This window comes from Brachypodium distachyon, chromosome 3 (genome assembly GCF_000005505.3).
Source record: "Brachypodium distachyon strain Bd21 chromosome 3, Brachypodium_distachyon_v3.0, whole genome shotgun sequence".
In the NCBI taxonomy this organism is placed as follows: domain Eukaryota; kingdom Viridiplantae; phylum Streptophyta; class Magnoliopsida; order Poales; family Poaceae; genus Brachypodium; species Brachypodium distachyon.
This window is the reverse complement of record NC_016133.3, coordinates 54,140,875-54,209,438: the sequence shown is the minus strand read 5'-3', so window position 1 is coordinate 54,209,438 and position 68,564 is coordinate 54,140,875. Positions and strand designations below refer to the sequence as shown.

Here is a 68,564-nt window from a genome sequence, read left to right as displayed (position 1 = left end):
ACAACCCTAATGTCGATCTACATGATTAGTGGAATTTAACATGATCGTGGCGCATTGCTCACAGGTGCATGTTCCAAGGACCCACAGTTAGAGTCCCTAACGGATGGACTATATCGTGGTTGGTAGTTTAATCTGGACTCTGTCTGGAAACTAGTTTAAATCTGATGATTTAAAACCAGGACCCTTATCTGTAGATGCAGTATAAGAAGGTTCTTACCCTCTAACCTCAGATTGCAGAATTGTGAACGGCACCACGGAAAAGCGCAGAAAGGTAGACCACCAAAATTTCTAACATCCATGGACCGCCGGCCGGCGCGCGCTAACACCGGCAGCCTGGCGTCGTAGCGTAGTTCCCAACTTGCTCACATATACTGTACTAAGTTACTAACCCCTGAAACCAAAACGCCTCCAGTTTCCCAAAATGATTAGCCAGTAGCAGTAGATGGATAGAGAGATGGAAGCTCTCACGAATTATAAATAAACGGAACCGAGACGGAACGAACGGGGCGTGTGGCGGCTCACGTGAAGTGCATGCGCCCGCCCAAAACGGTTACGCCGATAGCCGCCGGCCGGTGTTTGTTTGGATTCGGTCGTTTGGATAAAGAGTACGCTTCGGTTGCTTTCTGCATTAATTACAGCCCAGGAAGGAGGCGGACTGCCTGGTCTCTGGTCGTTTCGCCCCCTCCGGATGAGGAGGGGAACTTGGGCGCGGGGGCGCCAGTGCCCGGCACACGTACTGTTGGGCCCATTACTGTGGTCTGGAGGATGATCACCTGTCTCTCTCCGGCCAGGAGTAGCAGCAGCAATACTGTATTTTTCAAAAGAGCAGAGCATTGTTTTTGCAGGGATCTAGACGCTTATAATCGGGTTTAAGTGGTTGATTTTAGCCCAGACAGGAAGAAATTAATGGAGTTAAGAATGATGCAAGATTGCGTACAGTGCTTGACGTGACGGGACAACATTGTAGCGCTGAAACTGGAGGACGCTCGGATGAACAGCAAACGACATGCCAGTACTATGTACTACTCCTTCATAAAACCCGTGAAAATTTGCGCTTCCGGCTCCTCGAATCGAATCGGAATGCATTTTACCTCTCTGTCGAGCCATCTCGGCATTGCGGCGGGCATGACGTTCTGTGCATCCAGTGCGCCTGCAATGCTGCTGCCATCGCTGGTTGCCAACAGCCAGCACAGGGGCGGACGGAGTACTGATTAACGGGGACGGGAGGAGGTCGTAGGCTCGTCTTTTCCTCCTGTTTTCACGGCGCAACTGCATGCATGTACACACACTAATGATCACCAGCCGGCCCTGCTGTAGACTGTACAGTAATAGCCAGCCAGAGACACTGACGGTCTCACGTTCGTACGTTCTCCTGCTTGCGCAGCCAGCAGCCGTCGAGATCGACCGGGGGCGCGGTATGTATATACGCCCCTGCGTATATTCCCACGTATGTCCAGGCGTAAATTACAAACAAGTACTTTTTTTTTCTCCCTTCCGAAATACTTTCGCTGTTTTACTGCACGGAGGGAGTACTCAGCGTGAAGAAGAAGATCACTTATATACGCCCCTACGTATACTTACAGAAGAAGATCACCATTTCACGTTCAGCACATATATACATCAGCGTGGCTACCATGATACTATTACTACCAGTAACCGGATGGTTAAGAATTTCCATAGGCGGGTGGTGGGGTGAGGTGCGTGCCGTCCGACTCCGAGCGCGCGCAGCTAGCTAAGCTCAGGGCTGGCGCAGAGCGGAGGCACGCACGCACGCAGGCGGCGTTTGGATGAGCAGTCAGCAGAGACTGCTGCAGCTGCAGTTTTCTTTGTGCGTGTGCGACCATGCATGCCGAGCCTTGGCAGTGGTGCGAATCTCGAGGCGGACACTTCCGTCCCCGGCTCCCTCGGTCTTTCCGCGCCCTCTGATGAGCCTCGGCGCCTGCTTTTCAGCTTTTCTCTCTCGCTGACGACGACGCCGCGTAAAATAATTCATTCTCGCCACGATGGAAGCAAGCAACGAAGTCTCGTGCAGTCGTGCTGCCGGATCGGGGGAGCAACAGGCGCATACCTAAGGAAAAGCCAAGAAATACACCGTTGGATCTCTCTTTAATATTTATCGGTATCATGGAATGGTATCAGGAGTTTGTCATTTTAAAAATAAAAAATCATTGGTGTCATTTGCCACCAACGATTGTATACCAGCTTAACTCCTAAGCCGAAAGAATAACGGTTTTGTTATATCTAAATTGTCTCATTTTTTATTCGAGATAAGTTGATTACTTAGCCAATAGGTATGTTTTGTGATTTAAGATTCTGAATGAAAAAAGAAGAATGTGACGTCCAAATAATAATACAATACAATCGCTCTGATACCTCAACCGAAACTTAAGCCTTTTTCTTAAAAATCATGTGATTGAAATATAGCCACACCCAATAAATAAATATCCGTCGTTTTCTGTACACAACTAATTTGTACATATGGTTTGTAGTGATTTGTTTGTTCTATTTTAGATATTTATGGCTTTCTGGACGTCCTCCACGTCATTTATATATTGCAATAACATGTTATGGTAGTATTGATCCCTGTTAAATCAATCATGCGATGATTTACTCTCAACTAGAAATATACAGTTGCCCTACTCTGCCACGATGTGAGGCTGCCAGATGGTTCCACGTCAGGCCAGTGTTGGCCGGGCCTCTTCGCTATCGCCTCAAGAAAGAACTGACCGGTGCAAAAGAAGCTCTCCTCGCTCAATTGGGTCCCTGCTTCGAATCACCAGCCTGTCCTTCTCTTACAATTCATTGAGCTTTGGGTTGCATCTAGGAGGTCTCCCTTTCTGATCATTGCGACTCCATCTCATGGCGGTAGACCACATCCTAGCGCTTACCTTGTCAGCTTCAGCTTATCGGGCCCATTTCCTTAGCTTTACCCCCTTGCTTCTTCATGGACAAGATTTGGAAGGCTTAGACCGAACCCAAATTCCAACATTTTATATATGGTGTTGATTTTTCTGATTTTGTCTTGTGTCGTTAACACATTTTGCACTCCCGACATGTTATTCTCATCTCTTTCAAGTTTGTCCATCTGAAATGGCTTGTTGGCAATTTTGGTGCATGCTCGTTGTTTGTTACTGGATGATATAGTTATACGGTTTTGCTATTAAGAAGTTGATTGATTTTTAGGTAGAGATCGGTTAGCGTGCTTGACCGTCGGATCTTAATCCAATGATAATTATGTAAGAGAGGAGAGAACGAGAATGAGAATGACCCTCAGATCTTAATTCAAGAGAACCGTTTCGTCAATTTAGATTTAATACTTTTTGTTTATAAATCAGCCAACTGAAAAATAACCACGTCACATAATTATTTGTGGTATAAAACGGGGGCTGGTTATGAAAAGGCATACGAAACGGATTCGATCTCAGTTCGTTTCGCTTTCAGTTTCAGGCGAAGCTTCCAATCGATCCCCGTTACTCTTTCCGACACCCCTTTGATACGACGCACGCTGAGCGATCGTCAAGTCGGACTACGAGTACGGGACGGGGAAGAAGAGGTACACGTAACGCATCAATCCATCCAACCGAGTGGCCGAGTAGTGCAATACAATATTTTCTTCGTTCAGGACACGCATCAGCGCAACAGAGCTTCCCTTCAACCGCCAGCGACGAACAAAAAGAAAAAAAAACCCGGAACTTTCGCCTCCAACTCCAGGAATCGATTCCGGCGACCGGGCACGTAGGCGAGGGGGGATTCTTCGCCGGCGATGGCGAGCGGCTCTTCCCGGTCCCAGATTCTCTGCGCCTCCTTCAACCAGGACAACAGGTGAGGAGGAGAGGGATATATCTGCCTAATTTTCGTGCTCGATTGCGGCGGGTTTCGGCGGGGTTTCCCCTGTCGGCGCTCTGATTCTGGGTGCCGGGTGATTTCAGCTTGTTCTCCGTCGGCACGAAGGAGGGGTTCAAGATTTTCGACGCCCTCACCGGGAGGCTCTGCTACGAGAACAGTAAGGCTTAATCGAAAACTCTTCTGTCATGTTCCCCTGTTCTACTGGTCCACTGTTCACTGCAAAAAGTATCCAATGTAGAGCAAGCGATTTCGCATATCGTGCTCGTTTAGTTCCGTACTATGTAAAAAACGGCAGAAACCCATCAAATTGAGCTGGAAATTAGGTTGCTTTGTGCAACGTGCCCAAGGCAGCGAGGTTATAATCGTTGTGCGTCGATGGATGGTAGAACCATATAGGAATGCAAATTCTTTGTGTCAGCACATTCCCCGGTGATTATGCTGTGAAAGGAATTGCCCCGGTGCTATCGTAAGAAGCTTAGGTGTTATGCCGTATGTGACTCCTCTGTGTTTGCAGAACTTGGGGGATTAAATGTCGTGGAGATGCGTTTTGGCACAAGCCTTATCGCTATAGTGGGAACTGGGGAACAGGTATCTAACCCACTCTTCCTAGTTCTTCAGTTTGGTTTGTTCCCATTGTGTGGCTGAGCTTTGACATTGAATTTAACATGGATGAATTAGCTGGTTAATTGTAGGTTCATATTGTCTTTTGCAGCCGTCACTGTCTCCTCGGCGGCTTTGCCTGTTCAATACCAGCAAAGGTGCCCCAAAGAAGGATCTGAATTTTAGAAGTTCAATCTTGGCTGTTCGATTTAGCAGAACGAGGTACTCCACCAATCCTATCTGTCTACGAGAGACCGGGTGCCCTACTGTTTCAGTGACCTGTTACTTAGTATGTTTATCTCTAGTTTGACGATGCTGTGAGCTGAGAAGGTGCCCCAAAGAAGGTTCTAGTGAACAATTCTCTCAGAGATCATTGCAATAAATTATATGTTTCTATCTACTAGTATCGGCGATGATATAATTTTTTTATTTGGTTAATTGATGTGTGTGTATCTAGTTCTGGACAAGGGATATTGTTCATAGTTTATTCTCAGTGTTTTTTAATCAAATAGGTTTTTACATTATGTGCAGGCTTGTTGTTTTATTACAGGACAAGACCTTTATTTATGATCTACACAGTGCTCATATCTTGGAGGAAATTGACACAGTGCTTAATATAAAAGGTACGCATCCTATCAAAATATTTTAAATTGCGATTCGTACAGTCGTACTAGTTTTCCAGTATTTTAGATCCTTTTAAATAGTATGGATCCTTTTAAATAATGTTATGTCAGGTAATGTTATTAAAACTAGTATGGAATCTTAATCATTTTAGCCGTTTTTGCTTTTCATATTTTTTTTGAAACCATTTGTTCTTGACATATTTGTTTCTAATATTGTAATGTTAAATTTTCAGGTCTTTGTGCATTTTCTCCTAATTCAGAATGGTGTTACTTGGCCATCCCAGCAAGCACATCTAAAGGATCCGCTTTGGTGTACAAAGCATCAGAACCTGAGCTAATATGTCAGGTAATTTGAAATTTGAATTTGTTGTTTTCTGGGCATAATTATATGGGCCCTATAAGGTTTAGATCCTTCTTTATTATGTTTATACAACGAGTAAACATCATTTACATTTACGGATCCACAGCTCTCCAAATCCTGGATCCCTCTTGACATGTGTCAGCACTCAGCATTACTGTAAAAACAGATTGCAGTCTGTTGATTATTTTGGATCCTATCCCTCCTATTCTGTCTTTGCAAGTCACAAAGAAGAGAAGGCAGTGGTCATGCAACTCTGGTGGCAAGAAAATATTTTTCAGTCCATGCTGTAAAAAGGTTTTTGAACTGTTTTTCCTGACACTAGCTAAATACCCATGCATTGCTATGGATAAAACAAATTAGACTACACACTAAATTAGACTGAAAAATTACTATTATATATTAGTGACACTGTAACTTTATTCCAACTTTGGTGACAAACATCATCACCATGTCAGTGTTTTGCAATAGAGTTAATTGTTTGCATTAGAAAGAGGTGAGGGGATTTTTCTTTCTTTTTTGACAATAGATGGAGGTGAAGAATTTTTTTTTATAACAAGAGGAGGTGACGGACTGCCACCACCAATTGGCTCTTTTATAGGACTAAATATGTATCATAATTGGAATAACTTTCAAGAACGGATTCGTTCTCATTCAGTTCTCGGTCAACATTGAAAGTTATAAACCACATAGACAAAAAGCCTATAGATATGGCAGCTCGAGTTTCTCTTAAAATTGAGAGTATCCAGTTATAGGTTCACATGCAAGTTCTCCAGAGAGGACCCTAGTAATCTGAAGTTACTGTGTCTTGTTTTTTGCTTTCGTTCTATCTTTTCACAGTTCCATTTTTCCTTTCTGTAATTGATCAACAGATAGATGCTCATCAGTCTCCATTAGCTGCAATGGCATTTTCTTCTAATGGGATGTACCTGGCAACTGCTTCTGAAAAGGGTACTATGATTAGAGTACATATTGTTGCACAAGCCACCAAGGTAATCATGATTGATCTTTCTCCTCTATGGCCATGATGAGTCCTATCATCTGCCTAATATCTTTGTACATTCTTACTTGGACAGTCACATAGTTTTCGACGGGGAGCATACCCATCAACGATTTACTCACTCTCATTTGGACCTTGTAATGATAAACCTCAACCTGACGTTCTTGTTGCCACAAGTTCATCAGGTTCTTTGCACATGTTTTTTCTTGGTGCTGCCAGAAATGGAAGGTTTCAGTTCTTGCCCAGCTCTTGGTAATTCTTTCAACAACTTTGGCGGACATGTTTTCATGTGCTCTACTTTTCAGGAACCAAACTAATAAATTACTGGGCTCAATAATTCCTGGATCTAAAGCAATAACTGATGCTTTGGATCCAGCTAATCATCATGTTATTCACAATATCGCCCCTGCAGAAATCAAGAGGTAAATTTAAGATCTTCCGCTTTCCCTGCCCCTTCATGTTATTCACAATATATGCTGCTAATCTAATCCTTTTGGAATTGCAGCTGTCTAGCAGTACATAGTACTGTAGAATATCCCCAAAATTCTTCCAAATTTCCTGCTGTGAGGTAAGAAACTCACACACTATTTCACATGAGCTGCACATTGCCACTAGCCATTTGTACAGTTTTCATGAGTACTTGTAAAACTTTGCAGGACTGTAGTTTATACCATAACTCATGATGGATATTTCCGTGAGTATACGATCAGCACCACCAAGTCAAATGAATCTTCGTGGGTTTTGGAGCGCGAATTGAGCCTATTGGATACTGGTTTTGTCACTTCAAAACAGAATGAACACCAGATGGACTGAGTTTTTAGGTCTGCTGACTTTTATCCTTACACTGACTGGATCTCCAGGCGATGTACATATGATGCACAAGATGAGTGTGTTCATAGGGAGTTTGCCTGACTTGGTTGTTGATAGGATCAAACCCAAGTTGACATGGTATAGTAAAGGATAGGGTGCCCACTGGAAAGTAGTTTTTCCCTTTAGGGAACCCACTGGAAGGCAGCTTATTGTTGTGGATGTGAGTTATAGACGAGTTGCCAAATTTTATATCTGTTGCGAAAATGTTACACGTAATGGTTCTGTCTCCCATCTTGACTATACATGTGATATTCTCTTGGGTCAGAACAACGACCCAACTTCTGCATATTGCTTCCCCAATATTTCCATGCTTCAGGTGTGATAGAGTATTAAATGTCTATTTGAGACACAAGGATTTCATATGAAATTTGTAGGAAATGAATAGTAATCAATTCAATTCCCAAGTATCTTAAGTTTTCCTTTAGCAATGAAATAGGATTGACATATCTCCCCAACCTTGTGTTCTTCGCAGAGCTTATTGGGCAACCACATCAAACAAAACAAAATTAACTTTTCTTAATGATTTCACTTACAGCATGGACATATTCCCTTCAAACTCGTATAATGATGCCGCTCCAATATGAATCAGCTCCATACCATTCATCAACGCGGATGCACAAATTTATATCAACATGGATGCAAACATTTGGTAACTAGCGCTAACAAAAACTCGGCATCCTTTTTTAGATACAAATAATAACTGAAGCAATGCTCTGTTGCAGGCTTACAGACCACTATATGTCTATATCATCTTCATCTTGTTCTTTTCTCTCCTATGCCAAAGTAGCACCTTAAAACTCCATAACAACAAATCCTTCTTGTCACTGAGATAATGCGTTTTCAACCATCCCTGTGCAGCTCAAGTTCAAGGAGCAACATCTCCAGGCAACCACTTTCATGCATCAGATCTGTCAAAAAGAATCATCTTTATGCCGAAAATTTACAGAGATATCTTGTTTTTATGATTTCTAGTTAGGTATCCTCACTCCAATTTCCATCATAAGATTGTAAAATAAATACATGAAACTTCATATGGAGGGAAATGTTGGTACCTGGGCTGCCTTTGCTTTTAGCCTCTGCACCTCATCCTGTGAACACAATAACCTGCAGTGCTCCAAGCTTTCAGGACTGGGTATTTAATTTCTTGTTCTTGCTGTTTTTAGTTTAGAAAGATCATATAAGTGATAATTACCGCCATTGTAGCTCTAAGACCTCGTTGAGCAATTCTTTCTCCTTTTCATGTGCTGCTTCCAACTGAAAAGGTAGTGAGTATGTTAAGGAAAAAAAAGAAAAGAGACGAGTACCAGTGCTATAGTGACTGAATAAAATCCGTAGAAGGTTGTTTAGATGTTCACCATATTGGTGGGTCAATAATTTAAATAAATTTATTCAATGTTTTGGGGTGCAAATTTAGAGGTCGGGACCTAAGATTTTGTAGAATCTTGGCGGTGTTCAGTTGATGCTGTGATTTTGACTTCTTTTTTATTAGTTAGGTTGTGTTTTGGATAATAACATTGCTTGAATTTCATATCTCGACAATCGACATTACTCAAATAATGGAAAATGAGACGCACAAAACATATAAAGCAGTATGTTATTCTAGTTGTCCATAGCTAAACAATGTCAGATATTCATCACTGTTTTCCAGTATAGCTCATCCCTCTCGCAGATATTACTTCAAGATTCATAATGGAATAGTTCCTGTCTTACTTACTACTCCCTCCGTCTCATATTAATTGACTTTCTATTATATGTATCTAGACACTTCTTAGACATAGATTCATCCATATTTGAGCAAATTTGAGTCACTTAATATGAGACGGAGGTAGTAGAACCATAGCTTACCATGGATCTGTCCACCGATAGTGCAGATGATGGAGATGCTAAGCGACTTATCGAAGGCAAGCAAAGAGGTGAAGCCAAATCCGAACCAATTAACTGCTTCATTGCGTGCAGTATTTGTTCCTGCAAGTGAGGGGAAGATGAGGCATCAACAGTGCCAGATTCTTACTTTGGTGGTTTCGTTAGTGGAAGTTCCATTTCTTATGTGAGTATGCGTGGATTGGGGGATTTACCCTCTGAAGAATATTTGTCTGCAGAACACTGTATAACTGGATGTAGAAGGAGCCACCAATAATGCTTGAAGCAGCCTCAGCTGAAGATGGTATGCTTAACGAGGGAAGGTGAGAAATTGCCTGCATAACAACAAAATGGCACGTTCTAGGGTTCAGTAATATATAATGAGCTGTGAATGGCAGTGCTCCTGCCCCTTTTCCATTGGGGGTGGGGGGGGAGCAGGAATTTCATACCCTTACCAGGGCTTGTTTACCAAATGGGCTGACCTAGTTCAAACCTATTAATAGGAGGACTAAGTACTGACATACGGAGTGCATCAATTAAATTTCAGATATTCACGCTAATCCTGCATTATCTTTTTTTTTGCGGGGGCTAATCCTGCATTATCGGGCTCACATCATGCAGTTTTTTTAGGTCCGAATCTCCGAGGCAGGTTTTAATGACAAATCCCTCTTGAGGACCAGCCGGCTAACCAAAGAAGAGTCAAACTGGCCCTCTGCACTGTTGATGGGGTTTATATTTGTATTCTGCCGTCAATATATTAAATTCTTTCATAAATATATTAATGTTTCAGCGTGGCTTAGGTTCCAACGTGAAATATATTAAGGTTGTTAATCAACAAGTAATGACTTTCCTGCATCCCAAATAACAGATTGCATCAGTTCTTGAAACCAAAACAGATAGATGCCCTTCAAATATGGTATAGGATAAAGACTAATAACCTGCATGCTGTGACACTTCTGTAGGCCAGGTGAGTGAGCCTGAAATTATAAAACCATATCATCCTTGAGTTAACCAAATATGCACCACATACTAATGGCTGCCAGTTACCTTATCTAACTCGACATGCCCAGGTGTAACCTTAAAACGGCCTCTTTGCTGTATAAGTGGAGGTTTTGATCTATCATCATGTTCCTCAACATTTGATACTGCGTTAAAGCAATAAGCAGACACCAAGTTTTCGTACTCATGAGAACTTATTTGATGACCAGACTAAGTTAGCCTTGTTTGATATTTTGAAACAACACTAAATCACTGGTGGAGAATATACAAACTGCACGGATAAAGCCATTACATTACCTGAAGATTTAGGTGCCTTAGGAGCAGCTTCAGGTGATGGTTCATCTGATACTTGCAAAGCCCCTCCATTACCCTTATCGCGGTTATGAATGCTGATTTGCGGCTTAGAGCTGACAGAAATCCCAATGATGTAGTCAAAATGCTTATCTTCTTGTTCCTATTTGATGCAATTCCCTTTTTGGTAAATGCATGTTGCTTACATATCAGTTTTTCTGTCATGAATATGGATATAGACTAGTTTTGCCTTTTGCTCTTATTTTACAAGTTAAACATTTAAGGTTGAAAACTATTTGATAAAATGGAACTTAAAGTACAGTCATGCTGCTGTCATCTGAACAGGAAAATTATTGAGACACTACTTCTGGAAAATAAGCTGGAAATCCCAGAAAGGTAACGTTTTAATAACTAAATCGCCATCAGTGGCACTGTTATCTAAAACTTCAGAAATTGACTACAAATTGCAATACTGTCAGAAGACAGCCATCTTAAACAAATCTTCAGACACCAAAAATACATACCGAGAATCTCAAAAGTTTCTGAGATTCTATACAGGAAAGTTGAATTCAATGCCAGTACTTACGTAAAATGATACTCCCTCCGATCCATAATAAGTGACTTACTATGGATCGGAGGGAGTAGGAAAGATCTTTCAGCATGTGACCTGTATCTTCGTATGAGTCGGCCCAGTGAAACTACGAAATACAACCATGATCAACTGGAACTGATTCTAGGACACAGTTCAAATCATTGGCAAGCCAAACATGCTCATTATCTACTTCGGGTAATGCTATTACTTGGAAAAAAAGTTGATTCTTCACATTTACATTTCATTATTTAGTTTGTAAAGTACGACAAACCTCTCTTTGGAAGAAAGAAATCCATCTGACGAGCAAGAACTGAAAGAAAACTTCCTTTCGTGAAATGAAGTTGTTGGAATAGCATCAGAATCTTTCTCTTGCAAGTCCAAATCACAGCATTCCATAGAGTTTTGTTTCCTAACATGGCCATTTAAGAGCACCTCACTTGGAGTTGCTCGCATAGATGCATTCCTGGCAGTAGAAAGAGGTAAAACCAATCTTCTGAGGTGAGTATGTACAACAGAGAGCTACTATATACTCCCTCCATTTCACAAATGTTGGCGTATTTTGTTTCATTAAGACAAGCCTTTGACCAAGAATTATCCATTGATATGTAAGTTATATGATACGAGATAATGATCGTTAGCAAGAACTTTTAAAGACGAATCCATTGATATAAATTTCATGTATGAAAAAACACATATCAATAGAGTTTTCATTGGTCAAAACCTTGTCTTAACGAAACAAAATACGCCAACCTTTGTGAAATGGAGGGAGTATTTGGCATTGTCATGGCTGGAATTGTCCCGATAAAAATAAATATTTCCATTTGCAAGCAACAATATAATTTTGAAGAATTTGAAACAAATAAAATATATTACCTTGATGGACAAACAGACTGCTCAGGAGATGAAACAGTAGACTTATCATTGGCCATGACATCACTTTCCTACCAACTTTGCTTGGTGTTAGATGCAAGTAAAAACTCTAAATTAGAACACTTAACTTTGTGCAAGAGCTAAGACTTACAATGTCAGTATCATACTTCATTGAGAAACCTCTTGACAAAAGAGGTCCTTCTAGTGCTTGCTCCTGCAAAATGGTGTCGAAGTCATAGATAGACGATGTATTTGTATCTTTAGATGATATGATGTCCTCGCATTCTGTAACCTGTCAAAAAAAATACACTAAATTGCTTGATGTGAAGTCAATGACTAAAGAAGAAATTATGCTGAATGATTACTAGTGAGGCTTGAGACTTGAGGTCATCAATGTCAAAGTTCCAGCTGCTGATACCCCTTTTGTATTCATCCTAGCAGCACAATGATTAAAAGGGATCATATGAATAGCGACAATACTATAATTATCTCGGCGCCAAAGGGGTAGAACAGAAATGACACAAAATCAACAGTTCAAAACAGTGGTAAAGAGTTTTAGGTTGAAAAACTAACAATAGTTGAGTTTTAGGTACAAACAAAATATAGTTGAGTTTTACAGTGATATCAAACAGTTCAAGACTTCAAGGTCAAACCAACAATGATGATATAGTAGGGAGTTGCCATGTTACCAAAAGGGAAAGGATGTTTCAGTTTGGAAAGCTAACAGTAGGCTAGAAAGTATGTCTTTGTCCACTCAAAATGCATTAATTTTAGTTTGAGGAAAAAGGCATTAGTTTTAGATGTACATATCAGCTTCCCTACAAGTTAGTGCCGGAAACTGGGACTTGTGTAACACTAGAGCAAGAAGCTATATGAGTGACTCCTCTTCCCTTTTTTGTACAGACACGATACCAATTTTTTTTTCAGATATCATGACCTGCCCAATGTCCCAACACCTACCTGGTTCAATCATTAAGTAACTTCGTAAGCTTCCTGTTTGACTTTCTAAGCAACAAAAGTTCCGAAACAAGGTCATATCTATATGTTTGCACATTATATTTTTAGAACCCCTAGTTTACTTATGTTTTGAGGAAACTTAAAAGATAACCATTGGCTAAAGAAACCAGCAAGAACTGCATATTTAGTTTGGCGGTCATACAAGACATGTAAAAAGGGGGGAATGAAAGATACTATAGTTTCTTGATTTAACTACTCCAAGAATGGGATCATTTTCAGGAGAATGAGCACCTGCGATATTTCTTCCTTTTTACCATCAGGCATTTTCTTTTGAGCAAGTAAATGTTCGTCCTTTTCCTGTTAATAGTTAATATCCCGCGTTAACTTGATGAAGATGATCAGATGACCACAAGTAGTCAGGCACCATTTAAACCAGTGTACCTTCAAAGCTTGATATCTGGCACCAAGGCCAGGCAATCCCTCCAAAAGCTTTCGAGAAATGAAATCATTTGAACGAGCTTGCTTGAAAAAGGGTTGTTTGAGCAATTTTTTTGCCGTTGGCCTTTTTGAAGGGTCTTTCACCAAACACATAGCAACCATTTGCTTAAAGTGCTGCCACAGAAATCAGCATACATAAATAAGTTGACCCCGATACAGATTTTGGAGGTTATAGATTATCTCAAATATATTTACCCTTGAGAATTTCTTATCTCTTTCATAATCAAGACCGGGAGGAGCATTTTGAAGTGTCATAAGCAAGACCTAGCCAAGTAAATGAATTACAGAAGTTACCCCCTACCACACATCATAACAAAAGGGATGTCTGAAAGATACTGTATGTCATAAGCAAGACCTTCATGGGAGGGTACTTTGAGAAAGGAGCGTGACCATGAGCAAGTTCAAGTGCAGTAATTCCAAAGGACCATATGTCTGCCCTGCAATATATCTCATTTGTTCAAAGCAGTTCCAGTTAACATGCAGTTTGAACAAAAGGTACCCTGATAGTAAACTAGTGGTCCAGAAAAATAAGTAGCCTACTTGAAATCATATCCATGTAGTTGCTCCATTACTTCTGGTGCCATCCTAATCATTAAAACGGTCCACATATGAGGATGTGTCGAGAAAATCTTATGTAGCAGAAATAAAAAGCTTATTTGCTACATTTTGAGAATAACTACCAGCAAGGAGTTCCCACAAAAGTATTCCTAGCCCGCTGCCTGTCACCAGATTCAAAAAGACAAGCAGAAACCCCAAAATCTCCGAGCTTAACTCCACAACGAGAATCGACTAGGATATTTCCTGCCTATGGCCAAAAGAAAGAAAGAAATCAACATTAAGTTGTCTGAAAAGTGTAAATAGCAAGAATATTTAAAACTTGTGATATTAATGTAGCGCTCAGCATAGGGGAACAGCAGATCCTTCAAATATATATGAACACAGATGGGTCTAAATGTGTATTTACCTTGACATCTCGATGTATATGCCCATGATGATGAAGGTATTCTAAACCTTTCAGGACTTCACGAAGCACTGTTGCGATGATAGCTTCCTCGAAACCATCTGGATGGACTGATTTCATTATGTGAAGACAAGATCCTCCAGCCATGTACGGCATAACCACCCATAAAGTTTGGTTATTTGTAAATGAACAAAGTGCCTTAACAACATTAGGATGATCTATAAGAATCATCGTCTGAGCTTCACGCATGATATTGTTCTGCATAAAACACCCGTGTTGGTCATTTTACACACAGTTGTGGCGGTAGTAGACATAGACGAGAATATAATTCGTAACTGTGGCACAATGCTAAAAGTCAATACAAGCAAAGAGCATAAGGGATCCCCTCTACGCGACATGTTCAATATTTGTATCCAACCAGATTCATATTAGGGGTGTTCAAACACGTTTTCCGTCAAAACCGTGGTATATCTTGAACTAGCATCGGCAGCTCGATTGGAGTCATCGAAGGAGTTTGTACTAGGACGAGCTCAATCGCCATGTTTGACCAGTTTCAACTCAACCGATATTTGAACACCTCTAATTCATTTACACGTAGGACTTGTCCGACCGTTGTTATTCTGTAATGAAATGAGTGGAAATTTGGCATTTCTATGGTGCCTCGGAGGATCATCTACTGTGACTGTGAGTAACCCAACCTGTTAGTTCGATACCTACCACACAGGCACACACACAAACATTTCACGCTACACGGGCATCTCCCAAGCGAACCATGCCATGAATTGAATTAATCAACGATAGAGGCTAAACGAAAGACGGATTTAGGCGAGCAAAACGATCGGGACGAAGATTCAAGGGTACGAAACGACGCCATTAATAATCAAACTAATTACCAGGTCGCTGTTGGTGCGCTCGAAGTCGAGCACCTTGACGGCGACGATCTCGTCGAGCGGCTTGCAGAGCGCGCGGTAGACGATGGCGCTGACGCCCTGCCCGATCTCCTCGTACAGCTCGTAGTCCTCCACGCCGATCGGGTACTTGCGCCTCTCCCCTCCGCCCCCGGACCCAGTCCCGCCGCCCGCCTTCTCCCCGGACCCAACCATGGTCGCCTATATCCGCCGCCGCCGCCAACACCCCTCCCGAGCCAGACGGCGCGCCAGGCGGAGAGCTCCCCCACACCGGTGCCGATTCGCCGTGCTCGTCGACCGATTGAGCCGAGGCCCAAAACGCACGCCTGCGGAACCCGCGGCACCGGAGCGAGCTGGCCGAGGAAACCCTAGGAACGCAGCGCCACCGCGCGATGGGGGGCGGTAAAATTCGGGAGGGAATTGGGCAGTGGTGGAAGGAGGTGGGGAGAGGGAGGGGCGAGGCGAGGAATGGGGGGAGAGGGAGGCGTGCGAAGGGTCGCGCGTTGCGGAGGAGGGAATTCGAGGAGAGGTGGCGCCGTGGCGGGGAAGCGGGAGGCGGACGTTTGTATCCACGGAGCGCGCCACCTGGTCGGGAGAAGGAGGCGCCAAAGCCCGTCCGTCGACACGATCACGTGATTAGTGGCCTGAAAACACTATCCACAGTATATGTTCAAGACTGGAATTCGGAATTAAAATTGATTTATGAATTCTGCTGTTTTCTGCTGCTTCCTCGTAGAGCAAAGGGGGATGTTTGGAAGTAACCAACGAGGTCTATGAGAAACATAGAAACCAAAACATTCCTTTAATCATTTTCTATTTTTGTCATGTGGTTATATATTAGAACTCTCGATAAAGGCGGTGGATTTTAACTTCCTTCCAATTCAAAGCCTTACAGATCCGATAAGATTACGTCTACGCTGCCGCCCGCAAGTACTCTGATGAATTCGAACAAACTCCGTTAGACATCCGGTGAAATCATGTGAGCTCTGGCAACTATTCAAGTAGACTCCTAGATCCGAGCTTCGAGGACTACTCCGACAAACACGGGCAACTACTACGGTGAGCTCTAGTGGAATTCACTACCGACATCCAAACAAGTTTGTGTGAAATGGTTGCTATCTTGATTCAGCTAGGCGCTAGCAATATCTTGTCCCCAAAGTACGCATTGATATTAGAGTCCATTTCATTACAAATACTGATTTGGTATCGAAGCCAATTTAAGGAATGTTGTCGTAGACCTAGACTGATACTATGGACGGCAATGTGGCTCCAGAACTCCAACTCTCTGCGGGTTCTTTATCAGAAAACATGCAAGGATGTTTCAGATTTAATTTTCATGGGGTTGTATTTATAGGTTAGAATTCAAACTCGATGGATTTCAGATGAACAACCCCTTCTTCCAACACTGGAAACTAGTTGCATGCCATGTTTTTGGAGAATAACAAGCTAGATACGTTCAAACATCTTGGAGACTAGACAGCAATTTTTTTATATGGGTCGAACCTCTATGCCTACGTAACAAAAGACCTAGTCAAAAAGAGAAATATCGAAACAAGTCAATTTGCCAACGAGGCTATGGTCAAACCTATGAGACAATTCAAAAAGAGTCAAAATGAAGCCAAAAAAAAAATCAAATGTTAAGCCGTTAAGGTGAAGGATCCGGTGTGGAGGAAAAATGACCAAGATCAAAGGATAAAAAGGGGAAAGATGCTGTCTGAAAAAAGAGATGAGATGCAAATGGTATACAATGGATCGTGGAACAATCCACCCACCACATCCACAACAAAGTTCTGTCTCCCGTTATTTTTCTCATGCTCACTTTGTAGACCTCTAACCCTATAAATACAATGTTCGAGGTTGTACTCTCATTTAGCTCATACCGAATAAAGCTCAAGAAAAAGACTTTCTCCAATAGACTTTGGTAACAGGGGCGTAGCGCCCAGTATGGCAACGTATGACCTCTGCCATACCTTGATTGGGCCGGTGGACTAGGACCCATCTCCAGGACATGTGCGTCATGGGCCCCTGGACAGAAGAGGTGTTTTTTTTTCCCGATGTTTGTAATACAGAAAGAATACAGAGAGATTGATTCTGTCTGGCACTGATTCCGCCAATCGATCTTCTCGTCTTCCCTCCTGGCTCCTTCGAAGTCGAACCGACCGATACTTTTGCCTGGGACTCAATTCTGATTGGCCGAGGATCGCTGCAGGCCCGTCCCATACTCCTGCCGTACTCGACAATGGTACTAAAGAAGAAGGATGGCAACAAATTCATGACAAATTCAAGAGATATGTATATAAGAATATATTCATTAATTCATATAAATTAGTAGACCATCATACTAAGTCAGATCAACTACGGATGAGATTTAACATTTACGAAATTTGGTTTTTTAGATGTTTTATTCCGTAAACTCATCGTAAAAATCAGATGTTAATTCATATAAATTTATTGTCATATATTCTAGTGCATCCGTTGGACTGTTACTTTAGGCATTGTCACTACATGCTACCGGTTTTTTCACACCAAAATTTTAGTTTGTCATATATCCGCCACTGTTTGGTACTCCCTCCTTCCCAATTTAGTCGTCGTTTAAGATTTTATAAAATTTCCCATAAAAGATGTCGTATTAGGAAGTACAGATAGCGCACCTAATTAAGGCTTCGGTTTCCACGCATCGATTAATTTCCTCCTGCCGCTTGAGTTTCTAGCGGGCTTTGCATGGCTAAGTAGGTGCTCGTCTATTGGGCTGAATGCAGCCTTGACCAATGCGCACGCGCGCGTGGGCTGTGAGGCGCGGGGCCACGAGATTAATTGCAACCAAGTCAATTCGATACGTTTAAGCGGCAGCAATAATTACAGATTTTGGCGTGGTTTAAACTTTCTTGGTATCTGGAATAAATCTAAAACGACATGTAAACTGGGAAGGAGGGAGTAATCGGTAGGCTTGAATGGAGTGACCGGAAGCCGAGAGTTTCGTGTCCTGCTCTCGATTCAGAGTGCGGAGAGGTGAGATCAGTAGGGTCCAGAGGTGTTTTTTTTTCTCACTTTTGTGGTGTTTTCTAGGATAATATCCACTCAAAACTAAAAAACACTACAAACTACAAATGGTTGTTTGATACTCCCTTCGTTCCTTAAAGATTGACATATTAGATTTCATTAAAACAAGTCTTTAACCACAAATTACTATGTCAAGGTGTGGTTTATATGACATGAAATTAGTATCGCTAGATTCGTTATCAAAAGTAGTTGATTATACTTGTGGTTTCATGTCATATAAATCACACCTTGACATTGTAATTTGTGGTCAAAGTCTTGCCTTGATGAAAACCAATATGCCAACCTTTAAGGAATGGAAGGAGTCGGAAGGGTTTGGAGGGGATTATTTCTAGTTTCCCGAACAAAACACTCTATTTTTTTAACAAATTAAAACACTTTTTAAAAAAACACTAGTGTTTTGGGTTTTTGAGTATTTTGGATGAACCCTCAAATAACAAAACACTAGTAACTAATCCAAAACACTCAAAAACCCAAAACACTGTTGACTAAAAAACTACACTACCCCAAACAAGGCCTGAGATGTCTTGACCCCAGCTGGGTTTTCTTCCCTACATGCTAGGGATTTAAACCGTTTTAGTTTAAATAACACCCGACCCGAGCTTCCCTACCCTGGGTCCCCGACCAAACGAAGCCCGAAGGTGCAGTAGCTCGGATTGAAGCCACCTCACAGCCTCACATGAATGGTCGCAGCGCAATACGAGACATCGACGCAAACGTCCAGACCACAAGCGAGCTCATATCTTACGTCCTTGATGAGGTAGCTGGCATAGATAACCCACCAGGAAGCCGTGAGATCTTCGCGCAGCAGCAGAGCGACTCCCACCCAGTGACCACTGAGTACACAGGCACAATAGGATAATCGCGTACTCTCTCCGTTTCATAATTTTTGTTAAAATATTACATGTATCTAAACGTTTTTTAGTAACAGATATATCCATCTTTAGACAAATTTAAGACAAAAATTATCAAACGGAGGAGACAAACAACATCAGTATAGTTCTAGTTCAGTTGGGATGGATACGCCATCGCAGTTGGTTTCGTCCATGCGGCTGTACCGCGCAGCATCCACAGACATAAGTACTCCAAAACTGTGAACAACAACATCAATCTCATAACCACAGCGTAATGCCAAAACTGTAGTAGGTTTTGCCGCACTAGGTGGTCGCCCGTTCGATGCTTTACTTTTAAATTTTATTCGTCGTGTCACCACAGTGGGCCGGTTTCGTCGCTTTGTCCGTGTGCCGGGGCCACGGGCGAGTGACCACTCGGCCCACCACTAGCCACTAACGCACCACGGCAACAAAAGGTGGTGGTGGATTTCCTTAGAAAAAAACAGGGCCCAACATCATGCCACGCCAATGAAACGAACCATATCACGTTATCATAAGTTCATGACTGACCCACTGAGGAAAATAGAGCAAAGACTGCACTAGTGCACTACAGAAGCAGAAGAAAAATGCTTTTCCGAAACACAAGGAACAGTAGTACAATAATGTAGGAGTATCCAAGAAAGGAGCATCACCGTCTTCTCGCGTGAACCAAGTTCCGTACCGTATCATGAAGACCGAAGAGCATCTTTATTTGGACTCTTTCGAAGAGTATCCTGTTACGGAACCCTGCACGCGCATCGGGTTCAGCTTGTGCGTCTCGACTCGACAGTCGAAACGCGTGGCCTGCAAGCTGCTTGCCTGGGCGGACCTCTGCAAGTCTTGGACTCTGGCAGTGAGAGAGAGCAAGAGACGGCCACCGGCCAGTCGCTTCTCGACTCGTGAACCCATTAGGCCATGACACGTACGCTTCTCGAGCATTTTCTTTCCGCATCTTCTAAAAAATCCACGGGATCTGCCTCGTGTTCTTGGCCAGACAAACCACCAGGGCTACTAGTCGGTCCTCGGGCAGAGGTCGACCACGACCAACACACCCCGTTTTTAAACATTTTAAATTCTCGCACATTCAATACAGATCATCAGCGCCGTAGTAGCATCATGTAACCCACCACCAGCGTGTAGAAGAAAGCAGCGGTAAAATAAAGTAGAGTGCATTGCGCAAGCTGCCACCACAGGAACATTTGCCGATTTGTTTTCACTGATAATTTACAATTACTTGCATGATTGTATAGTTCTAGTGCTAGTGTACTGACTAATCATAGCCTAGCATAATCTTAGCCCTACTCCAGCTCGTGCAGTGATGCTAGATCTCAAGAACAGAACGTATTCCTGTTCCTCGACAACTAATAAAGAAAAGGCAGTTCGAATACAGCTCAGCCTCGTAGAAAAGAGAGTCCAGCACCTACGCGTTGACGGGCCCACCAAACCCATGTGGCCCACGTGGGCAGGCCCACCCACCGACCACTCGACACGCCCGCCCCACCTCCAGCGACAGCCAAATCGGGCCCACGGTCAGCAATCAAAGCCATCGGGCCCCACTGCCAGAGCCAGGAAGGACCGAGCGAATGGGGAGCCAGCTGGCGGCCACATCGAGCCATTCGAGGCACACCAGCTTATCTTTATCACGCCGGCCGGCGCCGAAACCTCCGCGGCCAATAAGCCCACGTTCCGCCGCTGATTTACAGAACTGCCACCCCAGCGCGACCCCGCGCTTTCTACGGCTAAACTCCGGGAGTCAAGCGGTAACTGGAACGGCTAAACAAACCGACAGATTCGAAATTTAAACCAGCGATCAGATAAAGGAGCTAATTAGTTGCATCATTTTCATTTGGTTAGCGCCATCTCAGGTCAGGCTCAGTACAGCCATGAGATTACATGAAAAATCTTTGGGATGGAGAGGGAAGGGGAAGAATAGCCCCACTTTACAGATGAACAATGAAATAAATCATGAGGGGAAGCTTCCCCAATTGCTTCTTCTTCCATCCCCTCCGTCACTCCAAGAAAAGAATCTGAACCTGGATTTTTTACTTTCCTCATCGGAGGACAGCATAAAATATTTCCGCCAAAAAAATTGAGACAAGAATGTTAATGTTTGATCCGGGTATGCCACGAGTCTAAAAATGTTTGATCCGGAAGTTGTGCCTGCCGCGGGGAGCAGGCCAAAGAAGAAAAAGAAATGGAAAATAAAAGAATCAGCAAGAGGAGGGGAAGAATAGGGATGGAATGTAGCAGTAGTGGTAGTCACAAGTTCTTGGATCCCCTGGTGTAGCCGTAGTAGGAGAGGTACCATTTGACGAACTTCTTGAGGCCGGCGTCGAGGTTGGTCGTTGGCTTGTAGCCGAGCTGCTGCCTGGCGAGGGAGATGTTGGCGTGGGTGAATGGCACGTCGCCATTGCCGGGCATCTCGATCACGTGCTTCTTGGCCTTCACGCGGAGGTGCTTCTCGAGGATGGACACCAGGGTGGGCACCGTGACAGGGGATGTGTTGCCGAGGTTGAAGATCCTGTAGGGCGCCGGCCCGCGCTTCTTGCCGCCGGTGCCGGTGCTCCTGCCGGCCGTGTCGAGGGAGCCCAGGCAGCCCTTGACGATGTCGTCGATGTATGTGAAGTCGCGGGCCAGGTCGACGTGGTTCTTGCCGCGGTACACCGTGATGGGCTTCCCCTGCAGGATGTTGCGCGTGAAGGAGAAGTAGGCCATGTCCGGCCGGCCCCAGGGACCGTACACGGTGAAGAAGCGGAGGCCGGTGATGGAGAGCCCGTAGATGTGGTTGTACGAGTGGGTGATCTCCTCGCCGGCCTTCTTGGTGGCGGCGTACAGCGACGCCGGCTGGTCGGTGCGGTCGGCCTCCGAGAAAGGGACCTTGTCGTTGAGGCCGTAGACGGAGGAAGACGATGCCCAGACGATAGCCGGCTGCGGGTCGGCGTTCTTGCAGGCCTCGAGGAGGGTGACGAGGCCGGCGACGTTGGAGTGCACGTAGGACGCCGGGTTCTCCATGGCGTAGCGCACCCCGGCCTGCGCGGCGAGGTGGAGCACGTGGGTGAAGGGCACGACGTCGAAGAGCTTGGCAAGGAGGCGGCCGTCGTTGATGTCGCCCTCGACGACGAACACGCCGTGCGAGGTGAGCAGCGCCTTGCGGGCCTTCTTGAGGGAAGGGTCGTAGTAGGAGTTGAAGTTGTCGATGCCGACGACGCCGTCCCCGCGCTTCCGGAGCGCGAGCGAGCAGTGCGTGCCGACGAACCCCGCCGCGCCGGTCACGAGCACCGACATCCCCGCCCCTGCGGCGGAGCCAGGCGGGCGCCTGACGGCGGCGGACGCGCGGATCTGGCGCTCCCAGTGGAGGCCGCCCCAGGAGGCGGCGAAGTACTTGGAGGAGGTGTCGACGAAGGACTGGAAGCTGAGGTAGGACGCGGTCATGGCGACGAGGAAGAGCGCCCAGAGGAACATCGTGCTGGTGGAGGCGAAGCAGCGGTGGAGCTGGCGGTTCATGGCCATGGCGCCCCCGCCTGCCCTCTCGATCTTCACCTTCCCTGGAGTGGACGGAAAGAGGTCGTCCTCCAGCGCCCGCATCTTCTTGCCCGCGGCCGCCGCCGTCCTGGTGCTTGTGGTGCTGAAGCTGCCGTGCGAGCCCGACCAATCCAAGAATCAATCCCACGCCTCTTGCTCCCGGACGACGCAACCAATCAAAATCCTCGCGCCTCCTGCTAGGGCGAAGAATGGGATCGCCGCTGCTGCGCGGATACGTATTCCTTCCCTTTCCCCTGTCGAATTTCTCGGGATTTTATCGGGGAAAAGGAAAGGGACCGGCAAAGATAGATGCGCGCTTCCCTGCCTAAAGGAAAAGAAGGCGGAGAGCGAGACGGGGCAGGGTATAAATAGGGAGAGAAAGCGACTGGAGCCGGTGAAGGGCGTCGCGGCCGCGGGATGGCTGCCGGTGACGACGATGGCTGGGCGCGGAGGAGGCGATTTGTTAGTGCGAACGGGGCGCCTATTCTGGGGCTCCTCGGCCGGCCGCGGCGGGGGATGTTGGGGGATATCACGGGTGGATGACGATTGACTGTACGTCTGTACACGGTTTTGGGCTGGCTGGCGCTATTTATTCGTCCGTCCCCGCGGCTGGTTTCACAAACTTTTACTGCTGCTGCTGCGCGTCGCGGTTGTTTTTGCGCGTCGTTCAGAGCTCAGGATGTGAATGCGATTGCTGGCTGGAATGCTGGATGGCTGGGGAGTGGCACTGCCTCGTTGGGTGAGTGATGAATGAATCTGACGCGTGAAGGATTTGGGGATAGGACGTGGCCGCGTGGTGTGTCACGCACGGCTCCGAGGCCATGAAGATCTCCCGAAATGGCGAATTTATGGTAGGGAGATTTCTATGAATCCGAAGCAACAAACAGATAAAGAAAAGAACAGGTTTTCGTTTGGCCGGCCGTGTCACTGACAAGGAGGGATACGCGGTTTTCTTGTTCTGGAACTAACCGTTGTTTTCGTAAACCAACGTCTCTAGCTTTTTCTACGGGCCGTGAACACCGGCCGGCCGGTCTACGGGAAAAGGTAGTAATTATTAGACGAAGCCCACAGTCTACGCAGATTACCGCGATCCCTTCCTCGTTCCGTTCCCCATCTTCCTATCCTAGTAGTTCCTTGTTCGGTTCAGACTCGCCCTCTCTGAACGACGCAAATGGAATGAAACGCCGCCCCTGCCGTGCCATCATCCCTTCCTCGGTCCTCCGGCAAATTCGCCCACGGCGCCGCGTCTGCCTGCGCAAATGTATAATCCGATCGCATCCAAACAAAGGATCCGATTAAAATCCGATCGCTCCAGTGTCGTCCCTCCCGTCTCAACAGTAGCAGCTAGCTGGCTTGCCATTCGTTGCATCTGCTGCCCCTGCGCCGCACAGCTGCCCGTGCCCTACTGCCCATGTGCGGCAGCGACTTGCCGGCGCGTGAGCCCTTTTATTAACCCCGTTGGCCGTTGCTTAACCTGATCAACGTACGCCAAAGCGAGGTGTATGGCGATAAAACGAAAACAAATGCGGTGCACGGGCTTCCCGATTTGGGGCGGTCAAAACCTGGCATCTGATCTGTCCTAGGCGCCGTCGTCGCTATTCCGGCTCGGGAGTATAGTGTCCAGATACCACCAGGATTATTCTGCTCAACCTGTGAGTCCGTCAGAGGGAGATTCACGTCCGGATCTGGCTTCGTGCCCTGTAGTGTGATCCTAAGTTTAGGCCCATGCTTTTTTTCTTTGGGATGTACGTCTACCAAAAATCAAAATGCCAAATGTCCAGAAAAATCTGGGCAGGAACAGGAAGTGTAACAGCTTGTAGCCCTTGCACAGCTAGTGAGTTTATCCAATTCAAGTTGTTCTGGGGCGTCTAATTAAGGAAACCAAGATGCTAACTCACGGTGCCTCCTCGACCATCAAACCCCTCCAAATTAAGCCCACCACTGTGGCCGGCCAAACTAGCCAGAGCGCGCTGGAAAGCTGTACTACGTTGGCGGTAGATGAAAAGCGGAAGGCAAGAGTACAAAAATGAGATGTACCGGCTTACTGCATCACTACCAGCAGCACTATCAGCGAACTCCTTTGATTTCCTCATGCATGCGATCCACCGATCGTCAACAGCCATAACTAACCAACTGTAATGCGATTTCAGTATCCAGCGGCCGGGGTGTATAAAGAGAAAGAAGGAAGGGACGTATCCAATCGAGCAGAAAAATCAACAGCGTTATAGTAGCGGCGACACAGTACGCGCGAAGGACTATCGATTCCGTACGGAAACCGGGCCTTAAGCGAGAGGACCATGCATGTTTTATGCGACAAAACAACTTTCCACGCGCCCAAATCTTTGTCACGGCTCAAAACACGTCCGGCAGGTATCTGAAAAGGCTCCATCTATGATCTATTAACAGTGACATGACAGGACCAGTACGTGCCTTCTTTTACCTTCCTCGGTGTTTCTTTTAGTAGCTTCTCGGTCAGTTACCTCTACTTACTAGCTTTCCTTCGTCTTCTCGAAACCTTTGGTCTGAGCTTCACGCGCGCGCAAGCATTGCAGGCAGGCAGGCAGCATCTGGTTGATGGCGAGTGGATGAGAGTGACCGCCCGAGACTGATCCGAGCGGGTTGCAGCATGTTACGTGCGTCGAAAGGTTGCAGTGGTTCTTCCGCTGCTCCTGCATGCTGATGCTCTATCGACGATCAGGTCCGCCGAGAAGAAAAATGGATTGATTCCCCTTCCCGAGCGGCGTACGCTTTGACCCGTCGTCGGGCGGGAGAGTACGGTGACGAGGAAATTCAAGAAAGAAATTAGAGTAGCAGTTTATAAATAAATTAGTCGCTGTCAATCTCTATCACCAAAAAAATATCGCTGTCGCCGGCACGACGCTTTATTGGTGATTTTTTATTACAAAGACTTCCGGCGCGACACTTGCCTGCCTCTAGCACGTGGTCGTGCGCGCCCGTGCGATGCTGATGCCGACGACCGGGTGCTTTTTGAAGCCAGAGTGCACGGCCGAAAACTGTAGCCGGACATCTGACTGTGTGTGCCGGAACCAGCCCAAGAGCGGGAGCGCCATATGGTTGGGCTTTTGAAGAGCAAAGCCTGTCTGCCGTGTCTCGAGTAGACGCGAAGCAGTTTTCACAGAGGGACACGACACGGAAGCAGTTTTGATGAGTCGTCGTTGCTTGCTGACTCTTCTCTTCCTCTCCTCTGTCTGCGATGGACCTTCTCTTCCTCGTCCTTGTCAACATATACTCGGTACTGTTACGAAGGATCCATCGTATCCTATCCTATCCACGCAACTAAGGGGTCGTGCTCAGTCGACATAGGGGCCCGGCCGCCCGGGCACACATGTATGCATGATTTTGAATTTTGATACGCCACCACCAACAATTGAATCTTATCTAAGTTGCACACGACGAAGGGGCTGATACGTACGGCACCGGACCTTAACAAGCGAGCCATTCTGCGGACGACACGCCCGGCATCACAAAAAACTCCACGGCAACAGTGACATGTTGACAGGATCGGTGCCTTCTTTTCATTCCTCGGTGTTTCTTTTACTGGTAGCTTCGTCAGTTATAATAACCTCTAGCTGCTTCCTTTTTGCCTTCTCGAACCGTTTGGTTTCAGCTTCACGCGCAAGCATGCACAGACAGGCATATATCCGGCTGACAGCGAGTGAAAACGACAGAAGATCGGCCCTTTGCGGCATCTTACGTGGGTCGAAAGGTTGCAGTGATTCTGTTAGCAGCAGCACCTATACGCCCGCCAAAGGTGCGGCTTGAAGCCAGCGTGACGAGACCGGAACCTGCTCGGCTGCCACAACGGGCCCAAGACGTAGAGCGCGTATGGATGGGCTTGGGCCTTGGAATGCGATTCCTGATCTTTTCTTCTTCCCTTATTCGTCTTGTTCTTCCTTCTTCAAAACAGGGCTCGGCGCTTCGTCGACAAAACAAATGGCAATTTGAGGTTCGCAACCGACTGGCTAGCTCGGCATCGTCGTAGCCGTCATCAAAGCATCGGTGTGCGCCCGTCCGTCGTAGCCACGTACGGTCACGGGCGGTGAGTCAACATATATATGGGCCTGGCGCGGCCCGCCCGGGGACATATATGTGCATTTTATTTGGATATATGCCACCAACAAAAGTTGACCTGGCTAAGATAATCTAGCACGATCTCTTCTGATCAGTGAGCAGAGCAAAACCGTTCTCTACGTTTTTATTTCGCCTGTACGATTGATTGCTAAGCACAAGTCGATCAAGCTGTGCACTCCATGTGAGTATGTGACCGTGAATGTGCCTAACCTTACAATACCAAACAAGATAATCAGTGGAGCTCGTTTTATTACATTAGCTTTTAGTTATCACGCAACGGATGGTGAACATTGATAATCATGTAGGCAATCCTCACATGCATTTGATATAATATCATCAACCGGTGACAAGCCAAAAAAAAATGGGCACGATGATAAGTACTCCCTCCGATTCTAAGTTCTTGTCTCAAATTTGATTAAATATGGATGTATCTATTCTAAAACGGCGTCTAGATACATGTAATATTTTGACAACGATTTAGGATCGGAGGGAGTAGTGAGTAATTAACATGTGAGCTGAACAGTGAAACCTTGTGCAATTATAGTTTACAATTTTCAGAATCAGAGTCCTTGCAAATTCTCATGGTTTGCGTAAAGGTCCACTTCCTTCGGAGAAGTTGTGAGAGTGATGCATGTCACTTGCTGTTTTAATTGTGTGTACATGTGGACGGCACAACAGCTAGCTTTTTTTTAGCTCTTTGTTCCTCTTGGATATTCCATCACAAAACAGAACTAAATACCTGACAGAATATAAAAGAGATTATTTCTGTCTTTAGATTATTTTTTAATAAAATATTTCCAGGTCAAACCTGAACCTACGTGCACGTGCAACCACTGTTTTCGACGACGTAAAAAGCAATTAGCTATATGCCGTTTGGTTAAAAATTTAGCAGTAGACTATAGTAGTGAACGACAATTGGAAAAGTAGTGTCATCATATTACTTGTGTTGCATAAAGTAGATAACATTGTACAAATGTGTACAGTACGTCCAATTTCTCTAACTCTGAGTGGTTGTATGTATAAACATTTTTTGTTTTGGTTAGGTAAAACTGCTGCTGTACGTCATTAAATTTATTGTACAAATTGTTCCCACAGAACCATATTAATTCTCATATATTTCTTATACATTAATGTATTCCCTCCGGTTCATATACTCTGTACTAAATCAGTAGCAAGTAATATGGGAGTACTAAAAAATAGTGGTGAAAATTAGGAGTTGAAGATCATGCACATCGAAAAAAAATACGACATGTATTTTTGAACACACACGCAGAGTATCACATGACTCGTGGGTGCAGACCGCCTTTTGCTAGTATAAAAAGGGAAACGTATTTACACAATATCGCACCTAAAGTACAAATATATCAATGATCCTAATTAAGGCCTTTATGATGATCTCAGATCAGTGCTAATGAACCAGAAATGAGGAGAAATGAAAATGTGGAACAAATAGTACTACGTACAAAACAGTAGGCGGCAAGAGAGAAGAGAAATAAGATCGGTCATCGGTGGATTTGCTTACTCCTAGCCTCTCTAGGGTTTGTGAGCTTGAAGAGCCCTGACGAGAAGCTGCATTACATCGACCTGAGCTCTGAGACACACGGCATAGTCTAGCGTTTCCCGCAGCAACGTGCGCTCATCGTCCATCCCCTTACCTCCTGGCACGATCCCCCTCAACACTCCAGCCCTCTTCCTCGCCATGGCCCTCGCCAGGCTGCACGCCTTCGCCGCGCCGCCGGCCTTCCTCGGCCTCCGCCTCTTGAAGATAGTCATCTTCTTGCTCGACAATGCGAGCGACGACGTCGTGGAACACCTGCGGCCGGCGCCCCGAGTGGTCGTCTGCGCGAGCCGATCTGCCGTCGTCGTCGTTGACGCTGCCGCGGCAGCACGCTGCAGGGCCCGGCTCCAGCGCGGCGCGGCGCCCCTGGCGGAGGCGAGGGCGGTGTCGGCGGCACGCTTGATGCCGCTCTTCCGCTCGTGGAATCCCATCTCGCCCGACGCCACGCCGCGCTCCCGGAGCCCCAGCAGCAGCTTCTCCAGCAACGCCTGCTTGAACTCCATGGAGCCTTGCATGCCTAGCTATAAATGACCGGCGAATGGCGATCGATTGTAACGGGCCGGACGGATCGGGACGAAAACAAAAATTCAAATCTTATCGATCACGAACTTGGCATGAACTGGGCCGCTGCTTGCTGCATGCGTATGCGCATTATATTGGCAATGTCGATTCGTACAAACAAGCTAGCCTTGTGTGTGTTTGTACACTCCTATGCCCGTATGCCGTGTACGTGTTTATATACGCTGTTGTTGGAGAAGGAGTAGTGTGTGTGAGTTGGAGAGAAAGGGAAAGGGAGGAGACAGTGCACATGCATGCACATGGCCACATGGGATGGGATGAAGGCCCACGTCCACATTCGGCGCATGTATACGGACGTACTCCAGCAGCTTGCTAGCTACTCCGTAGTAGCGACGCGTTGCGTGCGTGCACCTGCAAGTTGACACCACACGAATGGTGCGTGACAACACATAGATATACGTGCGAGTTTCAGTATTGTACGTACGTGCGTGGGCCTGATTTTCCCCAGTTCAATAGAGACGTGTAAACGCGCCACCACACGCTGACACGCTCACACGCATAATATCGCAAGTCACAACACACTGGAATAGCTGATAGAGGGAGATCGGAAACAATATATTCGAAAATTTCTCCAAATCCATACCGATAGAAGATTAATCGCGGCCACCTTTCCGCGAGCGGTCGTTCACTTGATAGGCGTGTGCTATTGATTTGAATCGATATAAACACATTACGCATGCGAATATTACCAGGAGATAAACAAGTGGTACCTCTGTCGATCTCTTAATTGGCGACGCACGGTGCGCGCCGCTAGAAAATGTAGGCCGGCCGGGGTGTCGGGAATCCTACGGACAAACTTTATTCACATGCATGCAGGGTGGCAATATGCGCCCATATAGACACTCCAACGTACGTACGTGGTTCACGTGTACATACGAAAAGATGGATCGGACGAGTTTTTCACAGAAGGCACGCGGTTTTGACCAACAATTAATCCATTAACATATTTTTATAGGCAAAAGTATTTTTTCTTTTCTTGATTGCCAGAGAAGTCTAAAAATCATCTCTGAACTCAAAGTCATATACATTTGATTGTTTAATGAGCAAAAATCGGATACTTGTCCTTTTTCTGATTTGAATGATTTGGGTTCCACGTGACACGTTTTTCTCACGACATCCGACATGGAAAATTTCTAGAAAAAGCTGCATGTGACTCTCAAAGTATTTAACTTTCACTTATCCTTTTTCTGATCACCTCATCTGCCTTTCGCGTTAAGAAACTTCCACACACCGAACCAGATGAGCCATGGATGTCGATCAAGCAGAGATAATACTATTCGCTGAGGCACTAGCTAGCCGCAAACTCACCCCTACCATCTGCTAGTGAGTAGTAACTGAGAAAAGCGAGCTAGCTGGTCTGCCGAAAAGCAAAAGCGTAGTACCCGTACACATATATAAGGCGACCAATTGCTTTTCCGGAGCAGCACACACGTGCACGCGGCCGATGTGCCACCGCTCGGAAACTTCTGCTTAATTGGTGCAGCGCATGTGCGCGGCATGCATGCATGCATGCATGTGGCGTGTTTTGTCCTGCACGGATAGATAGGCGGCAGTTCGTACGGCGCTTGTGCCTCCTTGGGCTCATAGCTGATTGCGGCGGACGCGATCTGGAAATCAACTTGCACGCAGGCGCCGACGTCCCAACGTACGAGGTGCCAACTCTCACTCACCGGCACCGGCTGACAGACAGCGCCGAGAGGGAGAGAGCGTGCTAGCTTGGCTGAATATAGGTTCTCTTCCATGCAGATGGAGCTGAGCAGCTGCTTGGGCCTGGGCCCTGGTGTAAGGGAACCAAGGGACAACAAGACGAGGCCACGCCGGAAGCCCAGCAGCGGCTTTGCTTGTATAGTGCACGTTGCGTGTCCCTGTGCCCGGGACGGACGGTACGGGCCTTTCCGGAAGCCTGGGCTGCGCGCTGCTCAGCTGTCGCCAACGAGCCCAGGAAAGGCCCGGGGCCCCAAAGCCCACGCTGCTCGGTGTCGGCCGGAGAAATGAATGGGAGTGGACCGCTGTTCGCCGCTCGCTCGGCTCGCCCTGAGCACGAGGCCCACGTTTTCTTCGCCCAGGTAACCAGGTCCGGCGGCCGCTTCGAGCCCATGCGTTCAGCGGCCACAGATCGCCCGACCGACGTGGTGTTCGAGTCCCCAAAAGTGCCAACACAAGTTGTCACTCTTGCAAAGAACCTAGGCCTGAGGCATCCACATCTTTTTAAGGATCATAGCATTACGGCCAGTTCATCTGACAGTGGCATTTGGCAGAGCTGTCTTGGTAGTACTACTACGATTATTTACTCTTTTATTTAAGGGGAGGATCTCCTCTGGAGTATCTCCAATGAACTCGTTGATGACAGAAAAGTTAGCAATGATAATAGTAATAAGCAATTAGGAGTACTACGTGAAGAGCAGCACATGGACAGTTATCGGAACCACCAAAAGCGGAACACAGAGAACATGCACGGCTGTACCAACGGCCAACTGAGAGCCCTTTGTGCCTGCCACTCACGGCAGTAGTATTCAACTACTACCGGTTCAAACAAAAGCGTTTGCTCCGGCGATGCATTAAAAATGTAGTGACTCTCATACCCAAAAAATGCACAGCAAAAGTACAACACAAGGTTATTTACAAGGCAAACCGATGTAGGAGTAGTTGCATGCTGCTGCTGATATCAACAGGGGGTTGAGGCAGGCAAGATCGCACAAAATAAATAAATTAAAACAGGCAACCCAAAGGATAGGCAAAACAGACCACCATCTGAAAAGGGCGCAAAAATGAGGAAAATGTGGTTTTCCATTAGCTAGTAGTAGCAACAATGGGGCTAAATGTCAGAGGCCATGGCCTCCTGTTGGTCTCCCCATGGGACGCTGATCGGCTCAGGATGGATCCGAACCTTGAGCATCTTATGAGGCAGGGATTTGTATCCATGGTACCCATACAGAATGATGGATTCAGTCTCTGGCAGCTCAGGGAGCGGAAGGATGATGAGCCCATAGGTGGCATACGTGCACAATGGAACTCCGTCCGATACAGATGGCTGGGTACTGAGGCCGCAGAAGAATCGGAGTTCACTGCGGGGCATGTCGTGCACAATGATAACGAGAGGCTGTTTCTTGGAAGCTCTCTTATTGGGCTTGTGCCGGGAAGCGCGGCGAAAGCGATGATAGGATGTCTGCAGAGAGGGCACGGTATGGCGCCTGCGGGGTTCACTGATGTGTAGCTGGTTGAGCAAAGGTATAGAGCACATCTTGTGCAGAATTCATGTTTGCATCCTACATAGGTGAAAAGGTTCAGTACACAAATTTGCAGATATTGGTTAGTTTAGTTGTTTGCTTAGCAGTACGACCAGCAGTTAACAGAAAGCAAGACAACTTGCTTACTTTTGTACTCTGCTGATGTTGAGTTACCAACTGATTATGAACCAGAACATAAAGCGTGAGCTAATTGATGAACCATATGACTCTCATACAAGTACTGTTTTAATGTCCTTCAGCAAAAGATGCAACTTTTCCAATAAAAAATTAATTTGCTTAAACTAGAATACCATGTAAATAAAATGTATATGTGTACCTTCTGCAGCAACAGAGCACCTCCCTTCTAAGCAGACAGCACATGGGTCAATACAGACAGGTGACTGGTTCCGATACCTCCAGCCACACTCCCTACAGAATTGCCACCAACTATCAGCCTTTAGCAATACAAGCATGGACAATAGTTCAGTATAACAGTCTGATAAAAAAAAATGGAGGCCACACTCTTCTACAAAATATCAGTCTAATAATATTACAGGAGACCAATAATTTGGTTAAGTCAATAATATGCACATGAAAAACATGAAATGGCAATCTGCAAGAAAAGATGCTCATTTAATGAATCAGAAAAAAGGAATTTAACCTATTTAGCAGCAAACATTTTGTTTTAGATAATGGACATGATCTCTGCCACTTCTGCATCCGAAGATGCACACAGCCTATGTCAAGCAAAAAAATTCAACTTTGCAATATTTAGTACACTGACCTGGCAATGCTCATGATACTCATAAGTGGGAGGCACAGATAGGGAGAAGGAAGAGTGTGTAGTCGACCCTCTGGTTCATTGCTTAGAATTTCCTCGAGAGAGTTTCTATGCCATGAATGAGCTACCATTAATGGGGTCAAGCTGCATGAGGCAAATGAACAATATGGTTTAACCAAATCAAAATGATGAAAACAGCAATGACTGTTCATATGTATCAGAAATTCAAAATCATACCCGCTAGCATTTTGCGCAGCAAGGTTGGCTCCTCTAGCAATAAGAAGCTGCATTGTACGGTGTTTGGTTAGCCGATTTCAAGCAAATCAGCCAAACATTTAAATGATAAAAAATGCGTTCAAGCTAGCAGAACATACTTGACAGCAGACAGCATTTCCACCACAAGCAGCATAATGAAGTGGGGTGCTACCTGATCCTGTCAGATGGAAGCAAATCAACTTATAAGACAACTATCATAAGGGCATCAAAGCACAAAGGTATAAGACAGGGTAATAAAGAAACAGATTGGTTATACATTCCAAGTGGCCGAAAGGATGTTTCATCTCTCGCAGCACACCCTGAATGTATGTTCTATTAAAGTACTTAAGCAAGATAATACCGAAACATTTTAAGACAAAGAACCGTGAGTTAATTTGCAAACTATATGGAATGTTCCAGCACCAATCATGTTAAGCACTTAGAACAGGAGTCTGCTACCAGCAACAGTGAAGTTCACAAATAAAAACTACATAAAGGAAAATCCTAATTGACCTTAAAAGTATCAGAGAAGTTTTTTTTTCGCAAGATACCTATCAAGTCCATAGTTGTTCCATCTTCAATTGTGACCTCAGAAACACATGCTCCAAGGTCCAGTAACAATTGTACACACTCCACATGGCCATTTAACGCTGCCATATGAAGTGGAGTTAGGCCTCCATCTGCCTTCCAGTTTACCATCTTGACCAAATCACTGCTAAGACAGATATATCACTACATGATTCGCTTATAAGAACAAATAAGGAGAAACAAGCAAGGACCTGACATACTCATCATCAAAAACAGCATCTGTAACTTCTTCGGATGATCTATCATTCATCAGGTTTAAGAAGTTTGGTATGCTTGGTACATAATCTGCAAGCACAAGACGAAGGCATTGGGCATGACCATGCAGTGCAGCAAAATGGAGAGCAGTTCCGCCATTCAGATAATCTGTCCTGTGGGTCTGAAAGACATTTCGCCGCCTCAGGACCACATATAGATGAAGTAAAAGAAATTCACAGTAACAGCAAGTAAAATGCTCACGTTCGCATTGAACAGCATCAGTGTTTGAACAACCTCCCAGTGGCCATATTGGCAGGCTTGCATCAAAGCAGTCTACACATAATCAGAAAAGTACATACTTAAGAGACAACTTACTGACCGACTTCATCTCTAATGCTGAAGCTGAAAATAAGCAAATGTACCACAAAATGGGTTTACCTGCCCCCCATAATTCCTGAGATTGATCTCGACACCGGACTCAAGCAACAGAGAAACAATCTAAACATGGCAGCAACAGACAAAGGTGAGTGCAGTTCCGTTGCCGAATCAACACAAATATCAATATTATAGCCAGTCTGCAGGCGAATGGCATTACCTCATGGTGACCCTGTGCCGCGGCATAGTGCAGCGGCGAGTTGCGGCCGCCGAATGTGGAGTACCTTGCTAGACGAGGGTTGTACTCGAGGAGCGCACGAGCCTCCTGCAGGTCGCCATCCCGGGCAGCTGAGACGAGGCGCTCACCGGAAGCCGAGCATCCAAACGAGTTGCCCACAAGGCTGAGGAACCCCATGGATGCCCAAAATGAGGCCTTCACGGAACAGCACAGCCCAAGCGCTAAACTGTGGTTAGAAAGAAGGGAGGACAGTAGGCATATGGTGAGCTTGCTGCATAGCCATCGCCATGACGTTCCCTATTGAGCAGAACGTACAACAGCCTAAGGGAGATCCTGCCGTCGCCCGTCGGCGAGCTGGGCGGCGCTGCCACAACGCCGAGCAAGACGAATCTATGCCGCTGGATGCCTTCCCCCACGACGAGGAAGACACAGTAGGCTGCCGCGCTGACGCTGACGCCGACGAAGACGAACCTCCGCCGCTCCACGCAATTAAGATGAAGCCACCGCGGCAACCACTGGATGCAGCCAACGCAACTCCAGGGAGCCTCTACGCCGCTGCTACTCCCGTATTCCGCCGCCGGCTGCCGCCGGTCTGAGACCTCAAATGCCAAGCGCAATCGAATTCTGGGAGATTGGGAAGAACTCAATTTGGTCAAACTAGACAGGAGGATTTGGGGATGGATCGAACATCGAAGGAGTTCCTTTTAGATGGTGCCAAGGAAAGCGTATTTTCTGTGATTACGTTTTCTTGTACTCGAAACATGGTTCATTTACTACGCTTTATGCAGCCAAAAAGATGTCACCAGAAAAGGAAAAGGAAAAGGAAAAGCTCCTCGGTCATAAAGGAAAGAGGTAGTTCTTTCGGCACGGCAGCAGCTATCTATGAAGACGGGAAGTGGCACTGGCACATGCATCAGCATCTAGCGACGAGCGACCACAACGTGTTATTTGTATTTCGACAAAGTTATAAAATTCGAAGAGCTCTTTTATTCGAAGGAAAGTCATAGTATTTTTTAGTAGGATTTGAATTCCTAGAAAAAATTGTTGTGTTGATTGTTTGTTTCGCAGGAATATTATCCAACCACTTGTAGGATTCAAATACATGACACTTCAATTATATATTCTTTAGAAATCCTGCGAATCAAAATTGCCCTAGACAAAAAAGATATCCAAAAAAAGACATGTAAGTATATCCCAAAAGAGAGACATGTAAGCAGTTCTTGTACAACTAAATATATTTTTACAGCATTGTACAACTAATTATTACTTACTTTTTTTTTCCTCATCCTCCACATCATCAAAATGCAGATTTGGATACACTTTTTTTTAAGTATCAAATTTGGATACACTTAACAATCTTCCTCCACATCATCAAAAAAGAGAGAAGGATACATGTTCATCTGGGCTTATTTTCCCAGGACGGCCCACTGTACCGAGCCCAACCGGACAGCACCACTGCCGCGCTGCGCATATCAGAAGCCCGTCGGCGGCTCGGGCTGGTCCAAGCCATGAGCATGAGTCAGGCAAGCACAGTTCTGTAACAACTCTTCTTGTCCCGTCTCCTTGCAAACACTATCCAATACCGAAGGAATGATCTCCAAATGCTAGTCCCTTGGACCCGCATGCCTTGGCTCCAACTGCCTGGAACTGCTCCCATGACAGGAACCAAGCACTCGGTCCCAGCGCAGAGCAGAACAAGATTGTTAGCAGGTGGAAAGCCAATTGATACGTCACCAGACCACATTAAGCACAAACTCATCAGAAGGGCTCCACTGTCTGCCACTAACCACCTCCTCTTTGTTGTTTTGTACTTCAGTTGTTAGAGCACACCGCGGAGTTATCCGAATAGCTGGTGGTAGCTAGTCGTCTGTGTATCTCGCCACATAAGCGTCAAGTAGGAGTTCTATTAGATCGATTGTTTCTTTCCGGAGGGTGACAATCTGTTGGAGCCGATCATGAATTGTGCAGCGGTACTCCTGGGTTGCAGGAGTTCAGAGCAAATTAAGCAAGTCAATTTCCGTGAGAATTAGTACAGGACAGATTACTGCTTGAAGGAGGCTCAGTCTCGGACAGCACAGAAGCAGAGAGAAGAGAATCCCGAGACCATTAACCCCCCTGTGTACTGTAGGAAACGATTAACGTTGACGCAGAACACGCGGTTCCCGTTCTCCGAGACCCCATGGGCGGGTGTCCAGCCCGTGGCCATGAACCCGAGGAAGAAAGAGAACAGAAGACTTCGGAAGCGGCCATGGATGGATCGCCTCGGTTCTCGGGCGCGCATCGGTAGCTTTTCCGATGTCAAACCCTCCGGACTCCGCGCATGGAGCCATGCATCAGCCATGGACACTAGCAGCACAGCGCCGACCGCGATGAGTGACAGCCGAAGGCCGCCTGTCTGCCCGTCTATGGCACTCGTGCGGTAATTGCCGGCGCTGATGCGAGCTCAAGTGGTAATTCTTCTGGTTTTGAACTTCTGATCAAGAGGCACATTTCGCAGTTGAGTACGGTATCTCTAGCGCCAGTGCGCCACCACGACCACAAAGGGCCAAGTAGAGCGCAGGACTGGAGGAAGTTGAGGTCACTGCAGGCTCCTGCTCGCTTTCTACGTTTGACTCGCCTCAAAGACCCTGAAACCGGCCGTGCTGTCGACTCTTTAAGCATCGCTCGGCGACTCGCCAGCGCGTTCAGCAGAGTATCACGAGACGGCGCACGTACGTACGGGGTTGCATAACTGGCACGCGGTACATTGCTCTGCTGCCAGTTTTTCCGTCTTGTTGCACGGGCAGGGGATTCAATGGCGATTTCTTGGTCTTGTGTCCTGCCGCCTGCCGCACCAAAAGCATTTCTGGAACCTGCCAAAGTCAAAGCCCCGACCGGCTCATCAACATCAGAAGGAGAAGCATCTGGATTTGAAAAGCCCGCCTCGGGATTCGCGTACCTTTTCCCTTCTTTTACCCTAACTTGCTCCTGGCCGGCGCCCTTCGTGTTGTCGCCGTGCGTGCGTGCTTGCTTGCTTCTGCCTGCCTGGGACTTGCAGGCGTTATTACAAATTTACAAGTGGGAAACGATTAAACGGTGCCAAGTCAGCCAAGACGATTCACGAGCCCGTACGTACTCATGTACTAGTATGCATTTGTCTGGATCGGATCTCCGTCAGGTTGAACCCTCCGCTCTATCAGTCATTGACACGCTAGCGAGGCTGCATGGTTCCATTCGTCCCGAACAGTGGCGCATGCCGGGGGGCAAATGATCGACGACTGACTAAACGACACATCACAGCTCAACGCTTCCATTATTAGCAGAATCGTCTTGTCTGATTCGACATGCTCCAGAAAATCACAAGCCACGCAATTGTTGTCTGCAGACTGCAATTTAAATATTCCCAGGTGATTCTCTGAAATATTAGGCAGCCGTAAGGCGGCACAATTACGGCAACTTGCTAGAAGAAGAAGAAAAAGAAACGGTGGCGCGCTGCAGGTCAGAGCAAAGTTTTTTTTTTCCGAAACGGAAGGTCAGAGCAAAGTAATAAGTGCAGGAGAAGTACGTACGTACGTAATCCTAGCGCAGGTCAGCAGCCTCTGCCTAGACAAGCCAACAATGAATCAATACCGTATATCCTGCAGAAAAAAAGCACGCGAGGATGGGACGGCAGGGCTCGCATTCTCGCCGACGTCATCAGAGTTAATTAACCCTGCAAAAAGTCAATACCCAATTAGTAGTAGATTATTGCAATGTACTAGTAACGCACGGCCTACAGAGACAGGTCGAGTCGTTGATCGAGAAAGGGGGAAAGGAAGAAGGAAGTAGAAACAAGAGACACCGACAAAACGAGCAAAAAGAATGAGAGCAAGGAGAAGAGATCATGACACAGATCAGATCAACCACCCTCGCGCGCTACAGCGACGTCACCATTTGTTTTCTCCCCATATCCCCATTCCATCGATACCGATCGATGACCTCACACCGGCTTGCTTAATTGCGTGTCCTAACCCACACCTAATGCGGCTTTAATCCGTTGGTTAATCTATACCGGCCCGTAGGCTCAATAAACCCGGTCCATCTTTGCAAATTTATTCGACCCCCCCGCGAGTTTTCCTCCCACACAAAGCTTCCCTTCCCCCTAAACCTGCAACTGCAACCACTACTGCTGCTCGTTCTTTCTTTTTCTTCTTGTCGTTGCATCGCCAATTCGCCATTACTACCACTCCCCCCCCCCTCCTGTTGGCCGCCATGCCAAGATCCTTCACCAACTCGTACCACATGCATGTGCAACGAGAGCCGGCTTAGCTTTTGGCTGGATCGATCTCAAAAGCGAATTGAGCTTGAGCTACTTTGATCCGTACTTCTAGTACTCATCAGTTGGTTGGAGCGGATTAAGTTGGAGGATCATGAGCAGCAACTCGTCGTCGTCCATGGCGCCGCCATCGCCGGAGTCGTCGGCGCTGGAGACAGTGGAGACCAAGATAAGCCCAAGCATCCTGTTCGTGGTGGCCGTGCTGGCGGTGGTCTTCTTCGTGTGCGGGCTGCTGCACCTGCTGGTGCGCCACCTGCTGCGGCGGCACCGGCGGCGCCGCAGGGCAGCGGAGCAGCTGGCGGACGGCGGCGAGAGCGCGACGGCGTTCCAGGGCCAGCTGCAGCAGCTGTTCCACCTGCACGACGCGGGCGTCGACCAGGCCTTCATCGACGCGCTGCCCGTGTTCCTCTACAAGAACGTCGTGGGCGGCGGCGCTGATGGCGACGGCGGCGGCAAGGAAGCGTTCGACTGCGCGGTGTGCCTGTGCGAGTTCGCGGCGGAGGACGAGCTCCGGCTGCTGCCCAGCTGCAGCCACGCGTTCCACGTGGACTGCATCGACACGTGGCTGCTGTCTCACTCCACGTGCCCGCTCTGCCGGAGCAGCCTCCTCCTCATGGCCGAGCTCTCCCCGCCGGCGCGCGGCGGCCCCGTCGTCGTCATGGTGCTCGAGTCGGAGTCTCCGTCCGCGGAGAGCGAGAGTTCGCCCCAAATGGCCGACGCAGACAATAGCGAGCCGAGCGGCGTCCCGGGAGCGGAGGAGATGGTGGAGGTGAAGCTGGGCAAGTTCATGTGCGTGGAAGGCAACGGCGCCATTGCCGTTCCCAGCGCAGGGGATGGAGCTGCAGCTGCGGCTGGGAGCAGCAGCAATGGCGAGGCGGGTCTCGGGCACGGGCAGAGGAGATGCCACTCCATGGGGTCCTCGTACGAGTACGTCATGGAGCATCACACCTCGCTGCGCGTGTCCATCACCAAACCGCCGCCCAAGAAGACGAAGCACCCCGCGGCCGTCTCCAGGGCGCGCGGCGCCATGTCAGAGTGCGAGCTCGGCGCCTCGCTCCGCCTGCCGCCATTGACGACATCCACGACGACATCAACACAGAAGCATCCTCCTCCTCCCGCCATGGTCGCCGCGGGATCGAAGTTCCTGGCCAAGGACAGCTTCTCGGTATCCAAGATCTGGATGGCCAGGAAAGACGCCGCTGGACCCGGCGAGAGGCGCACGGTGTCGTTCCGGTGGCCGGTGAAGGAAGACGAGGATCAAGGGAGGAGGAAGAGCGGGAGCGAGGCAGCGGAGTGGGGCGACGACGTGGAGAGCTGCGGCGGCAACAGCGCCGCATCGGCGGCGGCGTCGCTCGCTGGGGAGCAGCGGCCGTCGTTCGCGCGGCGGACGCTGCTTTGGGTCGTCGGCGCCGGCGGCAGGCCGCAGACCAGCAACCGAGTAGGCGACTGCTCCTGATCAACGTTCCGATCCATCCAAACAATTATTTCCTTCTCCTTTTTTTTCCCCTCTACTAGATTAGATCGATCGGCAGGCCGTGATTGCAAATTTGCAACATCAGGGGAAATTCGTTAAACCCAGAGAGCGTTCCTGATCAGCAGTCTTTCTGAAGCAAACTGTCACTCGTTTTGCTCTGAAAACTGTACAGCGGTTGTCCGAGAGCATCACCCATCCATCACCCCGGTGATCTTCGCGTGTTCGATTTGAATCATGGCGTTGCCGAACCGGGACAAGGGAGGCGCTGCACGAGACGGAAAGGGGATTTGTTCGATCGCTCCGCTTGCCGGCGCGTGATCACCACATGTGGGCCTGCAGTGCTGCGACACCACAGTGAGCTCTTTTGCTTGCGCCCGGTAGCATCCGGAATTTTTGCAGGATCGCTTTCTCTTCTCTGAAGCCAAGTACGCGCGCATGCAGTCGAGTTCAGGAAGGTATCGAGATCAGAATTCTGAGCTCTGATGACCTCTGAAGGATCAACCACAGATATTTCGTCTGTCATCTCAAAAAAGGCTCATTTTTTTGTTGCCGCGCTGAGGGTCCTGACCGAAGTGGGCCTGCTGGACTGAAAGTCTGAAACTCTTGCTTGCGGCTGAACTGGACAAGATATTCCGTTCTTGTCACCATGTAATTGTTGTTCGATGACTATACTAGGGTACAACACCCTGCGAGTACTGCGTCGAGCGTGTTAGACTGCGCATTACAGTCTGTTCAGTAAGTTTGAGTCAAGGAGGTCTCGATCCAGTAGAGTCGGGTCAAAGTCAAACTGCATCTGGTCTGTCAGTTTTTCGTTTCAGTTCAGCAGGACCGGTACGAGCACTCGCTAATATTATTGCTCGGAGAGACCGAAAAATGGATAGCACGGAGTACCGGTAGTTCTTCCGTGACTCAAATTTGCTTAAATATGCATGTATCGATGACTAAAAAACATGACTCCCCGACCTCTGGCTCCATGCCTACCGGCGGTTCTGAGTCTTCTTGGTCACATCTCTGATATGGGACGAAGCAAGTAGAAAATTTGTTGCGTTTGAGTCGCACGGAAATCTACGCGAATCTGCAGTTACTCGTAGTACTTTGACGTTTCTATTACCGCTGCAGTTAGTTGTAGTTAATTGCAGTAGTACTACTATTAACTTCAGACACTCTCATGGTAGATCACTAGCATCACGCAATAGTCACATAGCATTTCCTCGATTGAAACTGATTATAGAGTAATACTAAAAACCACCAGATTCGGTCATTGAGATTGACTCAAGTAAACCCGTCAAAAAGAGATTGACTCAAGTATAAGGCGATGAGGAGATTGACACAGCCCAGCCAGCCCACCTCCCCTATTTCCTCGTTTTCTTCTTGCTGGGATGCACCATTTCCTTGGCCCAGTTCTCTTTTTTTCCTAATTAGAAAAACACCTCCCCCTCAAAAAAAAATCCTAATTAGAAAAACACCTAGAATGTGCCTTCCAGCCCGGGCACGAAATGAAGTCGGACCGAGCTTTTTTTGCGCATGCAGACCGGATGGGCCGGCTTGGCCCGGCACCGAATGAGGTCAGGTCGGGCCGTGCCGTGCCGGGCCGGGCCTACCACTGTGCGTGCCCGGGCTGTGCTGGGCCTGCCCGATGGCCAGCATACCGAGAGTGACTCTCGAGGGCTATGGAGTACGAGGTTCTCTCTCAAAAAAAAAAGAGTACGAGGTTCTGAAAAAAAAAAAGGAACGGTGTTTCCGCCTCGTCTCTGGCTCTGAACGGTCTTCTTCTCTGATCAATGTTGTGTGAGTGCTTTACGTTTGGGTGATTTTGCTAATGTTTAATGTTCGGTCAAACATAAACTATGGTTTGTGTGAGTGCTTTACATTTTGGTTTATTTTATACGGAGTAGTTTCTGGACAATGCCTGTACAACGCACACCAACTGCACAAGGCTGACACGAGAAGATCATATATACCATCTTACTCACCGGAAGCATCTACGTACGAGTCTCAGCTGTCGTGTTCTTCGGGTGTCAATCGGTTTTCTCCCTTCCAGAAACGTAGGTATAATTATCGGTCAGTTCTTTGAAAAGCCTATTTCCTAGCCAACCATATTTCTCATATTATTGGCTCACGTCATGTTAAAGTATACTCCAGCTCTACCTACATACCTATCTATCTATCCAGGCGGCAGCGGCATGCGTTCCTAATGATAGGAACTGATCAATCGATAGGATATTTTTTGTTCATTGGGTACGACGCGTGGTCCAATTATTTGCACACATGAAGTGCTCCTTATCTCTGTCTTTCTATGAAATTTTCCTTTGCCTTATCGATGTGTCCGATTTCTCAAATTCCAACGTGCGGCTTTTAAAAATATATGCCTCCGGTCGGTTGCTGGAGACCATCTGGAAGTTCAAGTGTCCATGTCATGTGATGCAGGAGGCGGCGCAACTAAGTTGGATCTTGTGAAGGAACTGGTGAAAATGGAAGCCTAATTAACCTGTCATGTCACAATTCCTGTCAGCCTTGTGTTTGTACCTTTGTGTAGCATGCAGAACGATTCGGCTCAACGACGTACTAGTACTAATTTACGGAGAATTAACCAAGGCTTGTTTCAACGCCAATAATAAGAAGACGGTTAATTAACCGATCAGTTGGCGGCCATGGAACACTAACTTGTCATATCCAGAGTTTAATGTGGTGTGGCAAAACTCTTGATGACGATCGATCCGTATTTGAAGGACAGGATAAGGATAAGTATTGGTGAGCATCCACTGTGTCCTGTCCTTTCCGGTACAGTGGTACGCGATGCGCGCCTGCCTGACATCATTGTTCGCTCCTGGCCGGATGAAACCTGAAGAATCTGGGATCGGTCGAAGGATCCTAGGAAGAGTTCGTTGCGTGCGTGCCTGCACGTCTTGCCATGGGCTACGCTACCTCTTTGTTTTCGAAGAGGAGAGCACGCAGCCATGGATGATGGATCACCACTTTTAGGACCTGTTCGTTTCGATTCAATCCTCACCAATCCAGGGAGAATTGACAGGATTGAGTTGGTTGTGTTTTGGGGACTAAAGGTTTCATTCTCTCAGAGTTTATGAACTACTCCACTTGTAGGAGTATATGTTATTCATTTTTAACTTTGGTCAAGCTTATGTTAGAAAATGATCTTTTTATTGAGAGGAAAGGCATCACCATGCAGGACCACTCAAAAGTCCCTCCCACTTTCGTTGGAATATTCCAGAATCCCCAAGTAGGTACATCAAGGACAAGAGTACAACTGCGTTCCAAGCTACTGCTAACAGCACGCGGCACAAGCAGATCGTCCAAACTGAACGCGGTGGAATCGGAGTCAACCAATGATCTAGGAGCGGCAGGCAGCAGCAGCAACACACCACGATAAAAAAGACAACATCGCTGCATAGCCGCATAGGCAAGGATTTAACGACACACGGCACCCGTACGTCCTCGGGCCCGGCCGGCCGGCTCGCCTCGCCTGCATATGCCGCCGGATCGACCCTACTTGAACTCATTGTGCGAGGTACGCACATAGAGCTTGGAGCATATCCTGTATCTAGATCTCTCCTCTGTTCTAGGCGCGCGGCCTGCCGGTCTCCGTGGAAAAGAGACGTACGCCGCGCAGCGAAATGATCCAAGAAACGTGAGGTCGCAGCAGTAATATGCTCAGCACATGCTCGTGCATACCACCAACTCTCGCCGGCCTATGCTTCGTTTAGAGAGAAGTATATCTCGTTGCTCGATCGATCCGGACAATGCTGCTGGCCGATTGCTCGACTATTAATTACGGGAAGCATCTAGTCGATCTCCCAGCCGTGTCGTACGTGTTCTTCGCCATCGACATGGACCACCGGAGTCTGGAATGTAGCATTCGCAACCAATAAATTCCAATTTTTTTAAAGAATTTTTTTAATTAGTTTGCCATCCATGGCAATGGGAAGGTCTTTGATGATCTCTATCGCCCATTCTTGTCGATCTCGGTCGAGCTAACTGCCTGCCGATCCATTAATTTGTCGAGCGAATGCATGTGATGGAACGAACGGGCATGGAAGGATATTCTCTTCTTGCCCCGGCCGATTATTCGCACACTATGTTGAGAAGAAACAAGCCGGTGTGAGAAATGGAAGCCTAGTTTGTCATGTACTCATCGTACGCATCCAAGCCTTCTCTGTCTTGGCATAGTGAAGCAGAACAGGGGCGGCATGCATGGCGGCACATGTAGATTGGAGTTTAATTACGAAGAAACAGGCAGGTTAGAAAAACATGTTGGAAATTGAAACCTAACTTGTCGTATCCCTCTTTTCCTCTTTTTTTTTCCTCTTCAGCTATCCTCGGCATACTCGTGGTAGTAACAAACGGATGGAGTAGTATTTTTCATGAGATTAATCAGAATTGATGGATAAGCACACATGGGAGGGGAGCTGCCTGTACGCTTCACCTGTCCTCCTCTTGATCGGCTTATCTTGGCGTACGTCGACTCGAGATAAAATGATTTTGAAGTAGTCGGAGCACTGTCCTTCTGGTCCCAATTGGAAAGTAATACGAATCACAGACTTTTCCGTTTTCAACAAATAAAGCAGCAAAGGTATGAAAATCCGTAAGGACGAAAAGCAACGTGGCAGAGCTTTTTTGACGCGGGTTATTTGTTAATTGCTCGGAGCAGCGGGAATTAACACAGGTGCTCTATCAATGCAGAGTCCACGCGCGAGAGCTTGCAGGCGAAGGCAGCCACTAGCCCCGCGCGTGAAGCACGTGGTAGAAGAAATGAAGGAAACATACTGTGGACAAAAGGATAAGGGGCAAAATGCACCGGGTAACTGATGGTGCAGGAAAGAGAACGTGCCGTTTGCCCAGAGACTGAATACGACCTTGCAGTTTTGCAGAGACACATTTCTAACACGAAGGCGAATAGCATGATAATGATTTCTTTTTATTTGTGATTTGCCACGTACGAACTTCTTACGCTTACGCTAACACTCTTGTAATCTGCAAACTGTAGATCGATATGAACATTACAGCCTTTTGCTTGCCTAACAGATCGACATCCACTCATCGGTGAGGTGAAGGCACGAACGATGCCGGAATGCCGGATCGATTCACCCGGCCAAACCCAAACCCAACGTGCAGGTAACAGAAAGGCACGGCGAGATGAATATCATGCCATGCGTGAGAACATATGAAGGCCGGGGTGACGTGGACTCGGCACGGGCTCTGGTCCATCCGCTGGGCTGGGCTGGCCACCGGGAAACGTCTCGGACTCTGCCACGCAATGGCGCAGCATGCCTCGCTGACGTGAGCACCTACGTATTGTACACGTACTACGTACGTTGCTCCCGGGATGGGTGCATGGTGGCGCCCTGGCTTAGATTAGCTCCAAAATGTCTATGCTTTAGCTTAAGCTAGGTGGAGTTTGATGGCGTCCTGTCATAGGATGCTATGCCTTTTTGTTTGCTTGTTTGACCCTGGCCGGTTTCTGCAAAGAAGATTCGTGTAAACCTGCTGCGGGGTGATGCATAGCCGAGTGGAAGATGTCTGTCCTTTCGGTGTCAGCGCCTTCTTCTTCTTCTTCTAGCCGGACGGAACTCTCCTGCCTGCCTGCCTTCCTGCAGGCTCGACCTGGGACAGCTTCAACTTCTCAGAAGCATCCAGCCGTTCGAAAGGAAGCGAGAATTCTAGCAATGACTTCGCAAAACACAGAAAGTAAAATGCGAGAGTGAAAATGCAACCTGCAGAGATGCTTGTTACTTTGCAGAGAAAAGTAAAATGCGAGAGTGCAGCAGCGGATAGGCACTGCACGGTTACCGACAGATTGTGGCTATGCACTGCAGCCAGAGACATCTGAATCATTGCGGCCAAAGTGTCTTGCCGGGGTCCAGATCGATCGATGAAATGATGGATCACGCAAACCATCCACCCTGGTGACTTTTAACGGCATGGATCCCTGTCTGTCTCGCGTGTACCACATCAACTGTGCTTTACTAGCCTGGTACTAGTAGCAGCAGTACGCAGCTGTCCTTGGCGAGGAAAAAATGCCCGCCGTAATCATGGGAAAAAAAGAAGAATGCCTGCTTTGCTCTTCAGCTCTCTGCCTATTCGAGTTGCTCCTAGGAAACGTGCGATGTCTGCTTTAGGCGTGCCGCACTCAGCCACAGAAATAGTACGAATGATGTGTTTGATTTTGGTACTACCAAACTTGTAGTACCAAAAAAAAAAAATTCTTTTGCCAAAAAACCATCCTGGTTCTGCTTCCCATATGATAGAGAGAAAAAACTGGACTAGAATGGACAAAGGAGCATCGGCAACGAATATATCAACTTTCTTTTGTCATTCCAAAGTATTACCGAGGTCCGTTTTGGTCACCCTCCAAACAAATATCCTAATGGCGAAGTGATCAAGTGAAAGCTGGCAATTACCCCATACGATATGAAGTTTTTTTTTGGCAATTATGCTAGGGTTGGCTCCCTTTGTCTTGAATGAAACTTAAAATCTCGCCTCTCTTTGGCCGTCAAACGACTGGCGACGAAATGGTGCGGAGTTGCAGAAGATAAGGAGCACCTGAGCTGGACGCCGGCGCTATCCGCCCGGTGGGCATTCAGATCTGTTCGTAATAATGCAGCAAAGGTAAAAGAGCGTGACCGAACGAGACTGCCACAGTGGGTGGGGGGAAAGGAAAAAGGATATACCATGGCTCAAAGAATCATTTTTCTTCATCTGATTTCATCGTCATCGTCAACTACATATACAATGTGACAGAAACCTTTCTGGCGGTTATCATACGGGCATATATGATATAAGTGCATAAGAGAAGAAGGGCTGGAAATGTGAACCCAAAAAAAAGAAAGAAACCTGTTTATCCTGTAACTGGAGCTAATCCTAAGCCATACTGAACCGTCGATCGTTCTTCTTTTGGTTATTGAACCCCTCATCGGTTCATACTGTGCAGTGAAATCCGTTCCTTTCTTTCTCACAGCGAGCCTTCGAAGGTGACCCGGAGCTGCACCGGCCATGGCCGCTGTTGCAATGGCGCATTGGCAAGCCCCTGCAGCATCTTAATGACGTCCACCGTGTCGTCGAGGTAGTACTTGGCCATGCTCGGCTTCTTCCCAACCGTGCAGGCAAACACCTCGCTGGTCGCCGGGAGCTTAACGCTGCTGTTCGTCGGGCACACAATGCTCTCGAACATGTCCTCGTCGGACCGGTCGTCCCCAATACAGAGCACGAAATCAGGCGCCTTCCCGCTGCGCACCATGGATGACAGGAGGCTCTCCACAACCACGCCCTTGCTGATGCCCTGCACAATATGGGAGATATTTGTTGCATGTAAAGAATATTGATATTTCAGAGTTGTTCCTGGCAAATGAAAAAGAAACTAGTAATTCAATAGCGCCACCAAGTTGCTATCCAAATGGGAACAAAATAAGAACGACCGGCTGCTCCTCTCCCGAATTTTCCTGTCCACACTGGGGACTGGCCCACGGCTGATTCACAATCTATTTTGTGGAGAAGACATAGAGTGTGCCAAGCAATCAAGCATGTGGTGGTCTGGTGGATGAGGACTGGATTGGATTGGATCGATCCTTATCCATTACCTTTAGTTTGACAGCAACATTTAGTTGTTTAGCTGTTCAGCGTGTTTCATATACAAGTCTACACGGCGGACTAATTAATTCTCATTTGACCAACTACAAGCCGAACTAATCAAATACTCCTACTAAACTGTACATCAACCAGAGAGAAGCTTCCACGCGCTTACCTGAGGATTAACTTCCACGATGTGCTGGCCCCTCTTCACAACAACTGGCTCATTCGCAAGCACGCTTTCGAGATGGTCAAGCAGTTCTTTTGCCTGGCATGAACCGAAATCCGGATCCGCCTCATGGTGATGCCAAACGAGAGCGCTTTCCTTATGCTCGATATACGAACCATCTGTTGACTCTGTGTAAAGCCTCATCACCGGCTCAGCGGTCTTCTTCCAATCGAAGTCTACTGCCAACCCGCAGGTCTCCCATGGAGAATCCTTGCTCCACCTGTAGCAGTAGCCAGAGTTAATCAACATCACAATTTGCAACCATAAACACCTTATCTATGATTAGGTTCATGGTCCAAATCAATCCCTTTTCACCTTCCAAACTACACCATAAGGCTCTTAAATTTGTCCTGGAAGCAAGAATGTCAATTCAAGACGAATCACATGTATGGGTTGGTTACTTATTGTATGTTGAAATGTTTTTTAAAATGTACGTGTTCTAGTGCCTTTGCTTAATTCACATGCTTTCTAAAGATTTTATCCAAATCTAAAAGCAGTCAAGAAAAATCCAAGCAAAGCAACATCGTACCAACTGGTAGATCTTTACAAGTGAATGGCATGTGTCTAGAGATCTCACCTGGTAAAGTAACCATGCTCCGCAGCAATCCCCAGCTTCTCACATGGCGCAAACCACTTGCTCAGTTCATCCTTCCCCCGTCCGCTCACAATGAACACCCTGTTCTTTGGATCCTCACACAGACGATTCAAGACAGAAATGACCTCGTTGCTCGGTGCCTTGTCAATTGAACTCTCTGGCATCACGGTTCCATCATAGTCCAGGAGAATTAGCCGATTGTCCGTCTTCCGGAATGACGGCACAATGTGCTCGACAGAAAGCCGCCTGAAATTTGGGCCAAGTGCCACCACCTTGAAGCTCATCCCGAAACCGATACCCCAGTGCCGCCGGGAGAAATGATCCTTGCAGGCTCGCTGCAGATCCTGGTCAAATGACCGCGCCCAGTAGGCGACATCATGGGTGCTCACATACTTGTAATGCTTCTCGTGCCGCAGCCGCTGCTCCCCCTCAGACATCATCAATGCCGCGTTCATGGCCTCCGCAACAGACTCCACGCTCCATGGGTTGACCCGGATCGCCCCACTGAGCGATGGCGAGCATCCTACGAACTCGGACAGAACGATGACGCTTCGCTTAGGCGCTTCCTCCTGGGTGGTGCTTTCCTGCCGGCACACCGTGTAGATGTAAGGTATCCGGTTGAGCCCATCCCGGACGGCGCTCACCACGCAGCACTCGGCAGCGGCATAGTATGCCGCCTTCTCGTGCACCGACACCGGACGGTTGATCATCACGATTGGGGTGTACCCGGGCGAGCCGAACCGCTCGTTGACCCGGGCGCTAATTGCCCTTGCCTCGTCCTGAACCTCCTGCACGTCGCGCCCCTCGCTGCGGGCCGGATTGGCAATCTGCACAAGCACGGCACGGCCACGGAGCTCAGGGTGCTCCACCAGCAGTTGCTCCATACCCAGGAACTTGAGCCCGATTCCTTTGAAGAGATCAACATCGTCTACGCCCAGCATCAGGCGCCGCCCCTTGTACGCCTCGGCCACCTGCCGCGCCACCTCCCCTGTCTCCGGCGCCGACACCACCGACCTCAGCTGCCCCATGTCGATCCCGACGGGCAGTATCTTTACCGTGACCGTGCGGCCGTAGTACTCGATGCCGATGTACCCGCGCTTGGACTGGTAATCCAGGCCGAGCAGCCGGGAGCACGCGGAGAGGAAGTGCCGCGCGTAGTCGAAAGTGTGGAAGCCGACGAGGTCGGCGTTGAGGAGGGCGCGGAGGAGGTCATCCCGGACGGGAATGGTGCGGAAGATCTCGGAGGAGGGGAACGGCGAGTGGAGGAAGAAGCCGACCTTGGCCCGAGGGAAGCGCTTGCGAAGGAAGGTGGGGAGGGCGAAGAGGTGGTAGTCCTGGATCCAGACGAAGTCGTCGTCGGGGCTGAGCACCTCGGTGAGGCGGTCGGCGAAGGCCCGATTGGCCGAGAGGAAGGAGTGGTAGAGCGAGCGGTCGAACGGGAGCCCGCCCAGCGTCGACGGGGTCAGCGGGAGAAGGTAGTGGAGGAGCGGCCACATGTAGTGCTTGCAGAAGCCGTGGTAGAAGCGGCGGTGGAGGTCGGCGGGGAGGTAGACGGGCAGGCAGGAGAAGTTGGCCAGCAGGTAGGCGGCGAGCTCGTCGGAGAAATCCTCGGCGGCGGCCGCCGGGAGCGTGCCGATGTGGAGGACCGGGGCCGACGGCGGCAGGCCCGAGCGGAGCTGGTACGCGACGGTGCTCGCATCGACGGTGAAGGAGAACCCGAACGGGGCGGCCGCGTCGGGCGCGGCGCGGAGCGGGAGGCGGTGGGAGACGATAACCCGGCGCGGCGGCGCGGAAGGGGAAGGGGAGGCCGGCGAGGAGGGAGAGCCGGAGGCCATGACGCGCGGGAGGCGGAGCGGCGACGGCGGCGGCAGTGGCGGCAGCTCGTCGGTCGCCGCGTTGGCGAGGTCGAGCAGGTTGTGGCAGGAGAGGGAAGGCATCACCACCGAGCACTACTACTCCTCCTCCTACAGCTTCCCCCGTACGATCCTATATCTGCAGAGGGTGAGGAGACGAGGATGGCGCATGAAGATGGGGGAAGAGAGAGTCCGGAGGGAATGGAGAAGAAGAGCGAGATCGACGGGATGGGCCACTTTTGTAGAAGCTTCTGGGGATAAGAACGGTGGGGGGTGGGGAGAAACGGAGTATAAATACGGAGGCGTGAGGGGATCCTAAATCCCCAATCCCAGATGGAAGCCAAGGTGGAAGAAGGAGGGAGGCGGAGGAGACCCGGCGCGGAGGAGGTAGCAGGCGGTGGGGGCGGGGTCGGGGGCGGGGTCTCGAGGCTTATCCAGATTGGAAACGGGGCGATGGAAATTGACGGTCATGCCCCTGCGGCGAGGGACGGTTTGGATGATGGGTGTGGATAGACGAATGTCGCGGTCGCCTAACGGCTGGGTTTATCCACCTCTCTATCTATCTAACCATTGACGTCGCTGCGGCCGGGCTGCTGCTGCTGCCGCAGACGGGAGGAATACGTCGCGTCTGCACACGTAGTCGCCTGCCGTGCGCACCCACGCAGTGCAGGGATTATAAAGGACCACTGTTTGTAATTTACTATCTTAGACGTGTTATCCGTAAAATGTACTTACTCCATCGTACGGAGCCTACTGTATTAAGTGCCAAAATATTACATGTTTTTTTTCATTTGTATTTCAGTATATATATACATTACGTTTATCCTCAGACATATTTAAACAAATTTAAGTCACTTAGTTTGAGACGGAGGGAGTAGATGGATGTTGGTTCATAAAATTCTTATGCTGCTTCTAATTTTTTTTGGTTCGACCTAATTATAAGAAGAAACCGACAACATTTAAAGTCCCAAAAAGATCTATCATGGAATATATTTTCATAGTGTATTCATTTGAAATAGTGGACATTAAATTTTCTTCAGTAAGCTTGGTCAGAATCTAGAAATTTTGACCATCAGCAAAAATTATATGTTCTATATTTTAGCACCGATGGGGTACTTTATACTCCCTCCGTTCTGAATTATCTGACATGGATTTGTATATGAATCTATACAAATCTACGTCAGTTAATTTGGGACGGAGGGAGCAACATAAACAACACACTATCGAACAAAACTAAATCGATGTGAAAAAAAAAAGAGAAGACACAACTCTATACAATTTTTATTTCAAGCTCCAGCTTGTAGCTACTGCCACATTTTGCCGTCTGAATCGGTTTGAATTAAATTAAAATTGCCAATGGTGTAGATGGATCTTGCATATATGTTGTCGGCTTTTTTCAAAAAAAAAAACGTCACTTGGAAATGATGCTGAGCTAGATTATGCACCTAAGGGTACTATCATATATTCCTGAAACATATAGTTATATGATTTGCTAGGTTACGCATACGTGCCTAAGGACTATAAGTTCCTACTGAAAATTCGGAGCGGACGTACAATTCGGCATGGATAGTAGTTAGGCTAGGATGCAAGAGCGTGGGTTGCTTCAAATAAGCTACAGCTAAATAAAGAAAAAATTAAGCTCATAAGGTACCTCAACAATTCTAAATATGTCATGATATATACTAAAATCGTTTAATGTCCGCGGCATAGTCTATACAAGTTTATTCCAAAACAACTTGTGACCTAAACTTGCAGACCGAGAGCAACGTACACCGAGGATTTCATCAGTCAGTTCCTTTCATAGAAACCTAATAGCTTGGTGGGACGGACTAAGAATGGATGCAAGATGTGCAGGGATGCAAGTATGGGTTGCTTAAAATATGCTACAAGTTAAAGTTAGATATTATTGTAGTAAAATGCATCGGCGATTTAAGATATGCTTAACAAACATACTAGATTGTTTAATGATCACCCGAATAGAAAATAAGCAACGTGTTTCTTATGTGCAAATATATGTGTATTTCATATTCCGATGTAAAATGTGTGTTGTCATCTCTACCCCAATTTTAAAATGACGATTTGTGATTTCTTAATGCTTTGCATTGGACATAGTATCTGGTATTAGTGACGGGTAATTATGGGTAGTAGTATCGTGTAATTCAGTTGTTCTTGGTCCATTAGACCATTATTAATCACTCCTCGAGCAAACTGAATACACTCGATCTGTTTTCTCAAAAGCAGGCCAAACTACGACATCGTGTAATAGCACGTGCATAAAAAGCTCGAATCAAGACATTTGAGGCAGCATAGTTCCCTCCTGAGTTCGCTACTCCAGTAATCCAGTTTACCCGGATCTGGAAACCCCCAAAATCCAACGCGTCAGAGATAGTAGGTGTTTTACTACAGGAGTAGTGGTTTGAATTTCGTGCGTGTGCCTGGCGAGAGCAGATCGAGCAGCCACCCACTCGCCAGCGGGGCCCGGCTGGTCTCTTGGCTGTGCTGTGCTGCGTTGTTGCCTACTCTACCCCACGCGCCTTGCCGACCTCGCCAAGCAAAGAGATCGAAAGAAAGATCCCTCTCTGATCGAGCGTGGTTGGATTTGGACGTGGATGCATGCCCATCACAGCGTCCGGACTTCACGTACGTTTCCGGCACGCAGCATATCACAAACGAATTACTCTTGCTTGCGTAAATATCTTCCGATCCAAGGCCTCATTACCAACCAGGCAGTATCTTATCTCATCGGATCCGACGGGCCGGCTGTCACGTGACACGAGCACGACGGCAGCTTCTTCCTGCCTGCATTGCAGGTATGCAGCCGTGCGGAACGGGACTGGTTAGGCCACCGAGCAAGGTTTTATTTTGTTTTCACATGGCACCTCCGTTGTCACTAATTAACGTGGTGGTAATTAACCGTAGTCCTGCGCCGGTAGACGTAGCTATTGCCCGTGTTTGTTTAGCAAAGCCTACACGACGCGTATATACGTGGACACATGTCATTGGGAGCTAGAGCGAGGTAGGCATGCTGTGCACAGCAGGAAACGTTTACTCCAGTCACGGGCAAAACCAGCAAGCCAACGAAAGGCCGGATCGCTCGCGGCGTTGTGACCCATTATTATCCCTGCTGGAGCCGAGATCCGGATCCACGTCACGCAGAACAGGCGAGTGCAAACCCACCACGAACCCGAGAGGCCCATCCATCCTATAGTACTAGTACCTCGTACCCCACGACACGTCACGGTCGCAACAGCTTGACGTGAGCATCTCTTATCCGTCGGCTGGTCCGTTCGTCGACTGTTTCGCCCACGTCGGTGTACGTCCTCGATCCACGCCATGGAATCGATCTGACTGCTTCTTTCACGCTATCCGTGCAAAATGGCGACCCTCAAGGTACCATTTGACACTGTTTAGTTCAAACAAACGAACTAGTTTTTTAAAAACTCTAGTTCATTTGGTTGAACTAAGGAGAGTCAAAGGGTATCCTGAACGTCACAAAGTTCCAGCTCTAGTACCCACCCAGATCGATCTTTGTGCGCCGAAATTATAGGTTCATAAAGTGAAAATGGACCGAAATCTACCCAAATAATAAAAGGAGGAACGCTTCCTTCGTCGTCGTCCGTCCGTGAATTTTACAATTTGCCCCTTCCTTTTTTAAGATTTGACCCGCAGTCCACGTTCCCCACGGGTCGCTTCTCCCCAAAGTCTAACAAATCTTCCGCCGCCATCGCTTCCCCCCGATCGAAGTTTTTCTATCGATCTGAATCGCCTAACTGCCCCGCCGCCGCATCCTCTCTTCTCCAGCCGGCACATGCTACAAGTGGGCGTGCAAGTCATGTGGCGAGGACGAGGCGTTCGTGCTGCTGCTGCCATGCCGTCACCTGTGACCTGTGCCTCTGCAAGGCGGGCGAGCCCAGGCTAGACGCCTGCCCCCATCTGCGTCACTGTAAAGAATGCCTCGGTGCACATCTCCTCCATCAGTTGATCAGCAACCCCTGCTCCTGGCCGCTGTCCAATGCCATTGGGGCGCTTCTTTGGAATTGGTCTATCCAGCTGAGTAATTAGCCAGTTAGATTAGACTAATTGATTCCCTAATTGACATTGTTCGTTGTGTTCTTTATGAGAGTCTGGCAGGTTTAGAACATGATGAATTTTACTAAATTTGTGCCAATTAAGATGAAACGGAGGGAGTAATTGGTTGTCTTTGTTTGGAGGGAGTAATTGGTTGTCTTTGTTTGAGGCGGCCGACGAATGACGTGAACTGTTTGGAGAACCCAGTCAAAAAAACTGTTTGGAGAAAGATAAAATGATGCAAGGTAGCCATAAAAGGTTTCAATTTATTTGAATTGTTGATATGTTTAACTTTTGCCGTTGCAACTCACGGACATCCTGCTAATTTTTGCTAAAAAGGAAGAAGATTGATCTTTCTAGTACTTCTAATCGTCGTTGGTCCGGTAGCAGAGTAAAAAACTTGCGTGTCTGAATGCACGAACGGTAACCACGAGATGACGAGAGTATTCCTGGCCTTGGGTGAGAACATGGGAATGGACACCGTAGCAGCCGGACCAAAAGGGGCAGCGAACCGATAGACCGGGCTAGCTTGCTCGTTCCTATCCACTATCCTAGCTTAGCCAGGGAGGAGTCCCACGCACTGCTTGTGGGACCCAGTAGAAGGTACTGTGGGCGGGACCCAGCAGAAAGGGAAACAGAAGATCGGGAAGATGTGACAGTAGGATTGGGTGGCCCCACGTTATCCAGGCTGGGCCCGGCATTTCCGGGCCTCGGAAGCCTACTGGTGCGTGCCGGTGTCCTGGGTGGCTACAGCTAATTACCGACCAGATCACTGCAGCAGCCACGCTCCTTAAACTCCTGTGGCCGCATGTACGGACCTGCTCACAACTTGCAAAAAAAAGCGGACTAGCAGTACTAGGAAAAAGTCGACAGCGAAATGGACCAAATTGTACGAGCACTCGAGAACGAATGTACTGATAGCCACTCTCTTAACTTTGATTTTATATCTGAGTTCTTTTTCCGCGTAAAAGTTTTTGTCCACTGGTTATGCAATACCAAGTACGTACGGACCCATGCTGTGTATGTCCGCATACGGGTAATTGGGTAAAGCAGCTGCACACGTCGGTGAGAAAAATATACATGTGGGAGAGAGGTTCAGAGTCTTTATCAGAAAGTGAAGCACCAGATCTGTAAAAGGCAAATCATAGGCCGGGGCGGATAATATAAATCAAAATATAAGCATGCATGGCATGGAGCAGACGAGCAGCTAGTACTAGTGGCTTTTGAGTTTTGACGGATAATTAACATACTGCTGGTCCTACTTTAGTCTGTTCTTTTCCCTTGGATATTTTAGTCTATCCTGGTGATCGAATTAGGTAACGGAGCAGGAAACTTAATCTCGTTGCAGGCTTGCAGCCCAACAGTAATATCACAGTGGGGCCCTCGGCCGGGCTTGCCCACAACGTGAAGGCAATGTTTGCTGTGTAGTACTAGAAGTAGTCCTTTATATTTAAACCAAGCAGATCTTCTCTTTCGAGAAACAAGACAAGCAAATCTTGACGTGGATCAAGACGGTCGTACACGCGGCTAATTAACAATTAGCAACTCGTAATCCAGGGGATTAGCTAGGAAGAGCAAGTAGGAGTTGTAGGAGGAGGAGGAGCTGAGCACTGTGATCAGGATAAGATTTTACCACGATCTACCCACGTCGGGGATCGAGCACTATCCCATCCTTCCGTTCGAGAACAGCGCGCCGCAGCGGTAGCCCCGGTCTTCTTTGGATGGTGGAGTATTCTACACGGTTACTGAAGCATTCAGAGGAGGGAAAACGAAGGACTAAACAGTTGTCATAGTCGTGGTGGTGGCTAATATCGATGCGAGCAGTACACGTTTGGTTGGCCCCTTCGTCGCAGCACAAATTTGTCACCTGCCTAACTTGGTCCGGATATATCCTGCCGGCCGCGCCTGCTCTAGCTAGCTGTAGTTCATCCACAGCCACATAGACACGCCGGGGTTGGCTGGGGTCAACGGTGAACACAAACACGTGACGTGCGTGCGTTGTCTGTCAGGAAAGAAATTAGAGGAGAGTTCCGTTCTGCCACGTCCCATACGCATCGCAGGTCGGTCATCTCCTTTCCCGGAGACCGTCACATCACCAGAACCTATATACGGTCCCTGGCTATCAACATCTCCATCGACCCGAATCCTGAATTCCTGAACCCTCCCGGCTCCCGGTGGTTGGCTCCTACGGAGACGCGTGGTGCACGCAGTATTGAACCACGTTTCGATCGATTCCATCGACCATTGTTCACGGCGGCCGGACGGGTTAATTATACGTACTCCAATGGATCGGTCAGGCCAGTGGACGAACTCGCGCGTTTGACTCTGTCGCGATCGATCGGTCGACCGAGGGCGTTGCGCTCATGCCGGGAAACATCGATCGGTCCCATCGGCGGGGGAAATTGGAAATGGACTTTACTCGATTGATTAACCGGCACAAGTTAAAGTCAGCACGGGGTCAGAGCAGATCGAGCGCGGACACACGGGTCGGCCGGGACGACGATTTTCGTCGCGCGATGGAGTGGGTAAATGCATGCATCAGGCCGGGCGGGCGGGCGATATCGTGTCGGCCGCGAGTTGGGTGGTTCGGATAGGGATCGTGGAGGGGCAACGGCTCTGCTACGGAACCGATCGAGGGGCACTACGTGCTGGACCACGGATAGCAAGCTTATAGCTTTGCTCGTCACCGGACACCGGCCGTGCGCACTAGTGCGCTACAGGACTGATCGATCGAACAAACCACCTCGATCGATCCTGCACCTAGCTAGCTAGCTAGCTGGTAGCTGCTCGTCTGGTCTGATCCTACTAAAAACCGAAATCGTGTTGCTTCCGGTGTTCCATTATTAGTTTCATTTTTTGTGGTGTGGATGATACATGTACCTTATGATGTTGACTTGGCAACTCGGCAAACTCGCGCTAGCTCCCTTGCACTAATTCCTTTCGTCTTCTCACAGAAAGCAGTGCTCCACCCCACCATGCATCGCTTTACGGGATTTACTCAACATGGTATTACCACGTACGTTCGTCGGTGGATTGGATGTTTCGGGTGGACCGTACCCTCGAGAAGGCCGGATGCATGATTCACGTTGCACTCCAGCCGGCGCTGACATGTCTGAGAAGACTCGAGGTCGAAAACCCCTGAAGATCATGCGAGTTTGTCCACGAACCACCGGACAAACACGAACAGAACAGGTCCACGGCGGCACCGGTGCACCGTACACAGCAAAGGGCTCGACGGTCGACGCTCTTTGGTGCATGCATGAGCACACAGCTACGCATTCTACGTACGTATCAGTTCCGAGGCGCACCGCAGATTCTTTTTGCTTGGACTCCCACATGAACGGCGCGTCGAGCCCGACTGCCCAACACAGACCCCCCGGCTAACCCTGGCCGACGGGCAGGTGCGCAGTTTAACTTAACCCGAAGCAGTTGGACGCCCCGTTTTCTCGGGCCGAAATGCTTGAAAAAGGTCTCCGGTGCGTGCTGCGTTCCTCGACCGACCGACGCACGATGCAGCGCACCCGAACTCGATCGCCGACAACAGGGGCCCGAACCACGCGCGGGGCCGTGACACCGCTCCTGCAGGGTGTGGGAATGGAATGCATCATCTTTATCCGCCCGACTGCCGCTGCCGCTTTTGGTCAACTTTCTCGCTCGCGCGGAGCCGGAGGGCACGCAGCGCCAATGCGCCATGCATGCGTGCTGAAGTCCGGCGGGCTACATGCAATGCATTGATCCTGGGCTGCTACTAGCGATAATCGAACGATATCCATCAATCACTGACGCCGCACCACACAGAAATAACCGTGTAGCATACTAGCATGCGTCATGAGTGGATGGAGAGGTAATAATAACAGTGCATAGAACTACTGACCGGAATGAGTTTTGCTCTACTCCTACGTACTCCACCGCACCAAGCCCAGCAGGCAGCAGGGGAACCTGGGAGGGATCAGCGCCGGCTGGTTTTGCTCTTGCTCCCCACCGGGGATAATTAATGATCCACGAGCCATTGTGACTTTTTTTGTGTGCAAGAAAGCCATCGTGACTTGTGTGGTGCAGCTGGGCTGATGGATGACGATCGATCCAAACTGATCTGCTCTGCTGTTCGGTAGCAGTGGATAGATACTAGTAGTTAGGTGTTGTTGCAGATTTGCTTTTGCTTTCTCGCGGATCTTCGATTTCCTTGGCCAGATCTCTTGCCGTGACCGTATGGGTCTGACTCAGCTCGCCGCGCGCGCGCTCCTCCGGAGAAATTTTTGTTTGGCCGCTAGCATTTACCAGCACGTACGTGCTCGGCCGGGAAGGGAGCTCCTCTCACGATTAAAGGCGGGTAGCGATCGACTCTAGATCTTCTGACCAGATCCCCTGCTGCCTTTGCTCTACTTTACTTATTAACTTACCCTCGCCGTGGAAAATATGTCGACTCGATCCACGCTAGCAGAATTCAGACGACTACGTCCGAAATGGTACTAGTACTAGTACTAGTACTAGCACGCACGCACGCACAATATGACCGTCGGTCTCCTTTTAGCCGAGAAAAACTAGCAAGTTGGGGCAGCATTTTGCTTAATCCGGGAACGTCGCAGGCTCCACGCAAATCTGGCTTTTCGGCAGCGGCACAATATCGTGGAAACCTTGCATTGTGCACCAAACACGCCACCATGTACTCCGGGTTATCGTTTGTTTGCTTTAGCTAATTTAAGCAGGGAAGAAAGACAGATGCTGCTTAATTCGATCAGCTCGCTGAAAACGATCGACCTTATCTCTAGTTCTCTACAACATGCATCTTGGACCAATCCGGTTCCCGAATACTATAACGCATCGTGCGGCGGAGGCCGTACTATATCCTACGACCTGAAGTCGGTTATTAATGGCGAAAAGAGGCACGGATAATGGATCGGAATGCGGTTGTTGCGACGCAGTATCTTAATGACTTTTGCATTCCTTGCACAGAAGGCAACTGCTATATGCCCAGCATATAATTCTGCTCCCTGAAATCGATTCCTGACCATAAACTACAGCCTACAGGCACACGTCTTCCACTCCATGGACGACGATGCCTGCTGAAATGACCGCCCTGCCCTGGCCTGCCATTTCCTCCCAGACCAGCCAGTCCTCTGCACCTCTGTGTTGATCCCCAATTGCCCATCACTAATGGTAACCAAACCAAGTCTTCGCATTGATTATCCAAGCAGAGCCTGATCAAACTTGTTTACTTCCAACAGTTTTTGGTGCGCATGATGGGAGACAAGAGCCGGATCGATCTCCAATTCTCCATACATGTTCCCTGCACGTCAGTGCTACTGCGACTACCTCGATCTACCACTCTCGGCGTAGGCACGTGTCTTCCTGCAGAAAATGGTAGAGAAAGATCGCACCGTTCTGCCGTGCTGCATAATTATATACTGCTGCATCTTATTATTCTACTCCGTATCTATCTACTCCTGTCTATTTGCGGGTGTGGTTCGTGGAGCACCATGGATGCACGCATGCGAAACAGCTTGTGGGGGTCCCCGTATTTTGGGGCCACGCACACACATATACAGAGGCAGGAGCAGCTGCTAGCTAGCTAGACAAGGACACGAGACACACAAAAAAGGAATGGAGAGGGAGAACTGTCGAAGTTGTGAAATAAAAATGATTACCGGTGAGCCTCGTTGTAAACTGAGCTAGCGAATTGAGCGACCGATTGCTGCGGAATTCCCGGCCGTACTCGCACGCACGCACGCACGCGACCAAAAGCACGGAAGTTTCAGATCAAAAAATTTCAAGGGAGAACGGATAAGGAGCAAGGACCAGATCGCCCAAGAGGGGCCAGGCTAGATCGAGCTAGCTTAGACTTAAAAAAAGACCATCAAAGTGTCCGTGCGTTGCTACGGAATAATCTATAAGTGCTCTTTAAGGTGAAGTATGACAATGCTTTGGGATTCGTGCAAAAATAATATCCGGAGAGCACGGAAGCGCTTGGCATATATACCGGGAGGATTACATGAGAGTTACAGATCGTTACAAATTGATGATTCGGTAGTTTAAACAACAACTACTACCGATATTTACTGAAGTTTAAACATACCTGTAAGCTGGACTCCATGTCTCACGTATCTTTTTTTTACTGTCATATCTTATCATTCTTTACAGATTTTTTCACTGCTTCAAACTATTCCATAGATTTTATGCGATCCACCCCAGGTGATGGAATATCAGTTTCGGCTTCAAATTACATGCATGACTGGTATAGATTTTAACATTTCAATTGGTTCAGTTCAGCATACCGTTCTGGCGTTTTCCCTCCCGTATTCTTCCCATTACCCAATTTCCCCATACTCGTGGCTTACTTGAAACTTCATGGCTCCTGCTGGCCGCTGGTTCCTCCTCAAGTGGCCGCCGCCGCCTCCTGCTGTGGCCCACGGCGCCGCCTCCTCCTGCATTGGTCGCTGCCGCAGACTGCTGCTCTTCCCATGGACATCGTCGCTACCGCTGACTCCTCTTCTAGTAACGTTTGGTTTTGAGACGCATTGGTATTTTTTGGCAGGCTAGCTAGCAACAGCCTGCTCGTCGTGCTAGGGACACGAGACGGGAGGAGGCGGATTGGGGCGTAACGAGAGGGGCACCAGAAGGAGGGCCGCAGGAGGGAGCGCTGCCGCAGTGGGAAGGGGTGGGATGGGATGTCGCGATGTAGAGAATTCGCCGGCGCTGTGCCGCGGGGACCGGAAAGCTCGTCCGCGCCGCCGCGTGGGAAGGGATTGATGGGCATTTCGCGTTGCAGGAAACTGAGGAAAGTCGCCGGCGCTGTGCCGCGGGGAGCTCGTCCGCACCGCCGCTAGGGGAGGGATGGGCATGTCGCGTTGCAGGAAGCCAGGGACGTCGCCGGTGCTGTGACACGGGGAGCGCGACTGGGAGAGACACTGCCGCGGGATGCCGCGGACGGTTCGGATGCGGGAGGCTTTCTATTTGCAGGGATTGACAACAGATAAGCGAAACCTTTTTTTTCTCGTGCGGGAGTGACATATCCCTCGTAATTTTGATGAAAAAACCTACCGTGACATCCGTACCATCACCACCGACTCCAATTTAATATATAATTATAGGTTATAGATAGATTAATGCAACACAGCACGACCTTTGCAGTACGAGGCGTTGCAGTAGTCGTTGGTTCGGATTTCGTGGAAGATGTCAGGCTCCACACCAATACCTAGGATCCCCGGTCCTGCCCCCGATCGATGCTGATGCACGTTCATATCTAACGCTTTGGGTCCGTGCCAGCGTAGACTAACGTTAAGGTGACACGACCTACAGCCACACCGGTCGGTGAGGTGATCCGTGTTGCCTTATCATTATCATGCTATCTAGAAGGAAGGCGCTGGTTGGCTGGCGCAGCTGGGAAGAGTTCGTTGATTTGTTAACGATCATCTCTCATGGCCATTAAGGAAAGGACGCAAAAGCACTGGGACGGTGTGTGGTGTTAATGTTATCATCTGTAGCAATTCAGGGTTGATGGTGATGGGACAGCAAAGGTTGTGCCGGTACGTGATGGCATGCATTGGCACCCCGGCCTTTGGATCCAAGATTCCAAGATGCTGAGCCAAAAAAGTAGAAGGACGTGGATTATTGTGTTAGGGGAAAAGGGAAATAGTGATCAGCGCAGGCCACAGTTTTTCTTACGGGGAGTGCAGGCCTCAGCCGTTTATGGTGGGTCTACGTGCATAAAGGCCCATGGCAAACATCGTGGGCTCGTGGCTATAGGCTTGCTCGGCCGAACTATTGCAGTAGCATACGGCCCGTTATAGCTTCGCCAGTGGAACACTTCGAGATGAGTATATAATTGTATATTCTCAAAAAAATAAATTGTATCACTTCCCCTAAAAAAGATCAATTGTATCAACACAATGATGTCACATTAACAAAGTTTTTAGAAGCAGGGCGCTGCATTACTACTGAAAGCAAATGAAACTATGTTGATACACACCAAGGCTCTTCGTAACGTTCAACAGTGTCATGTCATGGATGATCTTTGCCACTGAACGAACCTCGGAAAGAATACATCCTCCATCTCGAAAGAGAAGATAATGCATCCATACATGTAAGCGAAATCTCCTTCCAAAAAAAAAAGAGTGAAACCCCAATAGTCAAACATAATGTCTGGCAAGCACACATTGTTGATGGACACACAAACACAAATAAATACATGTAACAGCCCCTCCAGACTTTCAGAAAACAGATCTGGATCAAGAACAACGTGCAATACACAGCTCTACAACAAAGAACCAAGCAAGAAATCAACCGAAGAGGAGAGTACTCAAGCTGCACAAAAATCTGTAAATTCTAACACTAAGATACATAATGAAATGAACATCAAGGTCAGCGCCTGTTTGCGATGCTGAAGGAGCTGACTTTCATCGGGGTGGCGACCACCAGAGGAGCTTCGGGGGAGTCGCTTGTGGCAAAATTCTCGTGCATGAAGCGGCTGTCTACAATGGATTCATCCTTGAGGACAACCTTGTAACAGTAGCAGCTCTTGAGACCCTCCTGGTCACGGTAGCAGTGATGGTTGCTGTCCTTGACTTGCTGGAAGTTCCATATGAGACTGAACTTGCCGACTGTCGCAACGAGATGTTTTTCTTGCTTCCCGTTCTCTGTTACCTGGAAAAATCACAACGGAACAAGTATCAGGAGAGTTGCTCATCATTATCAATATTGAAGAATTAAGCAACATGTAAGAAGACGTTCACAAGGAAATAAAAAAATAAAAAATGAAAATAACAAGGGCTGGGGGATATAACTTCTGAAGGTTCGATGGACATGCGAAACAAATTTCTGAATTCAATTGTTGAAAGGAAATACGTTTATATACCTCAAATGTTATTTCCAAATTCCAACCATTATATACCCAATTAAAAGTTGAAAAAACATGCATGGACAAAGTCTTAAATGGCATTCAAATCTTGTGGCAAGATCACAAGTCAGTTTCATCAAAGGCTACCCAATTGCCAGTTGAAAAAAACATGCATGTACAAAATCTTAAATGGCGTTCCAATCTTTTGGCAAGATCACAAGTTAGTTTCATCAAAGGCAGGGAGGAGACTTCAGAACTCAATTCTACTCACTAGGCCATCGCAGGAAGTTAAATATTTCCAAGGTGAAGACAGTCATCAAGTATTTTCCTTGTTAGTTTTTGCAATGTTGAAGGCTAAACCAAACTTATGTAAACATTAAATCTAATGAACAGAAATGAATAACTATGCAGCATAACCATTTTACTGGCTATGTAATCTAGCACCACAGTTATGCAGTTTAAATTGATATGGTTCACAAAATTATCAGTTATCCCAAAAGTTTCACATGACCACGCCGGGATAGACATGCTACCTAGTAAATGTTCAGTTACCAAAAATAGATGGCATGTTTTTTTTTCCTCCTGTAAAGATGTATTTAATCATTACAAGTTCTCAACTGTATAATTGAGAGAATAATGCAGTCAGATTACATTTAAGTGTGAACAGTCAGTTATAAACTATCATTATTGATTACAAGTTCACTGTATTATTTTTTCTATAACAGAACTAGATAATTCTAGATGATTGATAATATTGCACACTGGAAACAAAATTTTGTTAGACTTAACTAGATTACCAGATGGCAATACGACCACTAAATATTATGAATAAGACCTTGACACTTACCCACGAAAACTGGCCGCCATGGAATTTGTTGTCAGTCCCAGCCAAGATTGAATCCAGTGGACTGAGCTTCAGCAACCTAGGTGCTGCGATCTTACTTCCCATGCGCCCACCGAACCCAGTCTTTTCTTTCCCATCTTTGTCCTTAAAGATGGTGCAAATCAAGATCAAGTATGTGTCAGTGGTGCCCAAAATCCACTTCCCATCGTAAGTAACATCGACATGAGTAATTGGTGACCCAAGCCCTGGGAACACTGTCTTCGCCATACGCATCGAACTCTTGGAATAGAGCCTAATCTTGCCATCAACAGAACCAACAACAATTGAACCATCCCCAGTACTTGCAAAGCACTGGAAATTGGTGCCCCGTGAGAACTGATGGCCCTGTGACCAGTGGAGCACCGGTGACTCTGAGGAGCTACCAATCGTCTGCACCCTGCCTCTTGCGTCACGCATATCCCATCTGCACAGACGGTTGTCATCCAGCCCCAAGAAGGTTGAGCCGGAGGGCTCGAGCTGCGCGCTCTTACTGTCATTGGCAATGTCTCGCATTGTGATGTCAGTTCCATCCTTCTCAAACCGCCACTCGGTGACAACCTTCCCGGTCTCGATGTCAACATGGTGGATGCCATTGGAACGAGGTGCGCCGGCATCACCAGGGCTCATCAGCAGCATGTTGGTCTCGCCGCGCATCAGCAGGGCCTTCTTCGGCGTCGAATAGCTAGTGCTGCTACTGCCGCCGCGGCCGCCCGAGATCTTCACCGAGACGCCCTTCCCGTGCACGCCGTGGCGGAAGTTCTTGACCACCTGTATCCCGGCGCCGCCGACCAGGAAGCTGTTGTCGAGCGCGCCAAGCGCGAGGCTCTGGATGCTGCTGCCGTCGCCGGCCTCCTCCTCGAACTCCTCGAGCAGGTCCCTTGCCGAGGCTGTGGCAGGAGGGCTGAAGTCGTCCTCCGCGTCGGCCCAGACGGCGTCATCAGCCAACCCGGGGCGCGCCCAGGCGGCGAAGTCGGCGCCGAACACCTCCCTCCGGCCCTCGTCCGTGGCCTCGACCCCGTACGTGTTCTCGAAGAGGCACCGGTCGTACTCCTCACGGAACCGGCGGAAGGCGGCGTCGGTGGGCAGCCGCAGCGCCCACACGGACCCGGACGCGGCGAAGTCCGCCCGGCGCTGCGAGGGGAGCGCCTTGAGCTGGAGCTCCGGCCCAACGGGCGCGGTGACCCGTCGCCCCGGGCCCACCTCCAGGACCCACCTAGGTTCAGAGGAGGAGGAATCGCTGCTGTCCTGGGAGGCCTTGTCGACGAAGGCGTAGGTGGCGCGGCGCTCGGCGGGGATCCAGCGGGCGTCGGCGGAGGCGCCGCCGACGTGGAGGTAGAGCTTGGCGGCGTTGGGGTGCTGGTACTTGAGATCGAGCGACTTGAGCCTGGCATCGAGGAGCTCGATCGACGCGGGGGTGGTGGTCCGGAGGGGGTCCTCCCGCTGCCTCCCGGATGCGGGTGATTCCTCCGCGTCGTACTCCTCGTCGTCCTCCTCCTCCTCGCCAGAAGACGAGGTGAGGTCGAGGTCCTCGCGGCTATTGGCGCCGCCCATGGCTGCTCCGGGTTCACTGGAGGGGGGGAATTCGGTCCGTGGGGAAGCGAGCTGATCAAGGAGAGTTGGAGATGACGCGCGGCAAAGGGGAGGGGAATGCGCGAGAGGAAAGTGATCAGCTGGGAGCCGCGGGAGAAAACGGGGGATTATAGGTACTCTACGATCGTGTGGAGTTCGATGTGGGGGAGAGGCGGTGCGTGCGCCTGACGCGACGCGCTCCACGCGGCCGGGGATGGTCTGACTGTTATCGTCGGTTGCTTCGCCGACGAGAGAAGGAGCGAGTGATCCGTCGAAAGAAAAAAACCCAGCAACGCTGTCACAAATTTTATTCTGCTCCAGTTTAATCGAATCGGGCATCGTTTGTGCCGACCACCAAGATTGTACGGCACTTGTTGTACCGGTCATTTTACAACTCCACATAATATAGGCGATGACGACCATCAACGATCGGCTTTCATAATATTGGCGGTGTCTTCGCCATCTAGAACTACAAGACATTTTCTACATCCATGTATTATCCATCGTTTAATAATGATCTCTCTTTTTTTCTTTTCGAAAGTTCAATAGAGACTTGTAATCACTCTCAATACATAAAAAATGGACGACACATTTTATGGATCGAAGAGAGTACAAAGTTTGATCAGAAACATCTTTACGGAGTAGTGAAAGATCGGTATGGTCGACTAGAGGGGGCTGTGTGAATAGGAGGCTAATAAATTTTAACTTTTCTTTTTCAATTCTTGAAAGATACAAACACTTAATCTTAGGGTTATCTAAATTCTCTAAAATGAATGCAACCCTAGAATGAAATGCAATAGCCAAAGCAACAATACATATAATAAGAATGTAAAGGGGAAATGATACCACACGTGGAGACGAAGATTTCACTGGAGTTCCACCTATTGGGATCGGTGTACGTCTCCGTTTGGAGAAGTGCTCTACCACAAAGGTAGAGATGTCATGAAGGCTCACTCTATTCTCCAACTCACCACACCACAAAGGTGGAATGAGCTCTCACAACACCACAAAGGTGAGGTGAGTTCCACTAATGGCTTCCTTGAGGACGAACGCCAAACCCTTACAAACTTGACTGGGGCAAACTCCACAATTCAATAGGAGGCTTTCAATCCAAGCCTCAAACTCCTCACACCAAGGGAGAGCTCGAGGTGACCGCTTTCGTCTAGAGTTCCCAACAACCCAAGAGAAACGAAATACACAAAGAAAACAAGGGGAATCAACTTTTTGACTTGGTGAAACCCTAGGGCAAGATCTTCTCCTCCAATCCTCAAAGAATCAAGAGTTGTGAGTGGCTAGGGAGGGAGATCTTGAAGATTTAAGCTTGACGTGTTCTTGAATGGTGTTGGGGTGTTCTTGGCTGTGGAAACGGCCAGTTAGCTCGTTGGGGACGAAGGGGTACTTATATGGGATCCTAAAAATCAAGCTGTAATGCACTGCGCTGGGATAGGCCGGAACTTCCGTCTGACCGGAAGTTCCGATTATTCACAGGAAGTTCCGCATATTCCTCCGGAACTAACAGAGAGCACCCGAAGGTTCGGGCGGAAGTTCACCCGGAACTTCCGCCGCCTGGAATCCAAAACAGCCTGAAACACAACTTGAAACATATTTTCGACAAACACCTTTTTGGTAGGCTTTTTAGTGGGTGCAATATGGTGTAGATGTGCACGTGAAATTGATTCACCCGTTACCTTTCCTTGTGGATCCCCTCTTAATAGTACGGATGACCTACGACTCAAATCAACTGAAAAAGCCGCTAAACACCGCTACGCTTCTTTCCTTTTTAGGGGTCCACAACTCATCTTGTGTCGAGTTCTTTATAAAACCTGAAATACTTAGCACAAGATAAGATAACCACACATGTTGTCATCATCACCAAAACTACTTAGGGAGAAATGCCCTCTCAAGTAGTGCCCATCAGTCCCCTAAAACCGAATTTTGATTCTAAAGGCCCACTCGGGCAAATAAAATTAGAAAAAAGACATTTACGGAAAAATTACACCCAACATTTGTTGGCTGGCATCGTTCTTTTTTTTTACCAGCCCATATGTGTAAGAGATGAGGTAGTAGCAACACAACGTTCAACACACCAAACAACAAACATACGCCATAAATCTCCCACCTCAATCTAATCCTGAATCCTCCATTCCTCACCTCTTCGTCTGACCATCTGTAGAACCCATTCCATCGTGCTCCCTTATGACACACTTCTGTTGTAAGCACGACCACGCGCTACCCAAAGCCGACCCCCTATCGTTCGGCTGTGGAGAACTGTCATCAATTCCCTCTAAATTAGGTGGGACCATCGCTCCAGTCTCCTCCTAATTAATGCGAGCCTATGACAGCGCCCCCCACAACACGAGCCTATGGTAGGTGGCCCCTCCAAGATTTCCTTTGATAGAAGGGAAAAAAAAGGAAAGGAACGCCCTCATCTCCATCCTTTTTAAACGAGGGTCACGGTAGAAACTCCAGGTATTAGGGTTGGTGGGGCGAGCAGCAGGCGGCTGACCCAGGCGAGCAGCAGGCGGATGACCCAACTACGAGTTGGGTTCTTGTAAGTGCAAATCCCTATCCTTTTATGTATGCATTGTATGATCTCAATCCGTTTTGGATTTG

At 48.0% G+C, this 68,564-nt stretch overlaps 8 protein-coding genes across 19 annotated transcripts; 2 read left to right on the top strand and 6 right to left on the bottom strand.

Moving 5' to 3' along the window:
• Nucleotides 1-3,466: 3,466 nt before the first annotated feature.
• LOC100823376 (autophagy-related protein 18b) lies at nt 3,467-7,605 on the top strand. Its single transcript, XM_010237603.3, has 11 exons — nt 3,467-3,822; nt 3,930-4,003; nt 4,361-4,434; nt 4,559-4,668; nt 4,978-5,069; nt 5,303-5,415; nt 6,300-6,419; nt 6,504-6,655; nt 6,733-6,849; nt 6,933-6,995; nt 7,084-7,605. The coding sequence occupies exons 1-11, from the start codon at nt 3,764-3,766 to the stop codon at nt 7,238-7,240; spliced, it is 1,131 nt and encodes a 376-aa protein (XP_010235905.1). The 5' UTR covers nt 3,467-3,763; the 3' UTR covers nt 7,241-7,605.
• Nucleotides 7,606-7,743: 138 nt separating this feature from the next.
• Nucleotides 7,744-15,827, bottom strand: LOC100823789 (serine/threonine-protein kinase BLUS1). 10 transcript variants are annotated; one of them, XM_010237602.3, is made up of 20 exons: nt 15,219-15,822; nt 14,329-14,583; nt 14,045-14,169; nt 13,905-13,949; nt 13,720-13,801; nt 13,560-13,628; nt 13,308-13,478; nt 13,158-13,223; nt 12,275-12,343; nt 12,061-12,201; nt 11,913-11,980; nt 11,311-11,502; nt 10,454-10,563; nt 10,205-10,302; nt 10,096-10,113; nt 9,373-9,492; nt 9,143-9,262; nt 8,490-8,551; nt 8,350-8,401; nt 7,744-8,205 (listed from the first exon to the last, which is right to left on the bottom strand). In XM_010237602.3, exons 1-20 carry the CDS (start codon nt 15,426-15,428, stop codon nt 8,200-8,202), a joined length of 2,079 nt encoding a protein of 692 aa, XP_010235904.1. In that variant the 5' UTR covers nt 15,429-15,822; the 3' UTR covers nt 7,744-8,199. The 10 variants fall into 10 exon arrangements, 7 of the variants coding, with proteins under 7 accessions (XP_010235904.1, XP_010235903.1, XP_024316250.1 ...); XM_010237601.3 differs by having other exon boundaries at nt 10,096-10,134; nt 15,219-15,821; XM_024460482.1 differs by lacking the exon at nt 10,205-10,302 and having other exon boundaries at nt 10,096-10,134; nt 10,454-10,610; nt 15,219-15,823.
• Nucleotides 15,828-21,236: 5,409 nt separating this feature from the next.
• On the bottom strand, nt 21,237-23,255 carry LOC100822749 (UDP-glucuronate 4-epimerase 1). The gene has a single exon (XM_003570232.4). The coding sequence runs from the start codon at nt 22,745-22,747 to the stop codon at nt 21,422-21,424; it is 1,326 nt and encodes a 441-aa protein (XP_003570280.1). The 5' UTR covers nt 22,748-23,255; the 3' UTR covers nt 21,237-21,421.
• A 4,807-nt stretch (nt 23,256-28,062) lies between these two features.
• LOC100823489 (transcription factor IBH1-like 1) lies at nt 28,063-29,034 on the bottom strand. The gene has a single exon (XM_003572841.4). It carries the CDS (start codon nt 28,847-28,849, stop codon nt 28,310-28,312), a length of 540 nt encoding a protein of 179 aa, XP_003572889.2. The 5' UTR covers nt 28,850-29,034; the 3' UTR covers nt 28,063-28,309.
• Nucleotides 29,035-31,440: 2,406 nt separating this feature from the next.
• LOC100822438 (probable E3 ubiquitin-protein ligase XBOS32) lies at nt 31,441-35,261 on the bottom strand. Of its 3 annotated transcripts, XM_014899984.2 has the most exons (11): nt 34,888-35,260; nt 34,555-34,798; nt 34,398-34,457; nt 34,221-34,292; nt 33,965-34,140; nt 33,728-33,888; nt 33,296-33,354; nt 33,159-33,205; nt 32,925-33,065; nt 32,478-32,569; nt 31,441-32,179 (listed from the first exon to the last, which is right to left on the bottom strand). In XM_014899984.2, exons 2-11 carry the CDS (start codon nt 34,747-34,749, stop codon nt 31,704-31,706), a joined length of 1,479 nt encoding a protein of 492 aa, XP_014755470.1. In that variant the 5' UTR covers nt 34,750-34,798; nt 34,888-35,260; the 3' UTR covers nt 31,441-31,703. The 3 variants fall into 3 exon arrangements, with proteins under 3 accessions (XP_014755470.1, XP_024316249.1, XP_010235902.1); XM_024460481.1 differs by having other exon boundaries at nt 33,956-34,140; nt 34,555-35,261; XM_010237600.3 differs by having other exon boundaries at nt 33,728-33,891; nt 34,555-35,261.
• A 3,324-nt stretch (nt 35,262-38,585) lies between these two features.
• Nucleotides 38,586-40,525, top strand: LOC100822124 (RING-H2 finger protein ATL13). The gene has a single exon (XM_003570230.4). It carries the CDS (start codon nt 38,961-38,963, stop codon nt 40,320-40,322), a length of 1,362 nt encoding a protein of 453 aa, XP_003570278.1. The 5' UTR covers nt 38,586-38,960; the 3' UTR covers nt 40,323-40,525.
• Nucleotides 40,526-47,023: 6,498 nt separating this feature from the next.
• Nucleotides 47,024-51,406, bottom strand: LOC100821815 (probable alpha,alpha-trehalose-phosphate synthase [UDP-forming] 11). The gene is made up of 3 exons (XM_003570229.4): nt 48,728-51,406; nt 48,097-48,370; nt 47,024-47,634 (listed from the first exon to the last, which is right to left on the bottom strand). The coding sequence occupies exons 1-3, from the start codon at nt 50,680-50,682 to the stop codon at nt 47,308-47,310; spliced, it is 2,556 nt and encodes an 851-aa protein (XP_003570277.1). The 5' UTR covers nt 50,683-51,406; the 3' UTR covers nt 47,024-47,307.
• An 11,355-nt stretch (nt 51,407-62,761) lies between these two features.
• On the bottom strand, nt 62,762-66,234 carry LOC100821504 (protein CYPRO4). Its single transcript, XM_003570228.4, has 2 exons — nt 64,347-66,234; nt 62,762-63,306 (listed from the first exon to the last, which is right to left on the bottom strand). Exons 1-2 carry the CDS (start codon nt 65,931-65,933, stop codon nt 63,025-63,027), a joined length of 1,869 nt encoding a protein of 622 aa, XP_003570276.1. The 5' UTR covers nt 65,934-66,234; the 3' UTR covers nt 62,762-63,024.
• Nucleotides 66,235-68,564: the final 2,330 nt, after the last annotated feature.

Excerpts from the sequence above, each read along its gene's own strand:
- LOC100823376 (XM_010237603.3), top strand. The coding sequence starts at position 3,764 with ATGGCGAGCGGCTCTTCCCGGTCCCAGATTCTCTGCGCCTCCTTCAAC. Across the intron at positions 4,435-4,558 it reads TAGTGGGAACTGGGGAACAG|CCGTCACTGTCTCCTCGGCG; the intron begins GTATCTAACCCA and ends TGTCTTTTGCAG. Across the intron at positions 6,850-6,932 it reads GCCCCTGCAGAAATCAAGAG|CTGTCTAGCAGTACATAGTA; the intron begins GTAAATTTAAGA and ends TTGGAATTGCAG.
- LOC100822124 (XM_003570230.4), top strand. The coding sequence starts at position 38,961 with ATGAGCAGCAACTCGTCGTCGTCCATGGCGCCGCCATCGCCGGAGTCG.
- LOC100821815 (XM_003570229.4), bottom strand. The coding sequence starts at position 50,682 with ATGCCTTCCCTCTCCTGCCACAACCTGCTCGACCTCGCCAACGCGGCG. Across the intron at positions 48,371-48,727 it reads GAGCATGGTTACTTTACCAG|GTGGAGCAAGGATTCTCCAT; the intron begins GTGAGATCTCTA and ends CTACTGCTACAG. Across the intron at positions 47,635-48,096 it reads TCGTGGAAGTTAATCCTCAG|GGCATCAGCAAGGGCGTGGT; the intron begins GTAAGCGCGTGG and ends CATATTGTGCAG.
- LOC100822749 (XM_003570232.4), bottom strand. The coding sequence starts at position 22,747 with ATGCGGGCGCTGGAGGACGACCTCTTTCCGTCCACTCCAGGGAAGGTG.
- LOC100821504 (XM_003570228.4), bottom strand. The coding sequence starts at position 65,933 with ATGGGCGGCGCCAATAGCCGCGAGGACCTCGACCTCACCTCGTCTTCT. Across the intron at positions 63,307-64,346 it reads ATGGCGGCCAGTTTTCGTGG|GTAACAGAGAACGGGAAGCA; the intron begins GTAAGTGTCAAG and ends TGATTTTTCCAG.
- LOC100822438 (XM_024460481.1), bottom strand. The coding sequence starts at position 34,749 with ATGGGGTTCCTCAGCCTTGTGGGCAACTCGTTTGGATGCTCGGCTTCC. Across the intron at positions 33,889-33,955 it reads TTTGATGATGAGTATGTCAG|TGATTTGGTCAAGATGGTAA; the intron begins GTCCTTGCTTGT and ends CTGTCTTAGCAG. Across the intron at positions 33,355-33,727 it reads AACAACTATGGACTTGATAG|GATCAGGTAGCACCCCACTT; the intron begins GTATCTTGCGAA and ends TCCATCTGACAG.
- LOC100823489 (XM_003572841.4), bottom strand. The coding sequence starts at position 28,849 with ATGCAAGGCTCCATGGAGTTCAAGCAGGCGTTGCTGGAGAAGCTGCTG.
- LOC100823789 (XM_010237601.3), bottom strand. The coding sequence starts at position 15,428 with ATGGTTGGGTCCGGGGAGAAGGCGGGCGGCGGGACTGGGTCCGGGGGC. Across the intron at positions 10,303-10,453 it reads TAAGGCACCTAAATCTTCAG|TATCAAATGTTGAGGAACAT; the intron begins GTAATGTAATGG and ends GCTTTAACGCAG. Across the intron at positions 9,263-9,372 it reads AGACAAATATTCTTCAGAGG|GAACAAATACTGCACGCAAT; the intron begins GTAAATCCCCCA and ends CCTCACTTGCAG.